Source organism: Anastrepha obliqua, chromosome 4, assembly GCF_027943255.1.
Source record: "Anastrepha obliqua isolate idAnaObli1 chromosome 4, idAnaObli1_1.0, whole genome shotgun sequence".
NCBI lineage: Eukaryota > Metazoa > Arthropoda > Insecta > Diptera > Tephritidae > Anastrepha > Anastrepha obliqua.
The window spans coordinates 111,660,343-111,732,431 of NC_072895.1; the positions used below are offsets into that span (position 1 = coordinate 111,660,343).

Genomic DNA, 72,089 nt, shown 5'->3' on the forward strand with positions numbered 1-72,089 from the left:
CCTGAATACCGCGAAGGAGGAAGCTGACGCTTGTTGCACGAAAAGGCACCATCTTCCCCATCAAGCTTTTTGATCGCGCAAAACAGTGTATCGAGGCCAGAGGGTACTTTTTGAATAAAAAGACTCGAAGTTATTAGAACAAAGCTCCTGTTGTTTCTATTTCAGCTCAGTCTTGTTTATTTTGGACTTCACCTTGTACATCTATTAGTTAACCTGTCACTTCACTAGATCGCGACACACACTTTTCTATATGGAGGACATACAAATGTATTTTATTTGCCAGCTCAATTAATATTGCAATCAATTATTACCTTTATCAGCGCCATTCTAATTCATGTTTTATCTTCACAGGCGTAATCAAACCTAGCGATTGATTGGGTTTCGACTCACTTGCGTTTTCTAAATACGTACAACGGCACACATTTCTGCAATATTTGCCTTATAACGTAAATATACTTGCACATACATTCATTCATATGCTTATGAAATCGTAGTCATGTTTTATTTATATTCATGTAAATGGTAGGGCATCTACCTGGTCCTTCTGCCAATTATTACCACCATTCATGCCTCTATGGGGGTGGTAGTATGTCTGTAATATTTGCACTTAGCTGCCTCATTCTATTGACCTACTTTGCGACCTGGCCATCAGTTGGTGTGGCGCGACGACGCGCTGTGTCAGTCGCACTGTGAATTATTTGTGTCTGTGCCGCGAAGCAACCAAGCCAAACCATCAGCCAATGAACCACGCAACCAACCAACCTGTTTACATATGTTGACCTGGTTTTTTGCTGGTTCACCAAAATATACACACCTTGCTGCTATTACGGTTTATGTTTTTTTTTTCGTATGTTTATAAGCATTTCCTCTCATGCTGAGCTGCACGTATACATGTATACACACATATATACCATATACTCGTACATATGCGCTTGCTCGAATTTTCTGTATTTTTCTGTTTTTTTTTTATCTTAAAAACAAATTTCATGTTCATGTTTTCCACCGTTTTTAGTTTGCGTTTTTTCTCATTTGTTGGAAGTTTTTAATGACTTCAGTTTTGGTTTCTATGTATTTTTGATTTGCATTATTCGTGCTAGTTGTCAAATATACTATGCATCACGAATTGCCCACAAAATTGAATATGGTTTGTTCATGACATTTGTCACGACTCGCATTTTCTTCATTTTTATGTATGCCTGTTTAACTGTGTATCATTAATTTCACTTCCACTGAAATTTCCACCACAGCTGTTATTTTTCACACACGCACACAGACACCACCGCCCTATAAAGTTTTGATTTCTCCTCTCTCTACCATACACTATTATCGCTCAAAAGTTTTCTCCGTGCACGCGAATGCATTCCATTTGACACTTCAGGAATTCCTTCGAGTGTCATATAACTTTTCGGAGTAAAGCTGGAACTACATAATAGTGTTTTTTTATAAGATATAAAAACACATCCACAAGGAAAGTTCGAAAAGGCCAGAATGCTTGAAAGTAGCAAAATTCCCTACTTTTAACAGGCATTTAGGCGTTGGTGACAAACAGCTCTTTCGTTCTGGTGCAATTAAATACACCAACGATGTAATCGATAACTCTTCCTACACTTTTTATAAGTTTTGCATAAAATTTTACCAATGAAATGAATAGAAATATTTATTATTAAGCTAATATGTATCGGTTGTTTTTTTAAGAGCTTGAGAACTCAAAAATGATAATAATAGATAAATAATTGGCGCGCGTACCTCTGTTAGTTGATTGGCTGAGCTCCACCTCCTATTTGTGGCGCGCGCCTTGATGTTGTTCCGCAAATGGCGTGACCTTCAGTTTTATGCCGATTCCGAACGGCAAATGGTTTTTTCATTGCAAAACAGAAATATTGTTGGAATTAATTTTTTTTTAATATATAATAATCTGGTATATAATTTCAGGGCATTTATTTTTTTAATATGATATCCGGCATAAGTACGCCGCGGCTACAAGTTCTATGGTTCATTCGATCAGTCCAACTTTTTACTACTTTTTCCCATAAATCTGACCGTATAACGTCTTTGGTGGCTTAAATATTGCTATAAATCGATTGTTAAGTTCGCTATATGGCAAGTGGCACCGCTTTGTTTGAACGAAATTTCGTCGATGTTTAGCTGATTAATTTTTCAGAACTAAAATTCAGTCAGCAAAGCTCTAAAGCGCTCGCCATTCACCGGAACGTCAGTTGCTTTCCTCATTTTGAAAAAATTAGGGACTGCTGTTGGCGCCAGTGCTGTATAAACTTCGCGAACAATTTGTTTGTAAATTTCCACAATTTAGAAGCGTTGTTCTGGCGTTAAACGGCGATTCATGCTTCTTGCCAAACCTTACTGAACAGAAATGTTAACCTAATTTGCCATTCTCAACTGTAAAACCATAGTTATCGATATCGGTAGCTCTTATGCAGCTAAAAAAACAACACCGATATAAGAAAAAGTTAAAAAGTTTTTATAAAGTCTCTTAGATTTTATCTTCCAAGTAATGATATTTATAGCGTAATCTAAAAATGATATCCCTATGGAGCGCATTGAAGCAAATCCACAATTTGATTTTAAGCTAAGAAGGTTAGAACCAATCATCAAAGTTGTAACTGTAAAACTGGGAATACCCAGTTCAAATTACTCTTAAAATGCTGCTTTAGAGAGAACTCTTCCTGAATTATAATAAATAATATTTATTCTTCCAAATGAACAGCGTGCCGTTTAATTTACAATTATTTTAATTAGTCTGTAGCTAATTTTGTCAGTAAGAAATTGCGGTTAACTGTAGTAATAACAAATATTATATATCCTGTACATTATATTCGCTAGTCAGTAAGATTGTAATAGTCCTGTAAGATTGTATGAAGTTCTTACTAAACACAGATCTGGCTGGCTAATCCCACTTATTAAAAAGTCACGACCCGTGTTAAAAATAAAGTATGGATTCGGCCCAAGAACCAATACACGTGTACTATAAATTTCCATTAATTTCACATTTCAGATTAATATCAACACTAAACTGAGTTATTTAACTCCGCGGGAAAAGGTTATCTGCGGTAGTCGTTGTGATTTTGACCTCCGCAATCGCAAAAAATTAGTTTACACTAAATTTAAAGGCAAAAAGAAAAAAAAATACTCTCAACCAACTAATCAAATTAAATAAAAATAAAAATCAGATATGTGTAGCAATCACTCACGGTTTGATGTGGGCTTTGCCATGCGGATACTTTAAATTCAAGAAAATTAAATTTAATTTATATTTGTGGGTACAGTGTCAAATATTTATTGTTTTAGTGAAATATATTTTTTTGTTTAGAGTTTCTTATTTTAAGAAACAATATAATAATAATTTCAAATTTAGCGGAAAAGTGATAACTGCGTGAGAGTAAAGCGCGTCTGCTCTCGCCGGCGATTCATTCGAACAGTAGCGTTTCATTATGGTGCTCACACTCACCAACGTAAACGTACGCCCGTATCAGCTGACACGATGAAACTAATTAGAGTCCCTTGTAAATCAAATCTCACCACCGTTCCGTTCCGTAGTATCGTAGATCGTTGTTTCATCGTGTTAGGTGATACGGGCGTACATTTACGTTGCTGAGTGTGAGCACCATTAGTTTTATTCTGTTACGTTTTTATGTTGTTCTCTTGTTGTCAGAGTTGCCAGTGAGTCGTCCGTTCAGACTGGTTGCCACAGTATTATTGCATTTAGGAAGTCATCTGATATATTTTTCTGGATTCAACTAGGTTTCAGCAGGTTCTAAAGTGAATACATATGTAATAATTATATCGATAGCGGAGCAAGAATAAATGTATTTTATGTGGTATATTTTTGCATAATGGCATCATTGGCCATTGGAACACAGTTAATGGTATCGAAAGTCGATGACTAAATATTATCTCTTATCAGCATGTCAGTATAGCTAGCTGATAATAATATGGCGTTAACACTTGCAGGAAACCACATATAATATATTAAAATGTAAAATATTTATGCTTAGTAACTAATTTTATTTTTAATTGCAATCAACAAGAAGTTTTGTATTATTACAATACTCCTATACCCCTTTTATTTAAACTTATACATAAAAAGTTTGGTTTTTTTTTTATTAAAATCCTCCTATACCCCTTTTATTTAAACTTGTACATAAAAATAATATTAAAATATGCAGTAAAAATGAGTCATACGGCTAAAGATATATTTTTAATGTACTCGTACCGATGATAACATTGAAAATTCCGACGTCTTGAATTCCATTTCTCCATTTCAATTGTAAGCGAGTTGAGTGCGCCGACACGAATGCTTTTCCGTAGATAATGGAAAGTGTGATAAAAAACAGAAACAGAAATGTGTTATTGCTAGAAACGTCAAAGCCAACTTTTAATTTTTAACATGCCGTCGACACAAAGTTTGAATGATTTTTCCGTATTTGTTTCGCTGGGGAATAAATTTACTCGTAATATTTATATGCATATAAAAGATAGTTTACTTGTGCGCATTCGTTTGCTACTTGGAAGCGTAACATATTTATGACTTGCCTGCAACAGACGTCATTAAAACTTGGTTATCTTTACTTTTATATGTACTTTTCAAATTCCACAGAAGTTTCTTCTTTTTAACCGGAAAATAAGTCACTTTATTTTTACTATTTTGTACTGCGCTAAATTCACATTATGCATTTTTAATTCATATAGTCTTTTGCGTATGACATGCCACTTATTACCAATTTTCCTTCCTATTTAAAATCATCTAAAATTCCTTGATGCCCTCTGAAAAAAGATTGGAGGGCGTGTTTAACTGTAATGGCTTTAAGCGGCCTCCGACCTCTCTGCGCAGTGTTGACTATTCATAAACGTATGTATAACGATGATAGATTAGAAAACAATGATTGGCGATCCGAAGTCAAACTGCAAGTCTAAGTTCGGCTGCCACATCGTCAGGTATTCGGCAGCCGAATTCTGCCCGCTCATTTCACAAATATTCTTACACTCCTCCTATCAGGCGTTGTTTAGGCATGAGTAATGGTTGCGTTGATTTTTTTCTCATATCACCAACAAAAACGCAGTTTTGTCGTAAATAAGCCACTCTCACATCCGATGTGACATCAACAAATCAGCTGATTCCTTTAAATTCGTTGAGAGCCAGTTAACGGTCTGATGTTGGCCACACCTTCTGAATATTTTTCACCTTGATATTTGCTAGCTGCGCTTATTGATACTGCCAATATAGAGGTATTGCATATAAGTTTTTGCCTAAAAAGAACACAAAACGCATTTCTTAATATTAAAATTTTGAAGTAGTCACATTACTTTCGTTGCAACCAACAACCCAGACTAAGCTTCTCAACGTTCCGCCGACAGTCGGTTCTACGCAAGGATGATAGATACCAGGTTTGCTCGTTAGGTAGAGGGGAACTTTGAGGGGAACACTAAGCTAAAGCTAAACACAAAACGAATGACGGCGGCATATCTGTCAAATGCTCTTAGAGCCGAATAACGGTCTGTTAGGTAGTACACCTCTAAAAATCTTTTCACCATGGGTTCTACGTAACCGGAACGACCCGGACTTTTATCCGGCTACGGACTGTCCTTCAGCAGCATCCCTGCTACAACAACAATAACTAAGCTTCTCAAGGTAGAAAATTTGCCTGCTTTACCTTCGTTGGGTGTGGCATTTTTAGAATCGAACGGAGAATTTTTGCGCCGCATTACTCTTATTTTAAAATTAAATGCGAAGGAGTAGAGGGCAATGAATATAGAACTTTTTTGGGAGAAACGAAATCGCCATTATTTTGTTCTTATTTTATTTTATTTATTTTTGCATTTTATTTAATTTTTTCATTTTTATTAATTTTTTTCATTTTATTTAATTTTTTCATTTTATTTATTTTTTTCATTTTATTTAATTTTTTTACTTTATTTATATTTTTACAGTACTTTGTTTTTTTACCTAATTTATTTTATTTATTTATTTATTATCAAAAGCATTTTTTTATTTTATTTTATTTTCAAATATTTTATTTTATTTTCAAATATTTTATTTTATTTTCAAATATTTTATTTTATTTTCAAATATTTTATTTTATTTCTTTAATTAAATCAAATATTATTTTATTTGATTTTTATTTCACATTAATTTATTTTATTTTTATTCCGTCTTATTTAATTTAATGTTCATTTAATTTTACTCATTTATTTCAAATCACTTATCATTAGACATTTCATTACCTAATCTCTATTGAAACTGCGCATCTTCTCCCACTCACGCTAATAGCTTCGTTCCAATTACACAAATACGATAATTCAGTCATCATCATTAACTGCCTGTGTTAGCATTAAAATGCAACGTGCTTTTCCGCAGTTTCTAGTGATAATTTTTATCAATGTAAGCGAATATTAAGTGCTGAAATGGCACGTTCCATTGTTTCATATGTACAAGCAACATATGTGAGTGAATGTGTGCATCGGTATGCACAATAGCATTATAACATCCATATAATATATTTCGACATTTGCATGCAGAGTCACTAAACACTAAAGCCAGACAAAGTACGCAGAAGTTAGCGTCTCACACTATGCATATGTATGTATCTATAGATGTGTATGTACATATGTATATACTTATACATACGAGAATATGATAAGACTATGTCGAGAGAATGTTGAAAGAATCAGGGAAACACTATCAGTCGTTATAAATAAAAAATATAAACAATAGAATACAAAACTAATTAAGGATCATTGGTTGGCTAGATTTAAGAGATTAGAAGTTTACTTTATTTATTTAATAGGACTATGAATAAGTTCGTGCGGTTTTTTTCGAAATTTGAAACTTTATTGACGTAAAATGGTTACAAATTTAATATTCAAAGTATTGTCCATCGCTTACTACTACTTTTTCCCATCTTTCTGGCAATTCACGGATTCCCTTTGTGAAAAATTCGGTCGGTTTTGCCGCAATCCACGAATCGATCCATTTTTTGACTTCATCGTAATTACGGAAGTGCTGGTCAGCCAGGCCATGTTGCATCGATCGGAAGAGATAGTAATCGGATGGCGCAAGGTCTAGACTATACGGCGGGTGGGGTAGGACATCCCATTTGAGCGTTTCTAAGTATGTTTTGACCACTTGTGCAACATGTGGCCGAGCATTGTCATGTTGCAAAATAACTTTGTCGTGTCTATCGGCGTATTGCGGCCGTTTTTCTCGCAGTGCTCGGCTCAAACGCATCAATTGCCGTCGGTAGACATCCCCCGTAATCGTTTCATTCGGTTTCAGTAGCTCATAATACACAACACCCAGCTGGTCCCACCAGATACACAGCATAACCTTCAGGCCATGAATATTCTGCGCCGACGTCGATGTTGAAGCATGGCCAGGGTATCCATACGTTGCCCGACGTTTTGGATTGTCGTAATGGACCCACTTTTCATCGCCAGTCACAATTCGATGCAAAAAACCCTTTCTTTTGTGCCGTTGAAGCAGTTGTTCGCATGCCATAAAACGGCGTTCAACGTCTCTTGGCTTCAATTCATACGGCACTCAATGGCCTACCTTTCGGATCATTCCCATGGCTTTTAAACGTTTGGAAATGGTTGATTGATCAACTCCCAAAGTTTTTGCAACCTCTTCTTGCGTTTGAGCCGGATCTTGATCGAGCAATTCCTCCAATTCGGTATCCATGAACTTTGGCGGCGCACCCTCGCGTTCTTCGTCTTCCAAGCCAAAATCACCACTTTTAAAGCGTGCAAACCACTTCTGGCACGTTCGCTCAGCTAGAGCATGCTCACCATAAACTTCAACCAAGATACGATGACTTTCGGCTGCTTTTTTCTTCATATTAAAGAATTCCCCGCAAAAACACATTATTTGGCACGAAATTCGACATTTTCAAGTGTGGTAAAAATATTGTTGTTTACGCTTCAAATAAAAAACTTATACTGACGTTTGTGCCTTACGACAGTAGCTCTCCAATGAATGTTTGGAAATGTGGATCGATGTAATAATAATCAAGTTACGCCATCTGTTGTAAAACCGCACGAACTTATTCATAGTCCTATTAGTTTATTTTATTTATTTTAATAAATATTTTTAAATCCAAAAATCACTCTACTAAATGTATCGCGCATAAGCAAGCTCACGTAACTGGAGATTCTATGAAGTTTCGTGTCAAGGCAATTTTGTAGCTTCATACACTCGAATGTCCAAGGTGGCACAAAATTAATCATCTATTTCGTTTTTTTAATCACTTTTTCATTAAATACAAAAAATAATGTTTTGAAGGAAGGAAATCTTTATTTTAACCTTTACGCGCTCGATTGCATGGCTGTTTGCATACTGTAGCATTCAGGGTAGTTCACAAGGGTCAAAAATGATTGACGTGCGACCACATTTGCAAAAATTATAAATCTTCTGAGAGGCTGATTAGTTTTGCGCCACCTTGTATATGCTTGAAACCAGCACGGCGTGCAAGTTTTAAATGAGGATCAGCGCAAATATTTACAGGTATTGGTAAGAAGTTGCCAGGGAGTTTTTTGACTGTTATACACTTGATTGTTGTTGGTGTTGTAACAGCGTAAACATTTTTCACAAATGTTGCTGTAGTGACACGATTTGGCTGGGTTGTTCCCCTTACGTGTAAAACTGACTGTCGAGGGAATTTCCTCTTCTTGTCGTTGTTGTTGTATCAGCATAAACATTCTGTATATATGTATGTGCGGGGAATGGTGCTGAAGTAACGTAGAACTGACTGTCGTGGGAATGACTGCTCTGCTGTATTCTTAGTAAGAATTTTTTTTTTCCTTTTTCATTCCTCTCGGGAGCATAGAACCTCGACAAAACTTGTCTTGCGTTGGTTTCGTTAATCTATTTGATTTCTGACAGGGCAGGTGATTAGCCTGCCGCTACTAGTCCTAAGTGGTGGAAATGCCCACCTGTCTGTCGTTGCTTAGGAAGTAAGAATATCGTTCGTAAAAATGAGTCAGTAAAGAGAATATCGTTGCCGTCGCAATAAAAGCGGCTAAATTCTTTTTGTAAAGTGTTACAATAGAGCGAAAAAGGTAAATCAGTAATAAATATAAACTACCTGCAAAACTTGAAAATACAGCTTTTTTACCACTTTGTAAAAATAACAATAATTTTAATTTAATTTTCGATTTTTTTAAGTCATAAATGAAAAACGTTGTTAGTTACATATTTTGACCGAAAAGCGGTGTTAGCAGCGACTGTTCAATCAAATTGTATGCCCACTCTCAAGTCGATGTGACTCTCCCATTTGTTTGCGCTACATACTTGTACATATTTGATTCTAAATTAATCTTTGGTATGCGATTTTTTAGTAATACAATTTTATAAATAATTTTTTTGGCATGTCTTATTATTTACGTTATTAATTTGGAGGTATCATATGCACACATACTAGTGTACGAGTATAACACAGTATTTATTTTTCTTTCGGTTACGTGCTAATGAACCCATTGAAGCGTCATTAGCATTTAGTTCGGTATGTCGAATTTACTCGAACCAGTGACAGTTGAATTATGCGCATCAGCTGATGTTAAGCAACTTTTTTTGTTTATTTATTTTTATGGTAAATACTACATATTTTTGTAAGTACAACAAATTACATACATACATACGTTGACATATTCATATTTTGAAAATAGCGACGCGGATGTCACCACACTTACATATGTATAGGTATATTTGTTTCTATCTACTCCTGTATATTTTTTGTGCGCAAAATATGTATGTATACATATGTAGATGTGTCTATATGGTGTGTGTACATTCTTGTTTATCCTACACCCAGTGACGTTATCATTGGTGCTTACTCATGCAATGAAGTCATTGAATAGCGCGCATCTTAGCTAAACCAAAAACCTCGCACATCTGTTCGAAATTAGTGCCCGACACAGATACGCACATACATATGTATGTACACACACACTCCACTCGTTAATCGCAATTACATCAAACCATACTTTTTATAGCCGCAATTTTCTTACGGTCTTACATCATTTTGTGCCAGCAACAATATGGCTCATTTTCCGATACAAAAAAAAAAGTAATTGTATTGTTATTATTTTCAGGTATTACTGTTGCTTTCGTTATGTAGTAAACAGAAAGCAAACATATACAAATGCACTTATATTTGTATGTATGTGTTATCAATTTGCTGTACATGCTTTTGGGCGCATTGAAAAGGAAAATAATTTCAGCAAATTTTAAGGGAAAATCACTTTTTTTTTGCTTTTAATTTATTTATTTGGGTCGAATTACGAAATTGCTGGGTTTGGGTTACAACTTCAAAATATGCGGAAAATTAAAAACTATGCGTCTGCTTAATTTTATATGCGATTGTATGATAGCTTGATTTTAGGCGTGAGATTTTTTTTTTTTTCTTTTTGTATAAAATTTGTCTAATAGTGAGTGCGTTGCATTAGTGCTATTGAGAAAGTGCTCTTGAACTGTCGTTTTGGATTAATTCGTCGTACGCGTGTTGCCTTTGATATTTTGAGCCTTTGCAACACTGCTTGTGATGACCTGTAATTTGATATTTTTATCGCAAAATTTGGTATTTTTAGCATAAACTTACATATTTATAACGTTTTCTCGTACGAATTTTATTTGCTCTCTTTTCAGTGAGTTGAAAAATTCACCTCGTCTAAAAGCTGGAATTCTCTCGAGCAAATTTTCGTGTCATGATTTATTACGATTTTCGATGTGGATTATCGAGAGACCGGAGTGCATTGAACAACTTACTTCACAAAGTACGTATATGACATCGTAACAGGTGAAGGAACTTGCGTATAGGCATATGAGGCGGAACTAAAGCCGCAATCGTTAGTAGGGGTGTTCCAATACGAGCTTAGTGCAACAAAAGTTGTCATGTCGCAAATATACCACTAGAGAAACTTAAAACTATCAATTCTGAGTGGTATAAAATGGTTTGTTTGCCAGAAGTCTTTAGCGAATGAAGGAAAACTAACCGCCGAACTACCAAAAACAAAACTGACCACCAAGGCAATGCGTGCTCTCTCATCTTTTTCAGCACTCAAAAGATCGAATTATTGGGTCATCCCACTTATAGTCCTAATTTAGCACCTAATGATTTCTTTTCGTTCCCGGACATCAAAGATAAAATGTAAAGACAGCTGTTTTTGAACGCCTGATGAAGCTATTGAAACCTTTAAACAGCTCGTTTTGAAGGTATCCTCTACTGGTCTGGAGGCATCCTCCGCTGCTCAAATTTTTTTGAAACGTCCTACTGCTATAGAAAAAGGCAATCAAAGAGGCTACATGGCCCTAACCTAGAACTTAAATGTAATAATCTGAAAACTCTTCCCAGTTGACTGAGAGAACAGCGCGTGTAAACTAAGATACGATTGCTGGAGAAAGGGAGTGTCAGTTTTGTGGATTGAGCTTATTTCTTATGGGACGTTGTGATAAGAAAAAGTAGCTCGAAATATAGTTTTACAGCAAGTATAGTGGCAAAGAGCGACTATTTATCATATACATAGATCTGAATAGCGATCGTCCAAATATTTGAACCGAACAACACTCTCCAAGATGTTTGTTTGTGTAATAGCCTAGACAGACGGTGGCGTTAATGGAGATTAACGACCTAATTCGGAATTATCTAATGCGGATTGACAACTAGACTTGATTCTCATAATTTATGGATTATGGGAATTTTCAATGGCAATTTTGTCGAAAAATTACAGTTAATATCTGTTGTGAATGAAAAAGAATGAAACTTTTGAAGAGAAAAACAAGAAAGGCTGGACGCAATGCTAGTTTGCACTAATACTTTCGAAATTATATTGATTGTTTTGATATTTCGAAGCAGTTTGAGAAATTGCAATTGTAGATTTATTTTAAATAAATAATTATTTCTTAGTATAAGGGCAGGTAATACCCGTATTTGTTGCCTGCGGTCCATCTTTTACCCGCAAAACTATCCAATAAACCAATCAGCTGTTCACTAATCCGCGTAACAACCGTCTGTCTGACTACAATTGTAATCAGAACCATGTGCGCCGGCAATCCCGATTAACGCCACCATCTGTCTAGGCTATAATAGCTTAAGGCTTACAAGAGATTTTCCAGACAAGTGAAGTTAGGCTGAGCATTATTTTGTATTGCTTGACAAATTTAAATTTGGCTAAAGGATTTTTGCTTTGAACTTAGTACATGCAACCTATTATTGTTAGTTGGAAAAATTAGGCAGGTAAGAGTTTTTAACCCGTTGAGGGTCAGGATATATCGTACTTTATTTTATTGAGGTGGCGTATTTGAGGGGTCAGGGATAGTCAGAATTTTCAAAAAATTGGATTGCATTTTCTTGAAGTGTAATATCTTAAAAATATTGTGTGAAAATTTGAAGTGAATCCGACAAATACTTCTCGAGTTATTCACCAATTAACAAAGGGCGCTCGGGCGCTCCGGAATCGATAGACAAACCTTAAATGTGTTTTTCTCAAAACTGGTGATCATTGTAACTTAAAAACCGCTTGGTAGATTTCAAAAAAATGTATACTACTTTTGAAAAACATAAAAAACTAGTACCTGATCGAAGGATTTTTTTTTCAAAAATTTTGATATATTTTAAACAATTAATAGTCGGTTTTTTTCTCGAAAATCTGAAAAGTATTTTCTGAGCCGCCATATTTTTAATTTTGAAAAAAAAAAGAATCAATCAGACACTGGATTATCTATTAATAAAACTGTTTTTTCTTGGCGATTGATTTTAGATGAATCTCCATGGACTTGTGATGATCACCGCAAGAGACTTCTGGAGAAACGGGCTCCACACAAGCAGCGATAACTTTTACAATTATTATTATTATTATTATTTTTTTTTAATTTTGCTGAAGTCAAGACGAAACATGATGTATTAATGATATGTTTTTATTTTTGTAAAATTGAAAGCGATTTACTAGCAAACAAAATTATTGAGAATCATTACCTGCTGTGAAACTACTTCGAGCTACTATTTCGTGTTACGATGACTGAAATATTGTTTTACATTTTTTTTTGTTTTTGTAACATCATTTTAACTTTATTCTTGTTTTTAATATTTTCACTCAATGCCCAATTAAATGGTTCAAACTTTCCCTTTCAACAAGCATTCACTTATTTAATGTAACATTAAGTTGGCTGCGTTGTTGTAGTTTCATGCGAATACATTTTATCTACCTTTAATGGGCCTTGACCCAAATTTGCACCAACCACAGACATAATATTGACTCTGGCATTCAACATCACGGCCGGATTGCAATAAATGCTACACTTATTTTCACTGTCAGTTGCAGTCAAAATGTGTTTCGTGTTTGTTGTTGTTAATTTTCTCTGAAATTGCACATTATCATAATGTAATTAAGTTTTCCAACGATGAATTTTTATCACTTTCACTTATCTCCTCAGCCACAAATGCACCATTGCCGTCGGATCCATTGCCATGTTTTACATATTTGTTGGCGCTTTACAATTATTTGGCATATGAAGTTACGCTTGTAGTCGAGGTCGACCTTCAGTTGCATCGCTTTTAGTACCATTTATTGACAGCTTGTTTTATGTGGGTGGTGGTGCTGGTGGTGCGCGGGCAGTAGGCCGATAGGAAGGACATTTCGTTAGTGCACATGCACTTAACGGAAGACCTTGGCAAGCTGGCAAGTGCGCTTGTACGTAATTGTTATTGCATACTTAAAGGCGTCGTAGCTGCAGACGTGCTCATACTCAGCATGCGATAATGCGCTCTATGCACTCGAATTCTGCCACTTGGGTGTGTTTTTAATAAGGCCGGAAACTAAGCTTGACTGGCACAAAGACGAACTCTAATGAGGTTTGAAGTTTGTTACAGAAAAGGAATTGAAATTCAATGGATGTATGTAGGTATATCCCTAGACGTGCGGGCTATATTGCCTAAGCAAGATTTACTTTGAATGTGTTATATAAAGTATAAAATATGTATGCATGAAAATCCAATTTAAACGTTAAGTACGCCTTGCCTTGACATTTAATTGCATTATTACAGGGTGGCTCTGACGCTACTCTTCGCCTATTTAGTTGAAATTAAAATGAAATCCACTTTTAATGCCATTAATAATAGTTTCTAATTTTAATTACTATTTTCAGATCTACAAAAAAATTGAAAAATAAACACAATAAGCACTAGGTCATCATTATCGTACCTAATACATTTAAATCGAGGCAAACCAGTTCAAAACGAAAGCAATTCCGTCTTTGCTACGGTGAACGCCAAAGTAGCTGAATTTACACTGTTTTACGCCGAAGGGAATGGTATATTTCTTGGGGGATTGGGGCATGGGAGATTCTGACTGTGCGTCATATCATCAACATGTTCCAACAATACAACATACCGCTTTGCATGCCCACAACAACAGCCACAGCCATCACCAGCACCAACAGCAACAGCAGCAGCAACACGCCCAACAAAATGAGCAGCAGCAGCATCGTGAATTACATCTGCAATTGCAGCAACAACAACAACAGCAACAACAAAGTCGCCAACATATTGGAGAAATTGCACCTACATTAGGTCAATTATCGCCCCTACAATTTGGCAGCGGTACTGTGGACACCACAACACTACTCGGCAACACACTCACAGCCGTACCACAACCGCAACATTTATTAAATAACTCACCGCAACATGTTGCCAACAGCACATTGGTCACAGCTAATTTGCAACAGCTGTCTGTGAGTAGCAGTAGTCACAGTGGCAGTCACTGCTCAACGCCCATTAAATCGGCCGTGATCGATGCGTTCGATAAGTCTTCTTATCAACCACTGCAACAACAACAGCAACAGCAGCAGCAGCCGCAGCCGCCTATCCAACAGTTACAACAGCAACAATCGCTGCCAGCACAAGCGCATCCGCTTGCCTCAGCGACAGCTGCTTTGCATCAGTATTTGGGTCGTCAACGTTCCGATTCGTGTGCGGGCAATGTTGGTGGCTGCACGAATGCACCTGTGGCGCCGACTGCGCCAGCGGAGCATGGTGGTAACAACAACGGCAGCAGCAGAGGATCCGCGGCCAATAACTTCCTGCATCCTCAGCTGAGTAAGGATCTCTTGGAAAGTGAGGATGAAGTCGCACTGCAACCGCTCTCCAATCAGGTGAGTTTGTTATGTAGTTAAATTCACTTTGATTTGAGCAGGAGCACAAGCTGAATGTGGTTTTTAGTAAAAGTGTGAGGGACTGCAGGAATACTGTAATCTACCAGGTGACGTAAGAGCAAAGGAGATCGCATGAAAGTAGTACTTCCGTAAGGGTTCTTCCTCGAATAGGTTCTTCCTCAAAGTAGTTTAAGCGAGTTGGAAATATTTGAGTACTCAAATTTGTAGCCATGTCATTCATAGAGTAACTTAAGATAACCGCACGTGCTCCTCCCCCTAAGTATGAGTGAAGTATCCATAATTGCATTCTTTTTAGCAGACACACATGGAACGACTAGGCTCAACACAATAAATTTTGTCCATGTTCCAAATGCATTCTAAGAGGAGTGGCCACTGTTATAAAAAAAAAAATTAAATAAAATTAATAAATAAAAAAATTTTCAGATGCCATTCAGTGCTTGGCCCTTGGGGTTAACAACCCATAAGCAAACTTTATTTAGTACCCAAATTTTACGTAATTTTTTTGCTATCTCTGATCTTTGCATTTTTGAGTACACTGATTTCCGGCAGAAAAAACGTCGTATTTTTCAGGCAACAATGCACCTCAAACAAGAAGTTAAATAAGCTAAGTTATCCACGAATCTGTGCGGCTAAGAATTTTGAGGTAATTGGCCTATATCTATTTAGCTGGTATATCAAATAATTGCATAGATAAATTTCGTTGGCGCAAGCCAGAGCCGCCGCGTTCAATGACTTATTAAAAATAAAACAAAACAAACGTTTGGACTTAATCCACATGGATAATGTGCAAAGAGTAAATATTTATCCGACAGCAAGAAAAAATAAAACAGGAATAAAGTCAACAAATTGTCAGCAAAATTGAGTGAGGTCCCATTTTGCTGCTCAAACACTAGTGTTTAAAAATCCCACACATATACTATAACAAATTTATGTATTTAATAATGCATACAATAGTACATATGCCATATCGATGACTGGCAGATAGGGGCACAACGCAATTAAATGTCTACAATTTGTAGCTAAATGATGTACGAGTGCTAATGAAAATATGTTTTTAAAAATGGAAATTTTCCTTTGACTATTCTGCCGTCACTGAATGTGACACTTGCGGGGTATGACGCAAATTTATCTTTAAAATGAATCAAAAGCCGTGATTGTGCTCAATATACATATGCAGTTGCATTTTTTTTTTTATAAATTTCTTTACTGAAACACCTATTGACTCTGTTCTTTATTTGAGTGTAAACAAAATATTTTTCACAAAAAATAATCCATCTCTTTATCAGTATAAGCCAAAGTTTCTAGCAGATTATTGAATTAAAATATAACACGCCATTTCCTCTGTGTCTTAAAAAGGAATTAACACTGAAATAAACTTAATCAACATAACGTCGCCTTTAAATGCACCAATTGTTTTGAAATCGTTTTTGTATCAAAGCGCGGCAAATCACTCTCAGTACAGAATTAACTATATTCTATCGGTCTAACAGAAAATGTTATGTTAACAGTGGTAGTAGTACTCATGAATGTAAAAATGTTTACAGGATATTTTTAAACGCAGGCAGCATCGTAACTTTGTGAACAAAAGAGAAGAGCGAACATTGAAAATGTTATTTGTTAGCATTTTAATGCAGAGAATTATTTTTTGCCCCCCTTTAATTTTTAACATAAATATGCCAACGAGTATACTGTAATAAACGCATTTCACCCACTATTTGGCAATAAAGCGGACTTGCAAATGACCCTCTTTATATAGAAATACATACAGCTCCGGTATCCATCTGTTGTCAAAAAATCTCAAATATCAATTTTTGTCGGCCTAATATAAAATTTAATGTTATGTTAGCAATGGTAGTAATGGTAATCAATGTTATTTAACATTTGCGCCTTCTTATTTCACTAACATTTTCGGATAATGTTTATGCATCTAAAAATTGTACAGAGTACAAATTTTACAGACGTAACTAAAGTCATAACTTTATGAACGAAAGAGAGAGAGATCATTAATTAAGTGTTATGTAGTTGAATTTTGACACAGAAAATTATGTTTTGCCGTCTATTATTTTTAGCATAAATACAAATATATTATTATGGTAATATATCATTTAACAGTGGTTAATAAAAGAGCAATTTTTGTTTTTAATTAAAAACTGATTAGATGCTCAAACATCATAACTCCCAGACCAATATTACACACTAAAGATTAGGGTGAGTCCGAGAATTTCTGGTGTCAACGGGTTATGCTAAAAGGAGGAACAGCGCATAGTATTGAGCAGACTATTTTTCTATATGATTTTTTTTCATTTGAATGCGAAACGTCTATTCATTTTTTCGTTTATTTCGTTTATTATAAGTCGAAAACATCATTATTGTTTTTACAGATCATTTAGATCTAATATGAGCTTAAATTACTACTATTGTATATTACTATAATTATTAAATAAATTAGAAAAAAGAATTTAGAAATTTATAAAATTCATTCTTTGAAACCGAAAAATTAAGCGGAATAGAACTCAAGATCTCATTAAATTCTCATAAAGCGCGGGCAATAGGAGCACTACGCGCAAAATTCGTGTTAAGAAATTTAAGATGAAATGGATAAGTATTGCGTAACGATCTAGTAGGAATATGAAAGTAAATGCAACGTAATAGGGATAAGCAGTCCATTTCTCCTTTAATTAACACTAAAAACAAAAGGCAGTGAGAGTATAGAACTTTAAGTTAATTAAAATCAAACGGGAATGATAGGAAGGGGTATTTAAGAATTTTAACGACCTGAGAGCATATTTAAGGAACGCCTTCTGTACACGTTCAATTCTCTCAATAGCAAATTGGTGGCAAGGCCTCCAAATAAAAGTTGCATATTCTAATCTAGAGCAAACAAAGGAAGTAAAAAGTAATTTGTGAGTGTAAGGGTCCGAGAACATCGAGCTATTACGCCGTATAAAACCTAAGATTGAGTAAGAAGTGGACACAATAAAAATAATGTGACTGTGGAAAGAAAAATGTGAGTAGATCTTTGAATTCATGAACAGATTGAAGTAAAGTATTATCAAGGCAGTAAGATGACTGGAGAACATTTTGAGTTTTGGCGAAGGTGACATGAAAATATTTCTTAATATTTAGAGAGATGCCAGTTACTGCTCCAGCGAAGCGCATTAATTTCCGTTTGCAACATAGGAATATCCTGATTTTTTCTAATGGCCGAAAATATTTTCAAATCATCAGTATACAAAAGAAAGTTGGCAAATGAAAAATAGGTACAAATATCATTAATAAATAGAACGAAGAGAAGAGGTCCTAAAATACTGCCTTGTGGCACCCCTGAAGATGCAATGAAAAGTTCCGAAATTCACCCTCAATCGTTACCACACATCGTCTATCGGATAAATAATATTTCAACCATTTAAAGAAAATAGAATGGAAACCAAGCGAGGCTAATTTACGTAATAGAATTGTATGAGAAACTCTATCAAATGCTCAAATCAAAGAAAAGTTCCAAAGCAGTATTCACCAAAAGCAGCCAGGTTGGAAACTGTAGACCTACCCGAGACAAATCCATGCTGATTGGGCGAGATTAATCTCTTAGTTGCAAAGTACATTTTTTTATTTTACAATCCCTTCGAAAAGTTTAGAAATAAAAGAAAGCTTCGAGATCGGCCTATAGTTGCACACATCATTCTTTTTGCGACTATTGAAAATATTGGTGATAGTTGTGATTTTCAAATCGTTGATAAAAACTCCGGAAGATAAAGATTTATTAAAAACTAATTTGAGAGGAATGACAATAGCCGGGCAGTTTTTAAGAAAAATTACGGACAGCCCATCCTTATCAGTCTGCGAAGAAGGTTTTAAACCCAAAATCCCATTCTGAATGTCCAGAGAAACAAGGTTTAAGTAGCCAAAGTTCAAAGATGAAAGTGGATTATCATGACAAGGAGAAAACGAATACGTATTATCACTAGAGAAATTAGATTTGAAAAAATCGGCAAACATATTGGCTAGATTTCCAAGAGTAGATGCTGATTTGTAATTAAAACGAACCTCTGAAGGGACTCCAGCGCTTGACTTTTTAGATTTAACAAATCGCCAAAAGGCCTTAGGATTCGACTTAATATTCTCTTCAATCCGAAGAATATAGTTCCTGTATAAAAGTAGAATAGCACTCAACAATATCTAATCCAGAAAGCAAATCTTCCCAATTGATGTCATGTAAAACGCTGTTTAACCTAGAAAAGTCACAAGAGGAGAAATTGAAAGCTATTGTCTCGTCTTGTTTGCTACTCGCAAACTCGTTAAACTCAAGGTTAAGCATTAAAGGATGGAGGAGTTGCCAGCTTTTTGTAGCAAAAATATTAAATTATTTCAGGCTGATACACATAGAAAAGCCAAGCCCCTACGCCCACGTAAGAGGAGTAAAGCGGTGTGAAATAGGTTACTTAAAATTCGTTCACCATTCAAAGAAATAAATGTTATCGGAAAAATATTTATTACCAAAAACCAATATTTGTATTTGCATACATATGTACATACATAACACATCGGTCAATAAGTCCCCGGTCTGACATATAGAGGGCGCCACTAACATAAAATTAGCTTTATGGTTCGAAAAAACATACCCTTTTAGGTATACTGTCAAATTTGTATGTCATTCGGATCATTATTGTGTGAGTTATTGAAGCTTTAGTGACGCTACTTTTGTTATTTTCAGAACAATGGAAAAAAAAGAATTTCGTGTGCTCATTAAACACTGCTTTTTGATGGGAAAAAATACCGTCGAAGCAAAACAGTGGTTGGACGATCATTATGGCACCTCTGCACCAGGCAAATCAACAGTGATCGACTGGTATGCTGATTTTAAACGCGGTCGTACGGACACCAACGATGCACACCGCTCTGGTCGCCCAAATGAGGCAGTTGTTCCCGAAAAAATCAAGCAGGTCCATAAATTGGTTTTGGCCGACCGTAAATTGAAGCTGAATGATATTGCTGACATCGTAAAGATATCAAAGGGAAGTGTTTTCACCATTTTACACGACCATTTGTCGATGCGGAAGCTATGTTCGAAGTGGGTGCCGCGTTTGCTGACTGTGGACCAAAAACAGCAACGTCTCGATGATTCCGTCGTTCTACAAAACTGGCATAGAACGTTTGGAAAGGCGTTGGACTGACTGTATAGCCTTAGAATTGATGAATAAACTCGAATTTTGATGTAACTCTTGTGTTTTCTTTGTTAGACCGGGGACTTATTGACCGATGTGTTATGTATCTGTATGTGCTATAAATATCCACTTATTTTTACTTGGAAATACAATTTATTTTTAACCAATTTCCTCTGCTTTTCGTGCAGGTATGCACATACTATATACACGCAGCCTAACACGTCGGTGAAAAAAATTGCGCTGAACTTGACCGATTTGGCCCATTTAGCAGCAGAGCACAGCTGTTTGTTTTTTCAAAATACTTCTAATTTTAGTTTTGCAATATACTACAAAGTGTACTCACTCACATGATTTATATTCGATAATAAATTTAATGAAAGTGAATTATTTTCATTGCACCGAGTTAATTTTACGCCATAGAAATGCGTATTTGTTATGTCCGGAAGTGGTTTGCGTTAGTTGAAAAATAAGAGGTATACGATTTTACAAGAAAAGCAAGCAGATGTTTTTAGATTTTGTCGATGCATTTGGAAATACTCGTATAATATAATAAACCACTTGATGATGAATAATGAGTGGCAGCGCTCGCTTGAAGAGGGTGCAGAAAGTTGTGCACAAATGTTTGTAATTAAATGAATGAAAGAAAATTAGATAATTAGATAAGGGGTCACGGTAGTCTAGAGCTCGAAAAATTAGAGTATTTTCAGGAATTTTTTTTTACAATAAAAAAAATAGAAAACGATATTAAAAATTTTTAGGCTTTTTATTTAACTTCTTTTTTATACAAAAATGAAATTAATGTAATTTAATTATTTTAATTTGAATAATTTTAAAAATGACAAATGACGCTGAAGTTAACCCCCCTCGGTTTTTTTGTCAGTTTTTTAATAAAAAAAATCGAAATAATTGAAATAATAATATGATTCTAGTACGGGCGATAGCCATTGATGTTGTGAACAACATATTAAAATTTCAGACTATTCGGTTCGAAAGTTTTTTTGACAACACCACGCCGAAAAAAGTCGTTTCGAGATAAATGAGTTTAAAGTTTGAGGTGCAGGAGCACACGGACCGCTGCCTACCTAGTTAATGGGCTGTAGAAGCTATAATATTGGGAATTTCCGCATGAAAATTTCACTCTATATTCTTAAGATACTGTACTTTCGAAATATGAAAAAAACAAAAACTCGATTTTTTGAGTTTCTAAACCACCGGTAATTAAATAATAATAAAATCCATTACAATGATTAATTCTTGATTTTTAGTATGAAGTAAATTATTAAAGGTAAAATTAAGCAAACATTTATTTTGAATAATACGCATTTGCGCCATTTACTTATAATAATTATTACCAATGTTTATTGATCGTTTTTTCGAAATGTCGCTAACGCAATAAATTAATTAAAAATTATTAATGGCTTTTCCGGTATATCGATATAGATTACATAGAAATCAATAAATTTATAATTTCGCTTGTAAAGAGCCACCGTTTTTTGTATCATTGAAACGTATATACGTACATAAATGAATAATGGTCGGATACATCAATTTGTTTTTGTCGAAACACAAACCGCAAAGATTAAAGCACTTAGGCCTCATACCATTTAGTGTACAAGGTGGCACAAAATTGTTCGCTCTTTCGGAAGATGTTATACTTTTTGCAAATCGCAGCGTACGTCAATCATACATAGGCATTAGTGAACTAGAGAACAATCAACAAGCAATAAAGCGCGTAAAAGTTATAATAAATATTTTCATTAGTCAAAATAACTTCTTTTTTTTATTTAGTACAAAAGTTATTCAAAATTGGATACTAAGTTTCTATATTTCCAATTGGAGTTTTCATATCTGCCAATCACATTCAGGCACTTGAACGATGAAAAGAAGTACTTCATGTTGTCTTCACTTCAATATATTAAATTTGAGCGGATTGAGTGCATCATCTGCCTAACCCACCTTCATAAACTCGTTGCTTACCAATTTTAACACTTCCTAACGCCAACTTCGATGGCATAGAGCCCGAGAGAAATGCTGCAAATGAAGCATGAATGTAACAATTTAAGAACTCTCACTTCTTCACATACATATGTACATATTTCAATTAAGAATTATAGATTACTAGGTTTAGCCAATAAATATGTTGAAAAAACAAAATTGTGAGGGGAACTTCGGTTGCCACGTAACGAGGATGGTTCGCCAGCCGAATTCTGCACGATCATTTCACACATATTCACACACTCATCAATTCTGTTGTTGTTGTTCAGACGCCAACGAAGTGACATTGTGTTAATTTTTTTCGTATATCACTAACACATTCTTAGTATCTTCGTAAACAAACCGATTTGTTACGTCCGCCCATTCGCTGATTCTGTGAAGTTCGCTGAGAGCCGGCTAACGGTCTGATATTTGCCACACCATTACACATCTTTTCATCTTGCATATATCAATCTCAAATTCACTTCTTCGACTAATATGGAAAATACAAGCGTCCTTCTTCTCACCACATATCACTCAAACTCTTATTGACTTTGCTAATTACATTGCTTTTAAAACTATCCCCCCAGAAAGGTTGACAATTAACGTCTCTATCAACATCGTTTACATTGCACTGCACAATGTAAAAAAATGATAACAACATTCCGACAATGAATTCTGGTAGTGAGGGTAAATTTAATAGCCTGTAAAATACAAGGTGACAATTATGGTAACTTACTCGTACATAGTAAATTATTCAAAATCCACAAAAAAATGTTTTTTTTTTCATTCGCTAAGAATTTAAAATTAATGAAAAGGAAATGTAATACAAATTCAAAAAAATTACCAATACAAATAATTTACTATTAATTATGCCAAACCCAAAAAAAAAAATATTTTTTATTTACTATCGCCTAACTTTTGTAAGCATGGCCCAAATAATCACACTTATTCCTCTTATAGAAAAAAAATAATTTTTTGTTTTTGATTTTTTTTTTCAGGTCGGCGGACACACTCGCCTTTTGTTGCTGAATCAATCCACTGTCATAAAGCCATTGAATTTGCGTGAATTGGACTTTTATCAAAACATTCCGCACGATGTACAGAAGTTTGTGCCCAAATACAAAGGTAAGCAGACGGCCATTTATTAGTTGAATATACAAAAGATGCATATGAAATAGGAAAAATAGAAAACTAAGAATTTGAAAAATAAAATAGTACTTAAATTTAATTTGGCATAACTAAACATTGCATTCATTTCAATCATTTAATATTCTGCATACAATAAAGCAAAAGCGAAGAAATAACACTAAAAACTAATTTAATAGATTATCCGTTATGTAATGGACTTTGACCAAAATAGCCTAAACAACTGATAGTATAGTATTCAAAAAATATTAGTAATACAAGCTATTGTTATGAATGCTATGAATAAAAGTAAAAAACAAAAAAAAAATACAAAATGAAAAAAAAATAATAATAATAAAAATGGCATATTCATTCGTGCATTTTCTATGTGAGATTCCTATAGCGCGATAAGTGAAACTTGCGCAATTTAATCGTATAGAATAACTATCAACCGTGCATATATAGAAAATATCATTATGTAGTAGTTTTGCATATGGCACACGTATATTTGTCTCCTTGCTCGTGTAAACTTCTTTCAGTATCTCACATCAAGTACCAAGTACTGTCCACGGCATCAAGTACAATTGAAAAATTGAAAAAAGAATAATAAATAAAGAAATTAAAATCATTAACAAAACTCTTACTCATTCATCTCTTCATCTGTGTGTGTGTTTATTTTTTCTATTCCTTTTTCGTTTACTTTTAGCATTTAAAAGAACTGAAAATTTATATAAAATTGTATATACAAACTTATCTATATTTTTATATTGAATATTTATAAATTAAACTTTATATCAATTTACCTATAATTGAACTTGTAAGCGCTGTGATATCAGTTACTACAAATAATAAAAGTAAAACTATTTTTTATGCTGTTAAAAAATTATTTTAATGCAAAAATGTAAACGATCTATTTTTTTTTCGTATGGAAAAAAATATCTAAATAAAGCAAATGGAAAAGTGAAAGGAGATGTGCATTCAACTTTTTTTTTCGAAAAAAAAAATTAAAAAAAAATGAAGTGTTACAAAAAAGTTAATTCATATATAATGTAACATTTAAGAAATGCAATCTGATAAAGAATAATGTTTTAAATAAAAATTTTATTGAAACTGGCTAATACTTGAATATACTGTTACGCTAACGCGTTGTTTCAGAGACATTTTATTTAGCATTGAACAAATACACAGAGCTTTTGCTAGTATATATATAGATATATAATTTTTAAAAAATTTTAGTTCCAGTTTAATAAAAATAAATAAATAAAAATTAAATAGTACATAAAAAAATTTTTGTTTTTCGAAACTGGAACTAAAATTTATATATATGTATATGTATATATCAATATATATACATTACTTGTCTATTTCCATACAGCTGTTTAGTTCACAAGTGACGTACGACTCCATTTGAAAAAGTATAAAAATAGTGCATAAAAAATGTTTTTTTTTTTTAAATTAGAACTAAAATTTTGTAAAAACTTCAGCCTTCCCACCCAACTACTGTAAAGCAGTGTCTTGCATCGAATATTAATGAAAAAGAAAAAGTGATTTCACCGGAATAATTTTTATTATGGCTTATTACAGTCACACATACAAAGCAATACCAAGAGGCGCAAAATTATTCACCCTATTGGAAAATTTATACTTGTTGCAAATAGCGTCGTACGTCGATTCGTATTTCAAACTTGTGTACTAAACCGCTGAAGTATACAAACTCAGAAGCAATGGAGCGCGTAAAAGTCAAAATATTCCATCACTCAAAATCATTTTTTCTATTTAGTAAAAAAGTTGTGGAAAAACAAAATTGGATAGTTCATTTGGCGCCACCTTGTATAATTTTATATAAACAATATAACAAATATTTCTCCTGTAAAACTTGAACAGCGCCAATATCCTGTGCGATTGTTTATAAAATTTCTTTCACAAAAATTATGCAACCCCCTGTGTATTCATTCAATATTCTCCAACGTCATTGTCACTCTGTAAATCGTGCAATTATGATTTTATTTAAACTTTATTGCAATTAGCAATGCATTCGTAAAAATGTCTGTAAACTAAATTTCGTAATGAAGTGACTACAACTTTCAGTAGTAAAGAGCGTATTTAGTAACAGAAAAAGTGTTTCAACGGTAAGTGCAAATTTATAAGACAGGAATACAAAGAAAAGTAAAATATTTAATAGCATAAAGTATACAATAGATAAAATGTATTAACAAAATTAGTGGCATTCATTTGGGAAATACAATAAAGTTTAGGCAAAGCAGAGCAGTTGCTGTATTACAAAAAAAAAAAAAACAAATTAGAATAATTACGGCTTCAGAAATTAAATTTATGCAATAGGTATTAAAATTACATAGCCTACTGCTCTGCTCGCCTTAGCTTTATTTATTTATTACTTTGAATAAGTTATATTATTCTTCCTACTTTTATCATAGTTTACCATACTTATTTATGCCTATCCACACATTACTTTATTTACTATTCACAAGCATCTATCCACTGTATTATATTATAAAATCCTTGTGTGCTTACAACACTCGCCGCCACCCACAAAATAGTGTGTGTGTGTGTGTGTGCATTGTGCGAGTACGTCACGGCACACGAGGATGCACCATGATGAATGATTTTTTTGGTCTGCTTTTACTTCCCGTACCTGTGTAGCCTCGTTGCATGGCTCGAAGATACGAAGGCAGCAAGAACAATGAACATTAAACAGTGATTTGTGCAGGCAATGATGTGCGTGCGAGAGAACTACATACGATATAAATGTGATCGAAAACGAGCGCGCGAATACATTTGGGCGCCACTGGAACCGCTCCGCTGGGGGCTCGGGAAACTCGCAGTAGCGTAATATTCTCAAACTTGTTTTCTTTTTTTATCAAAGAGCAAACCAAAGTTGTTGTGTTTTTTCTTTATTTGTATATTATAATTCAGTGAGAGCAAGTCGTCGGCCGCGTTGCGTTGTTGTGCAAGGCAAACTACAAAAAAATTGAGGATCGATTCCGCTACCCCTACACAAAAAATCGAAACGAAACTGAAACCAACAAAAAAAAAACATAAAAGCGCATCGCTACTTTTATGTATGTGTATATACATATGTATGTAAATCTGCCTAGCAAAACTCAGTCTGACTCTAATCGTTCTGTTGCTTTTGCAATAAATCGACGATGACGACGACGACGACGTCGACGACGGCAACGGGTATCACGATTACATTACGGAAGGGTTTGTATAAAGATTTTATCCCGATCTTTAAATCGTTTATTAATACGTGTATCGATATTAATTACAGTGAAGATAATTAAAGAATATAAACATAAACATATGTATATATTTTTTTTCGTATACGAGAATTTGGTTTAAAATTCATATGACTACATAGTACATAGGTGGTTTTAGGAAGCAATATGCAAAATCTCTAAAATTACTTACATGCATATATTTTAGTATAACTGTTAATAGTAGAAATCTTTAATATTGATTTTCAATTTCAAGTTTGCTTTATACAGTATAAAAAACGTGTGGCCTAACTCACTTTTACCTACGGTATTTTTTTTTTATTTGTAATAAATTGAATTTACACATTAAATAAACTAAACAAATGTGGAGGAAGAGTTATTTCACAGCTGATGTGACTGCAAATTATAATATTAAAAAAATCAAAGTTCTAAGTGATATTCAAACATTTTTCTGAGCAATTTCCGTACTTTAAAAGTAGACTAATGTCAAAAATACAAGATATTTTCTTATATTTTTTTTATTACAAAATAAATATTCCACATTTCAAAACAATATTCCACAAAGTTAGGTTAGGTTAGATTACGGTAGTTGCCGCTCTCCATGAGTGTGCGGTGATACCTGCTTAGGCCTGGAGGCCGATTATGATACCACAATGAACAAATCATTTTTTTTTTATCTTTTACTCAAATTGATAGCAAAATCTATTAAGACTTTTAGGTCAATGCTAAGGATAATCTCAGAATTATTGTAAGAAAGTTCGCGTTTGTACTTTACAAGAAAAGAGTGCTGTATATATATGTGCATATGTATGTATATAAAGGGGTTTTCAAAAGACGCGCCTAAATGTTGTTTTGTAATAAAACATGTAAAAATTTAGACCTTATAATTTTTCACTATGTTTTTTATTCCAAATACGGCAACAATTATATGTGAAAAATGGCATCATTTAAATGTCCACCATTACCACGTCTACATACTGTCTTAAGAGAATTAAAATTTTCAAGTACTCGCTCCTACATTATCGCATTGAGCTCAGCAATATTGATCCGAAAGTTGTGTTTCATCTCTGCAATTGTTGTTGACTTATTGACTTTATTTTTCAAAAAACCCCAATCTGGTCTACCAGTCCGTTTTCTATCCTCGACAAAACTAGTTTCTTGAAATTTGTTGACCAACTTTTCAATTGTCGGCTCATACGAGCGATTATTTCCACCAAAAAAATCACGAATTTTGCGTTATGTTGCTCTTTAAAACCAACCATTTTTATAGTGGATTTTAATAATTTTAGCACGTTATTCTAACGTGCAAATTTGTGCATATTTTTACTTGATAAATCTCAAGGATAACATAAAAAACAAGTACCCCCTAGGAATTATTCACAACGAACATCTAGGCGTCACCTTTGAAATACCCTTTACTATGAGATATTTAGTTTAAAAAGCAGGAACGACAGGTATATTATTGTTTCAATTGTAAATCGCAATTTAAGTGTTAGTCTCAAAACTCTCGCTGCTATAGCAACTTGAACTTTTAGAAATAGTATCTACCGTTAAAGCGAAAATTTTATTGTATTTGATCACATTTGTGGATCACTTTTGGATAATATCTCAGAAAATCTCTTCAATCGAATTTAGTAGATATCTTTTTAACATTTGCTAAAATTGGCGACTTGGAAAAGTTCTGGCTGTCGGTATTTTGCCTTTTTTGTTTTTTAATTAGTAACTTTGAAAGCATTGCTCAACGTAATTACGGCTGACTTTCTGACTTCTAGGATGCGCAATTTACGCTTGTCAATATTGATGGGTATCGATAATTTGATGCATTCACTTAGAAACTTCAAACGATTACGCATCATGCACTATTTTTGTTTAGAAAAACTAGCCTACGTTATCCCACATTTCTGGTGACATAACAAAATTATCGATTTCATCCGTCCGTTCTTTGCTGAATTTTGTTTAAAAACTTATATTGAAAATATTAAATCGGGTATGAAAACAGCGAGAACTTCTTCAATGTATTTTATTTACGAACTCATTTTGAAGTAAACTTAAGTAGTGCATTTTTCAGCTTTTTTCTCAAAGGTGAGAGTTTAGAATTACGCTTTAAAAGTTTGGGCAGTTAAAAGACACATCGATTGTTTTGAAAAATTATTTCTAGAATTTTAAGCTCTTGAGGCACACAGGCACCCAAGGCCCACAGCTGTAAAATATTGATTACTAGGTAAACAGGGCCCGGCACTCGAAGTGTAATCAATTAAAAAGGCCATACATTTAGTTTGGAAAATTACTCTGATTCAATCCAAAGTAAAAAATGTATGAAAATAATACAAATATGACCACCTTTTGCTTTGACTATGGCCGTGAGACGGTCCAGAAACGAATCGTAAGGTGTTCGAATGTGACTTGCAGTTATTTTGGCCCACTCGCGGACAATGGCTTTTTTTCAGCGCCTCGACACTGGTTCGGACCTCGCTCTCCAAAATGGCCCAAAGAGATTAATTCATCGGATTCGCGTCTGGTGAATTCGAGAGCCATTGTGTGGACGTTATGAAGTTCGGAACGTTGTTTTTTAGCCAATCTTGGTTCACTCGAGCTGTGGGAGGTGGTGCCGAGTCCTGTTGAAACGCCCATGGTCTGTCATCGAAATGTTAGTTTGCCCACGGCTTCAAAGCAACCTCCAGAGTACTTTCCCGCTAATTTTTCGCGTTTATCTCTACGCCAGGTTCGATGGAAACGATTGGAGAGTGCACATCAGCGGTTACAGCGGCCCAAACCATTACCTGTGGCGGAAATTCTCGTACGAATGGTCGGTTAAATAAACCCTATCGTTTAGGAGTTTACGAATTGCTCAATTCCAATTGAACTTTCTCGTCAGAAAATACAATTTTCGAAAATTGAGCGCTTTCGGCCAAGCAAAGCTACTCCTTCGCTCTCTCAAGTCTGACTTGTTGCCGCTTTGGTGTGAGAACATGCACCTTTTGGATCTTGTAAGGTTTGACCTTGAGATAATTTTCCAGTGTGCGGCGGATGCTACGGTCAGATATTTTCAGTTTTTTCGCCATTTGATTGGCACTTCGTCGGGGATTTCGCTCAAGTTGCTTCGTCACATTTTAAACCATTTACGTGACGTTGCAGTCTTTTGATGACCACCTCTATGACGTTTCGCGATGCTACCAATATCATTGTAACGAGTAATGGTGTGTAAAAACCAAACCTTTATTTACTTTAAGGTGCTCGAGCTCACGAACAATCGCTGGTTGAGATTTTGTAGTCAAATATAGGGTTTTCAAAACAGAGGTTTTATTTTGATATTCAAAGAAAAATGCTATTTTTTAATATAAATGATCGGATGTTTATTTCAATAACATCAGACAAATGACCACCTTACCGGACAATTTCCTTTTCATGAAATTTTCCACAACCGAATTGCAAAGTGGCTGTCCTATGTCCTCGATAGTCTTACGAATTCCATCTTTGAGGTCTTGAATCGTCCCTGAGCTGTTGGCGTAGACCTTCTCTTTCACATGGCCCAAAGAAAAAAGTCACAGGCTGTTAAATCACAAGATCTCGGTGGCCAATTGTGAGCACCTCTTCGAGAGATAACACGCTCCGGAAACTTTTCCCGTAAAATATCAATGGTTTCGTTGCTTGTGTGGCACGTAGCGCCGTCTTGTTGAAAATAAACGTTGTGCAGATCAATACCATCCGGCCATAAAAAATAGTTAATCATCTCTCGATAGCGCAATCAAATTCAAAATAACACCTGCTGTTGGAAAATCCTTTATAATGCATTCACACTATTACGTTTGAAATCCATGAATGATTTGCATTTTTCGCGTTTACTCTGGGCAAAATGCTTCCGCGCGCTTGTAAACAATACTCTGGATTGCCATTTAACCAACTAGTAGACAGTCCATGGCTGTTCATCAGTTGTGCGAGCGGTCTGAAGTTGGTTGCACTTCGAGTGCCGGACCCTGTATTTTATTGCCTTTTTTTTTGCAGCTCCCTTTTTTCGCGGCTAATAAAATAGAAAGATTTACATTAAAGCACATCAATTTTTTTACGAAACTCTTTATATAAAAATCCTTCATCCCACATTTTAAATATTCTTATATTTAATACATTATTTCTATTAACACAAGCCATATATTTGGATTTATTTGTTTAATTTCTTTTGTTTTTTGTTTAGTCCCTCAAAAACCGCGTCTCTTATGTATTCCAGTATTTGTGTGTGTTAAAAACATAATACTTCAACTCGACTTCATGCCATCACATTTGTGATCTTTGCTACGCAAACACATTTCTGCATTTTTTTCTATTAAGTACTAATAGCAAGCAGCATTAAAAACTTAAACATAATCATTTGTATAAAAAAAACAGATTTGCCCATTTTTTTTTTTTTTTTTTGATAGATTAAGAAAAATAAATAGAGAACTGTTTGGTTTATCATTTAATTAAGCCCAAATTCGAAAATAGCAATATTTCCGCAACTAACCGCCAAATTCTCTGTATGAATGTATTTTGTAGGCGTGATGCAAGCGACCACAATGGGCGGCGCCAAATTGGAAAAACGTTACTCGCCCAGTTTTCGCGAGGAGCCCGTGCGCAAGATGAGCGCCACAAAGCGAAAGCGGGATGATGTGTTAAGGTGGGTACAAAAACATTGCGATAAATACAAGACAATAAAAACAGTCTCAACACAAATACTTGGCGTTCGTTTCAATTTGATTCGACTAAAATTACTTGAAGCAATGCAAAGAAGTTGCTCTCTTTAATTACATACATACCATATACATATATATATATATTGATTAATTTATAATATACAAAAAACATACACTTGACGACCCAACGACCAAATGTGGCAATGAATTTTTGCTTTTATTTTAGATCTAAAAAATTGCTTTGAATTAATGTTTGCGTGTGTGCGCTTTGCAAAAGTAGTCACAAAACAAAAAACAAAACCAAAGCCAAAACCGATTCGTGTACAAGCGTGATACAAACAAGCTCCCCACAAAAAACGTTTACTTGCGGGTATGAAAAGTAATTAAAAATATTATTTATGTAAATAAATACATACATATTTTTTAAGCTACCAAAATTAAAGTTTAACTCATTGATGTGATAAATTCATAACGAATAATGAATTAATGAATGAAATTCGTATGAACGTATCCAAAGCACAAACATTTTTCCATGCCCCCTGTATTTCTTTTAGGCCGCCATTAACGACGACCACCATCACCAATATACATACACATGTAACTCTCACCCGCCAGAGTGTATGTTCTGGTAGCCGCCCGTGTTGGCACTCAAGAACACGGCCCTAACAAGAAAACAACCAAGCAAGCAAACAAGCAAACAAGCACACAAGTAAACCAAGTGGTGGTGAGCTGTCAGTGAGCGTGCGAGCGAACGATCGTGCGCCACCTTAGACGCTGTGTCACAACTCGCCGCCCCTGCCGCAACACACTGGAGCCGCATTGCACTCCTGCACTCGACTCCTCGCCAGCCAGTAGCGAAACGCCGACCGAATAGCCGATAAAGCATGGCCGAGCGCTGCTGTCGCCGATGAGCTGGGAGCCAAGCGCAACCAAAATCATACCAAAAGTAGCCTGAGGCGAACTGTAACACGTCCATTATCGACTCAAAAACTCGATGCCGTTGCTAAATTAAATAAATATATGTTATGTGTATTATGATTTCCTATTTTTATAATACTTGTGATCCTACATACAAATATCATAGAGTTGTAATTGTTGCTAGATAAAAGCTACTCGAAAAAAGCCAAAAAACTAAAAACCGAAACTCGTAAAGCTGTCGTATTTTGTAGTACTAAATAAAATATTTAGGTACATAAGTAAAAACTATACTAAATATATTTACATATATGTATGCGAATTGATATTAAGCATTGTGCATTTAAAAATAAACTACTTTGAAACAAAAGCAACGTATTTGTTTATGAAATCTTTTAATGCCTACAAGGTTCCTTTTTCTTCTTCTTCTCTCTTACAGGATGAAAGTTCATAAGAATGGAAATGCTGCCGATGTTATAAAAAGTATTTCGCAATTAGACAACACAAATAAGCAATGTTAGTATCCATAGAAGAAGTTGTTGTGGTGTGTGCCACAACAAACCAACCAACCAATCAATCGAATCAATCAATCAGTCAGCCAGTCAAATAATCAACTAAACTTTTTGCCAAATGACAACTGTCATATTCACATAAATTTTAAAATGCCTTCAGAAACCAAAAATCCCTTCACGTGCAAAGTGAAAAAATTCAAGCGCCAGTTAGTCTATACTTCATTTTTGTAACATATTTTTTTATTTTTGCGTCAATCTGTTATATGGAAAGCTGTGTAGGCGTTTAGCCAAAACATAACTTAGCGTAACGCACTTAATAACCTGGCTTATTTTAGATGCCTCAGTTGCAGATTCACGTAAATTTAGCGCAGTGATTGAAACCAAATTTGCAAGCCATTGGTTTTATAATTCTCAAAAAATAAGTGCCCCGGGACTTATTGACACGTTTTGACAATTCATTTGTTTTCATTTAATTTTGCATGAACATCAAATAGAAACAGTTTTTTCTAATAGCGGTCGCAGCTCGGCAGATGGCAATCCTCTCAGTGTATGGTATTTCTGCCATGAAAAAGCTCCTCATAAAAAATCAATTGCCGTTCGGAGTCCGCTGAAAACTGTTTTTTTGTTTTTTTGTGTTGAGGTGGCAAAGCATTGAAAAGTGTGGGACTTGTCTCCCACACGTGACTTCGCGGGAGTTGGAGCGGCCTATTGCGTCTTCATGAAGATCTGCGCTGTTGTTCAGCGGCTGAAAACTGTAGGTCCCGCTTTTTGTGGGGAAATATAAAGACGCACATCACCTATAGGAGGAGGAGCTCGGCCAAACACCTAACAGAAGTGCAAGCGCTAATCATTATTTTTTTTTAATTAAATTTTTTTTTTATCAAAATTTCATATTGTTTTTATCAGAGTGTTTAGACTCGCGTTGAGTTTTAAAATTTTTGTTTTTGCAGGGATTCTTATGCATTTTCTCCATAATAAGAATGCCCGAAACTTTTGTTTTTTATATGGAAGAAAAGAGCCAACAAAACACAAATTATTAAAAAATCAACGCAATTTGCGGGCTGCTTGAAACTCGCGTTTTGTGATACTAAAAAAAAATTTATTTTATTTCTACTAAATTTCACATTTTTTTAATCAGAGTATTTAGAATCGCGTTGAGTTTTTAAATTGTGTTTTTGTTTTTGCTGGCATTCTTATGCATTTTCTCCATAATAAGAACACCTAAACTTTTATTTTGTATATAGAAGAAACGACCCAACAAAAAAAAAAAAATTAAAAAATTTGCGAAATTTTTGGGCTGCTTGAAACTCGCATTTTGTGATACCAAAAAAAATTTTTTTATTTTCATCAAAATTTCACATGTTTTAATTTAAGTGTTTAGAATCGCGTTGAGTTTTAAAAATTTTTAAACGCATTTTGCGATACCAAAATTCAATGGGTTACAAAACTGCATACCCGAAATTTTTCTAAAAATTGTGAAGAGTGCGAAAGTTTGAAGGAAATTGTTTTTTTTTTTTTAATTTGTACAAAGTTTGAAACCATATAAATACGGTTTTTGTCACAGAATGAACTATACTTCTATAAAAAAATTGATTAAAACTAAATAAGAAAAAAATAATTTGTCAAATAAATTGACTTGCCAATTAGTCGCAGTGATATAATTATTTAAAGCAGTGTATGCCAGATAAAAAAAATATTTGAGAAATACTGGAATTTTAAATTTCACAAACGAATTCATGCAAACTGTCTGTCAACGAGTTGGAAAAAAGTTATAAAATAAAAAACGCTTAATGCCAATCAATTAAGTGGTTGTTGCGAATATTTTTACGGCAGAAGATTACGTTAAGTCTTGGACTAACTGGGCCTTCAGTGAGTCAGTCAGCATTGCTTGTTTTACGAATGCTCATCAAAACTGTGTTGTACAAATAGTCACGTTCTCATAAATCAGCAAAAAAGATCGTTGCATACTCCAGCGTTCTATGGGCCGACCATCTTATGCATTGCCGTTCTCCGCATAAGCCGTTTTAGTGGTGTGATTTCAAAACCCAAAAGACCTCTATTTGGTCGCCAGCGTTTGCCTATCCTCCGTTTGCGCTGCCATTATATAAAAGTAGAATTTATTTTGCATTATGCAAGTCTCGCAAAAATTTTTTTCAAAGACAGATCTGCCTTCGAAGTGTGGACTTTGTGGAAATTTATCGGATTTTTTCGAATGAAGTTAACCTAGTAAAAGGTTGTGATTATGATTTTCTTAATTTGCTCGAATGCTTAATTTTACTAGAGATTGACGTCTTCTATTAAAAATATTTTGCAAATGTTGTATAAGTGACTATGAAAATTATTTTTTCTAAGAGTAAACGCGCCCCCTTATAAATGGGAAATAAGTGTAAATATAGCAAATGTGTTTTCCTATTGATATATATATCTTTCAAGTCCTTTTTAAATCAGATGACGTAAATGATCAGATTAATAGTAACTGGAACTCAGTCTATTAGAAAATGAGTGCAACGACTGTAATGATGACCCGACCTGAGTAGAGAATCATATCAAATTTCTTTATGTTGATGCAAAGAAATTTAGAGAATTTGTACATATCCGTGAGCTCTCAACTAGTTAAGCCGGCAATATTTTTCAGTTTCGGTTATCTTTCTTTCATTTATTTATTGCTCATAATTTTTTTTAAGTCTCGCTCATTACATAAGAAATGCAATATAAATCCAAGTTTAAAAATTTGCAAAATTTTTAAATATTTTTTTCATTTATTTTCAGAATTTTTCGAACATTTTTAGGTATGCAGTTTTAGAGTGTATTCAATTCTAGCATAATAAAGTACACGTTTGAAGTGCTCCAAAACTCTCGTTGATTTTTGATCATTTTTTTCTTGACGGTGTTGCTCATTTTCTTCATATAACGAATACTCGAAATTTTTTTGTGGAGAAAAACTTTATAAAAAATCAATGCGAATTTGGGTCACTTTAAAATTGCATTCTATTCTATTAAAATTTAATGGGCTTTAAAACTGCGTACTCAAATGTTTTTTTTGTTTTATTTTGTATAAAAAGGTTGAAATATTGCTTTACTTTTTTTGAGCTTTTATAATTTTCGTACAAAGACTGAAAAATGTGGATTTATATGGTATTTCTTATATACTCGTATTTAATGTGCTGAATTTTTATTAAAAAAATTAGTCAACAATAAATAAGCAAAAGAAAAATAGCCAAAAACTGGTAAAATCCTCATTCCCTTAGTTAGTTGTGTCGAGCACAACTGTAATTTATATATACTTCCTAAATTATCGTATTTTGGCGAAAAACAAAATTCGGCAACTTAAATTCGTACAATTTCACACATAAACAAGAGCCCGGAAAAAATATCACGGTTGAATATGACACAACTTGGCCGGCGCCGGGCCAAATGAGCATCGGCTTGATTTTTGACTACTCCAAACGCGATTTTTTGGATGGTGGCGTCTGGGGCCTTCCATTCAGCACTTTGACGCTTAGTCTGAGGTTCATGTTGGAAACGCGACGTTTCATCACCAGTTACAATGTTGTAAAGGAAGTCCTCGTCTTTTCTCGCCTCTTTAATGAGGTCTTTCGAATGAGAAATTCTGAGCAATTTTTGGTCCTCGGTTAACTTGTGCGGATTGAAACGTGCATAAACCTTTCGTAAACTCTTCGGTGGAGTTTTCGGTCATTACTGATTTTCGGCGGCCCGTATGTTTATTGCCATTTATGTCCTCACAACCATCTCTGAAACGTGTAAACCACTCATGAACTCTGACACGAGATAGACACTCATCGCCATAAACTTTTTTCATCAACTCAAATGCTTCGGTAAACGTTTTACCGATTTTAAAACAAAATTTGTGCGAAACTTATTTTTATACCGATGACTCAAAGATACTGACACTTTAGACGCAATAACTTCACTTCCACTGAACCGAATGTCACCAAGCTTTAACTGGAGGCCAGCTAGGAATGTAACTTCCAAAGCACTAAAACATTCTTATGACGCCAGTCTTCTTATTTGGACTTCACCATGTAGACATATCCGAATTTCTATTGCCGATCCATTTCTCGCAATGACATCGAGCTCAGCACCCAGATGGAAATAGATGCATTCTGATTCAACTGCTTTCGACATGGGACGCACGTACTTATCTTGGATTTGCATAAAATGAGGAATATTTATTTATAAATTTATTTATTGACTTTAAATAGAATTATGCATAATTATATTGCAAAATTAATGCAACTAGCAGCAGAAGCTATCGGCCTTGTATTTAAAGAGAGATTTTTTATTTAAGAGATTTCCTCTCAAACTTCGCTTTTTCGTCGATATTCGGTTTTTTATCAATAGTTGTAATAACTAAATTGAAGAGTGACATTTTTTTCTATTTTTATTTATTTTATGGTTTAAAATTTCCCAACTTTCCGAGCTACAATCATCACACGATAATACATTTCATCTTACTGTTATACTTTTTTGTTTTTGTTTTTGGGTTTTTTTTAGTTTTTTTTTTAATTTTTATTTAATTTTTGTTTTTACTTTTTATTTTATTTTTGTTGTAATTATTATTTAATTTTTATTTTATTTTTAATTTTTTTTTTTTTTTGTACTTTTATTTTTTTTTTAATGCTTATTAAATTTACCTACCCTGAATTCTCATATTCTTGCGTATGAACAGTGGTACTTGCAATTAACAACCTCAATGCGGCAATCCTCATATTCGTAGTTGCTGCGTGAATGTGAACTAAATTGCACTGCGGCGGGCATGTGATTTTTACAAGTAATCGATTGATGACGAGTGAGCGGTTACACGTGAAAATGCTAAAAAAAGCACATATAATGAAAAAATATATGTACACACGCAAAGTTCAGCGTCATTTTACGTCACGCCATTTATTTGCTGTGCAAATTCTGCATATCAGGTTTTTTTTTTAATTTAGCTTCTTCGTTGCATAAAGGGACATCGGAAAGAAATAGTCAAAACTGTTAATATTCGGCTCTAGCGACATGCATACGTAAATGTCATTAGTATTGGAATAAACTGTTCTGCTTTGCAATAAACTACATTTGTGCATATGTCTGTATGTAAATGGCCTATTCAGTAATCCATTCGTAGGCGTTCGCGAATCACAGCTGTATTTCAGCTAAATAATCGTCGGGCAATATTCATTTTCTGAACGTTTTCTGTGTCTAACGATAATATTGTGTAACATTTGCACCCATTAAACATTAAAAGCAAATTCTAAAATCTCAATTCATAATTCATTTCTCACTTGTTTTTTTTTTTTGCATTTCTCTTTCCTTAGATTTCCTCATGCTAGAGAACATCACATCGCAATTCCGTAATCCATGCATACTGGATTTGAAAATGGGCACACGGCAGCATGGTGATGATGCTTCGGCAGAGAAACGCTCCAAGCAGATGGCCAAGTGTGCGGCGAGCACATCGGCATCGCTGGGCGTACGCCTTTGCGGCATGCAAAACTATCAGGCCCATATCGATCAATATGCCAAGCGCGACAAGTACTGGGGACGTGAATTGGACGAGACTGGCTTCAAGCAGGCTTTGCATGACTTTTTCTACAATGGCTATCGCTTGCGCACGCGCGTTATCAAGAAGATTGTCCAGAGGTTGCTGCAGCTGCGGCGCGTTATCGAAAAGCAGTCCAGCTATCGGTTCTACTCGTGGTAAGTGTGAAAAGCAATGCTTTAATTATTTAATTTTATTACACTTGATTTTGTTTTTTTTTTAATTTGCAAAATTTGCATTTTCTTAATTGAATTCTTCTTCCCTATTTGCAGTTCATTACTTATCGTCTACGAGGGTTATGAGGAGAATCCGTCGACCCATCCCATGGATATCGAGGAGTGGCTTACACCCACCACCCCCAAGTCGGCCACGAAATCCGCTACTTTCGACTACCATCCCGATAACAGCATCGACGATGATGACATCGACGACGACGACGATGTAGTGGATGCAGATGATGATACTGCTGGTCATGATGGCGGTGATGAGCTGGAACTGCATGAAACCGATGATGATCTGCACATGGTGGCGGCCGATAGCGGCAATGCTTCCGCTACCAACAGCAGCACTGGCGGTGATCCCTGTTGTTACGATGCCGATGCCTCAAACGACTCCACAAATATGTCGGGCCTGAATCGCCCCACGTTGCGTCGAAAGCGCGGCTTAACGGAAACATCTCTGGAAAGATCGTGTGGTTTCGCAGAAGCGGTCACACCTGTGCGGGGCTTCCATGAAGACTCGGCTGCATCAGCAGTTGTGGCACACACGGAAATCGATGCTATATCCATGCCGCCACCATCCTCTGCGCTGAGTGCATATAGCAGTAATGTGTCTGCCGTCAGTAGCAGCAACACCAATCCGCCATTCATTCCAATTTCCGAAGAGACAATATTCCTCGATCCCGAGCCGCCACTGCCAAGCGTCTCGACATCATCGCCGCACTCCGGCGACTCCTGGATGAATTATAGTAGCAACAGCAGCGACGATTTCTCCGGTTTGTCCGAGCAAATCAAAGCGGTCACAAGTGGACGGCAGACGGGCGATAATAGCTCAGACGAGGCCAGTTCCGACTATGACAGCAGCATAATTGGTCAAACGGAAGTCATGCTGAAGCGTTACAAATCGCAGCAAGACTCCTTCGATATATCGCCATTGGCGCAAGCGACCGATACGCCGCTATTAGCAGCAGCACCACGGCTCCCGCAAACACTCGCAACATCTGCCTGTTCAACACCACCGTTGCCACCGAGCAGTGTCGGCAAGCTGCCCGCCTCCGTTGCCAACTCTTCGCCCACCTCGTCCACAGCGTCATCGCTGAAGTCGGTGCGTGGTGCAGTTAAGCGTCTGCGTTGTAAAGATGCCGACGATGAGGATGAGATCGATGTCAGTGACAATAAAAAGGACGCGATTTCGACCTTTTCGCAAGCAAAAAAATCAACAACTGCACTAAGCTTAAGCAGCGTGGTGACCAGCGCGGGCGGCAGCAGCAGTGCAGTTCCGGTGTCCTCAACACCGACCTCAGTTAACGCGTCGCCAGTGAAGACACCGCTCATGACACCCACCTCAACAACATGCGGCACTGAGAGTACAGCGGATAAGATCAAGAATACGCTGCTCGCGGGCATGCAAGACATACACAACACGTACAACAATAATAATGGCAATAAGAATAATCACTGCAATAGCATCAGCAAAAAGAAGGCTAACGCGGCGCGCTTGACACTGCAACATGCCTCAAAATCCTTAGATATCGTCGGCTGTCAAGCGGCCGCCACAAGCGAAGATGCGCGCTGTCTAGTAGACGTGCGTCTAATTGACTTTGCACACACGGCATTTGTGCCGCGCAATGGCAGCGGGCTGCTGCAACAGGCGGCGTCCAGCACCCCAGTGCACCACGGCCCAGATGGCGGCTTTCTAACAGGACTGGATAGCCTCAACCGCTTACTCAATGACATTCTAACCGAAGAGGTCAGCGTTTAAGCGTGCATTTGCAGAAGCACTGCGTTGTGCGTGCAAAGGAGCGCCCAAAAGGGGCACGCTCAATGAGCTCAAAGTGCAAGGAAAGCGCTGGAAGCTTAAATGCATTGCGCTCACGAAGACCTTGAGCGGACTGGGAGATGTCGAAAATCAAAACTACCACCAACAACTACAAATATGTGCATACGGATGTAAGCTAATGAGCGCCGCCACCAGTCTAGATTACAACTACAACTACCCCCAAACCCAATGCAAATGACTGAGTATGCGGAGTGAATGAGAAATGTGGGAAAACTTTGAAGCGAATGTGACTGCCTGAACGTTTAAGCAACTAAATTTAAGTCTAAAATAAAAATTAGTAATTGCAATTAATTTAAAAAATGAGAAAAGTGGCATCGTGCAACCGAGAGAGAGAGAGAGAGAGAGAGAGAGAGTAAGGGAGAAGGGGAGAGAAAACTAAAGCTAAAGCTAACGAGACGCATAGCGTTTGGAGCAAAATAGTAAGCAAAAAAGCAGTGTGTCTTTCCTATTATGAATTTTAAGCTAAAATATATTTTAAAATACAAATGACGCAGGGGTAGAAGTGTGAAGGCGCAAATTGTGCGTAAGCAGAAAATTGAAGAAAGCTTAAGTAAAAGGATGAATGAAAAAATACAATCGAGCAGAATCTGGGTATATTAGCTGCTTTCGGGGAGCGCGTAAAAATTTTACGAAATTATAAATAAAAAAAAATCGTTAACTTGAAAAATTCTAAATGCATAATTTGGAACTGTTTTAAGCAAATATTAAAGAGAACTACATATATTACAAAAATAAAAGAGAAACTTTAACAGCAAAATGTTTACCATATGCACAAAACGGCATCCAAATTAAAAATATAACACAACTCATAAAATATAAATATTTATAATGGATGACCGAAAAATCTTATTTATGAATCAATGACTATAACAGCAAAATCCATTTTTTGTTTTTTAATTAACATCCGTTCATAATAACATAACCTACAGCGCGCCTGTTAATAAACATTACAGAGCGCAAATCGCGAGTAAATGTTAAAAGCAAAAATGCTTCTTGTGTTTGGTGCTAAATTGCAGGAGCTGATGCAAAACGAACTGGGTTTGTCGCATGCAAATACGATTGACAAAAACAAAGATCGAACTTTTAGTTACAAAAACAAAGCATAAAAGTTAAGTAGCTTTTAGTTACAAAAACAAAGCATAAAAATTAAGTAACTTTTAGTTACAAAAACAAAGCATTAAAAGTTCATTGAACATAATTTTTACTTAGCGATTATTTCGCTAAAAGAAACTTGCAGTGAACTGTTAAAATGTACTATCTTTCATAAGGAAACTATGCTTTGACCATGTAAAAACAACAACAATTGCTAAGCTTAGTTTAAAGCCAAGCAAACATATTCGTTATGTTCATTGCACAACTGCAGAAATGTCTTCCTCATACAAACGGAAAATGACGTTAAACAGTGGCGAAAAGAGAAGAGAGTCAACTATTCTCGTTTTTTTTTTCGCTTTAACAGATTTCGCCAAATTCTTTTTCGAAAGATTGTGCTAAATCAGAAGTTAAGTAGCATAACAAAAAACAAAAACAAAGAAAGAGGTTCAGCTAAGAGATTGTAGGCTTGTTCGAGATGCAATCACAGCCGCTGTGTTGAAGTATCACGTTCGCAAGAATTTCACTTGCAACTTCGTTCAAACTAAATAAAAAAAAAATAAATAAAAATAAATTTTTTTCACTATTGCGCGGAAAGTCTTTCCAATCGGCATCATAGAAAATGCGTTTGCACAATTGATTTATTCTCTTTTTGTCATTTTCAATAGTAAATTACCGTCAGTATCCGAATTATCAAGGAAAATATTTATAGAAAGCTCCATTATTTTTGTTTATTTATCCACTCTCGCGCATCTATGCAAAACATGTGCCGAACATCAGAAAAGTATCAGCTTAGCATTTGCAACAAGGCTGCAAACGCCTATAAGTACTGCAATACTGCCGCTTTTATTCCGTGCCTCGAACAAGCTCTGTAACTGGCAATCGCGTTGATATTTAAAGCATGTTGGGAAGCAAGTGTAAAAGAGAGAGAACTAAAAACAATCGGTTTTTACTATTATACTATGCGTCGCCCAGCAGCTCTGACAGCTGCGAATATTTAGCTTCAGCAAAGAAACTCTCATTTCAAAAAGTTAAATTTATCATCAAACAACAATGCAACGCATATGTTATGCAACAACAATTGGCTAAGCTTTTAATAACAACAATAACAAGTTGTAAGAGCGTAAAATACTACCCAAAAGAGCTGGCCATAAAAAAGCACCGTTTTTTCAGATGAGCTTGCAGAGAGCATTGTCTGAAGAACGTAAATTTCATTCGCTGAGAATAAAAACAAAACAAATGCAATGATTGGGGAAGCCTCAAAATATTACATAGCGGTGTACTGTGAAGTAGCGAATGAGATATTTCTCCTGTATGTCCGGAAAATAATCAAAAGCAAAATTAACATCCAAATACATATACATACATATAATACAATGTGAATATAAACTACCCTTGACACTAGTGATCCCAAAAGTTGTAAACTATTATTTTAAATTACTATTAATTTAGCTGTGCGTTTTATTCTTTTTTACGATTTGAAATCCCCAGAAGCAACTTCTATAAATTCATTCAAAACTTATTTTTAATTAACGACATCTTTTAACTGATCTACGTTGCAAAACAAAAACATAAAACTATAATATTAAAATAAATATATAAATGCAAAAATAAAAAATAACGTGAAATAAATAAACAATTTAAAATAAATCTAAATTAAATTAAATATGATGTGTAATAAATACTGCAATATAATAATAAAACTAAGTAAAATATTGTAAAACAATAAAAAAAGAAAGTCATGTAATAAATAATATACATATTAAATAAAACAAACACGATTGGTAACGGAAAGTAGTAAAATAAAGTAAAATGTAAAATAAATTAAAGAAAAATTTAATTAAACTAAACTAAAAAAAAACGAATATGGAAACTAAGTAAAACTAATGTATTAAATAACATAAAAAGCTTGCGCCTGACTGTTTTATAGTCGGACGAAAATATATTTGAAAATAAGGAATAAAAATTTAATATAATGAATGTAAATTTAAGACATATTAATTACATAAAACATAATATTATAAATTATAATAATAAAATATAAGATAATAATAAAATATAAAAAATAATTATAAAATAAAAAATAATAAAAAATAATAAAAATATAAAGTAATAAAAATATAAAAACAAAAAATAAAAACATAATAAAAATAAAATATTAAAAATAATAAAAAAATTAAAAATATTAATAAAAATAAAAACAAAGAATAAAAAACCAAAATTGAAAATAATAATAAAAATATGAAAACTAATAATAAAAAGAATAAAACAAAAAATTAAAAATAATAATAAAAATATAAAATAAAAAATATAAACGAAATTAACTAAAATTAAAAAGTTACATTTATACCAAGGCATATCAAACAGGTAGCAGCCAAGGCGAAAAGGGTTACTGCATTTTTCGTGATTTTGACAAGGCACCATAATAATACAAAACATACAAACAAGAGTAAGAAGCAATATTTAAATTTAACAAACTAGTGAAATCGAAGCGCTGTGTGCCCCTTTTTTGTTCGTATATTCTCGTGCATGACGCCCCTAGCCGAATGGGCTACCAAACTACCATTCGGAGTACGTAGGTCCGAATCTCGGTTAAACACCAAAATGAAGAAAACATTTTTTCTAATGGCGGTCGCCCCTAGGCAGGCAATGGCAAACCTCCGAGTGTATATCTGCCATGAAAAAGCTCCTCATAAAAAAATATCTGCCGTTCGGAGTCGGCTTAAAATTGTAGGTCCCTCTATTTTGGGAACAACATCAAGACGCACGCCACGAATAAGGGTGCAAGCGGCTTAGAAAATTTGGTGAATGGCTTGGTAATATTGTAATTTGTGACATTTAAATTAAACAAACTAATGAAAACGAATTGCCGCGAACCCCTTCTTTTTTTCGTATATTCTCGGGCATGACTTCGCAGCAAATTCGGAAGGCGCAATCTTGTATTATATGATTCTTGGGTAGCAGCAGTACAACAAAACAACAAAAGCAATGTATTTGGTTTTTGCTTTTGCTTTTGGTCCCAAAATATCAAAATCTATGAACTGAGATTGATAGTTCAGAGTTACTTACATAAAACTTGAGGATTTAGTGACCAAATAAATAGAAGAAATCAAAAATGCAATCCTACTGCTGCTTTCTAACTGTTTATGTGCTTTGATTTCACTTTGATTCCTCTTGTTGATATCATTAAGAAGACTTTGCGTGTGTTTGAGCTGGGCAATAATTACCGCAATGCTGCAATCTCGTGTATTCTTTGGTTCTCTGTTGCTGAGGCCCACCTGATAATCTGCTGTATGTAACATGGCAGTGGTTATTTTGCATAGAAGATGATATTTGTAAAAGTTGGAAAAGTAATGGAAATTTTGATCTATTCACTTTTTTTAATTTTTCTTTTTAATTTTATGTTTACATTGCGACTAATATTATTAATTAACGCACTTTTTGATGAGTTTGCAACCATAGTGGCATAACAATGGACCTTCTGGCCTCTCGCTATACACTCGTGGGTAATTGCAATCACCGTAACCTAACCTATTCAAATGGAAATAAAAAGAGAAATTTTAATTTAATTTCTCTTTTATTTTAATTTTCTAGTTCTAATTTTCTTTGGAATTGTAGACGTAAGATAAGGTGCTTCAATTTTCATTTTTTTAGTGCTTTGCCCCAAAAAAATCGATTTCTTATTCATACCAAACTAATTTAAAATCCAATCCAATCCAGCTTAGTTTTTTGCTGTATTCAACTGTAAAGTAGTATTTATTACAAACTTTACTTACTTTTCGTGCTCCATCTCAATTGTGCAGTGAAATTTTTTGTGTTGCGTCTGTTGTCCTAGTGATGAGCAACAGATTTTTAATATGTAAGTAATTTATATAGGTACATATTTGATGGCCGATGTCTGACTCACAACTTAATGCGGTTCTCTGTTAAGGGGTTACATGGGTTTCGTCGGGTAAAAAAAGGCCTATTTTCAATATTTTTTAATTTTTCTATATAAAAAATTATTTATTTAATTCAAACTTTTTTCTGTCTTATAGATACATATTTAAAGAATAATTTCTGAAATTTTCAAAAAAAAAAATTAAAACTCCTACATTGTGACGTCATTTTCGGTGACCCCTCGAAAAAAAGGTGCGTCCGCGTTGTCAGCATAACTCCTGCACGGCTCATCAGAAATGAGAAAACAAAACTAAGTGCTTTAGTTAAGACCATAAACTCGAGCTTAAACGAAGGAAAGAAAAGAAAAGTAAAAATTGGAATTTTGGCAGACATTTTTGCAAAAAAATGAAAATTTCGGTAAAATTTGCTTGACATTTTGTTTTTTTTTAAATAGTTGTAATTGAAAAAAAAAAAAAATTCTTCGTTCAAGCACGAGTAAATTGTATTTCGAACACCTGTGTAAAATTTCATGAAAATCGGTTGAGTAGTTTTCGAGAACATTTGACAACCGACTTTGAAAACACGGTTCCGAGAAAAACGCGTTTAAAGTTTTGAGTAACAATGAAAGTGGCTTGGTGCGCACACATTCCAAAGACGTAATCTCCGAATTTATTATTCGGATCGACTTGAAAATTTAGGATAATATTCCTGAGAAGTTGTAGAAATTAATAAGCAAAAAAAAAAAATCGATTTTTTCAACCAACGAAACCCATGTAACCCCTTAGGAAACCTAGCATGATGGATTACTAAGTTTTTCGTAAACAAACCCAGCTTGCGTCAGCCAATCAGCTAATCAATGTAAAATTCGCTGAGAGCCGATTGACGGTCTGATTTTGGCCACACCTTCTGAATTTTTACACGATGGGAACTAAAAATGTTAAAAACTATAAACAAACGAATTAAAATAGGCACAAATTAGTATGTTTCCTATGAGAACACTGCCAAATTCAATCACACTTTGTTAAATATTTTTTCTCATATATTTTTCGTGGTCACCGTAGCCGAATGCGTTTGTACGTGATTACCATTCGGTAGGGCCCGTAATCGAAAAAGCCCTGTGCTCATGAAACACCAAAATGATAGAAAAGGGTTTCTCTAAAAGCGCTTGCCCCTCGATAGACAATAACAAACCTCCGAGTGTATTTCTGCCATCAAAAAGCTGCTCTTAGACAACCATCTGTCATTCGAAGGCAGCATAAAACTGTAGGTCGGACAAATATGCACACCACAATTCAGAGGAGGAGCTCGGCCAAACACGGATGTGCGCGCCAATTATATACATATAAATATATTGTTTTTTTTTATACAGCGTCTGGCATTGTTGGAATGTTGTCGGAATTTTCGCTCAGAGCGTGATGCTCTCTCTACTATAAAAAATAACACTGACGCAATTATTGCAGCTCGAACGCACTCTTCGGTATCAAAGTTGCTAAACTATAAAATTAAATAAACAACAAAAACAACCTAAAACATCAAACTTATAATCAAAAGTGACTGCAGCTCTCAGTACATTTCAGAGAGAAATGAGAAGAGAAACGAGAAAATAACTTACGCTTATAAAACAACAAAAGCAAATAGGCTTATAAAAAAAAAACAACACAATGCCGAATTGTACAACAAACTTAAAAAAATGTAAAATATTTTGGCGGATTGCTTGCTTTATGGCGGAAACCCACTAAAAAAATATTTGAAATACGCTACATTTCTTTTTATCATGATTCGTATCAGCGAAATACTTGCTTTAAAATTGGATGAAATATTTTGTAAAATATTATTATAATTTTTTTTGGGGAAATTTTATTTTATGCATCGCTTTGAAACTCTTTTATTTTTATCAATTTCGCTGTTATCTTTGGATGAGTATTGTTGCATTGCGTTGACCTTCCAACACAGTATTTTTGCTTAGAAGTACGAAAACACACTAAAATCATTTTTAATATAAAACTACTTTTAGAGTTGACAAAGCAACTTAATGGTGATTAATAATTTTGAAAAATAAGTGTGAGCAATATACAGTAGGGAGCAAAAGTGTTTCCATAGTTAACATTCTCAACTTTGTGGGCCAATAAAATGCAAACGAATGAAGCAAATCAAAAAAACCTTTTGTTCTAATAATATGTCTTTAATTCTTAACAAATTGCCGTATATGATAAAAACAAAACAGAATCAGAAAAATATTCAAACAAAAAAAACCAAACCAACTCGCATGTGTACAATTTTGCACCTTTAGTGAACAAAATGAAATGTGATATGAAATTAATATTTTGTCCACAGACCCTTATTAGCTATTACACCTTTTATTCGGTTTGGCATACTCTCGACCAACTTCTCTATGGTTTCTCTTGGAATTCGGTTCCACTCCAGTTCTACACGCTTCCAAAGATCGTCTAGGTTGGATGGCGCTAATTGATATTGCCCGAGCCGTCGCCTCACGATTGACCACAGGTTCTCAATCGGATTGAGGTCGGGACTTTGAGCTGGCCACTCCATCAACTTAAAATTTTGGCTTTTTAACCATTCGCGGACAATTTTGGCAGTATGCTTCGGGTCCCCATCTTGTTGAAAAGTAATTTCCTCTTCGGGATATGCACACTTGTCCAGAAAATTTGTTAGTTGGGTTTGCAAAATATTGAGGTAGTCTTCTTTTAACATTATACCATCAATTTTTTGTATTGGTCCAATGTGCCACCAAGTAAAGCATCCCCAAACTTTGACATTGCCTCCTCCATGCTTGACGGTTTGCTTCACATGGTGTTTTTGAAGCTTGTCGCCGGGTCTATGCCAATAGTATTGCTTGCCATCCGACTGAAAACGGTTGAACTTGGATTCGTCTGACCAGATAACACGTTTCCAGTCATCTAGAGTCCAGTTTCTGTGTTCCCGGGCAAATTTCAATCGAGCTTTGACATTCTTCTCGGATAGGGCTGGTTTATTTTTTTCACACTTGCCACATATCCAATCTTAGCCAGTGCTCTTCTAGCTGTCCACCGACTCACGTCTTTTCCTATGTCCATAGATGCCTTCTTTGGTGTTAGGAACTTATCAGATCTCATTTTCGACATCATTAGTCTGGCGTCAGAGTCTTTTAAGAGGCGTTTACGGCCTTTAATAATGTTTTTGGGAGCAACATTTCGTCTTTTTTGGACCTTGGACACCGCTGAATGGGAAATCTTAAGCTGATCTGCAATAACACGAGTCGAACAGCCACTTTCAGTTAGGCTAATAATACTATTTTCGACATCAGACGAAAGCTTCTTCATTTTTTCGCAGTACTTTATAGACTAATTGCTAAAATCAACAAATCTGCTTCGAATAATAAGAAACGCGTGATTTTCTGGATCTTATAAGCGAAGAATGAACAAACGAAACATATAACGGTAAAACCGCATGTCTATTGCTGAAAAGAGAATTAAGAAATCAAACAAAAGTAAGAATAACGGAAGGTGCAAAATTGTACACATGCGAGTTGGTTTGGTTTTTTTTGTTTGAATATTTTTCTGATTCTGTTTTGTTTTTATCATATACGGCAATTTGTTAAGAATTAAAGACATATTATTAGAACAAAAGGTTTTTTTGATTTGCTTCATTCGTTTGCATTTTATTGGCCCACAAAGTTGAGAATGTTAACTATGGAAACACTTTTGCTCCCTACTGTATATATGCATATATACATATGTATAATATATATAAAATATAATATAAGTAGTTAATCCTGTTGCACTTACAATTTTTTGTTGTAAACTAAATATTTAAAAGTATAAAAATTTAAGTAACATTAAATAAGGAAAAGAGTAATAACACAATTCAAATAAAAAGTTAATCCAATGAATTAAATAAGAAAATAATCAAAATTTAATCTGGCATTGCATTACAAGATCTGCAATTCTTAACAGAAGTTTGTTAGTGCAACAGCACTGACTCACCAAAAACAAAAGCAAAGAAGAAATATTAATAAATAAAGAAAATTTAATAAATAAAAAAATATTAATAAATAAAAAAAAAAAAAACAAATAAATAGATATAAAAAAATTACATTACAAAACAAGTAATAAGTTGAGAGTTTCCTTATAAAATAGATCTTTTTAAAATTAATATATAAAATTTGTATACTACATTGAGATATAGTAGCCGCGTAAGTTCATTCATAAAAGTCGCTATTAACATAAAAAATACAAAACAAAAAAATTCAAAAAAAATCTGCAAAACTTTTTATGAAAAATACAAAAAGTATGCCACACTCTTATAATAATAATTTGTAATAATTAAATATTTCATAAAATACAACAACACACTACTATTGTTAAAATAAACACAAAAAATACTTGACTTAAAAATTACATAAGAATCATATATAAATTACTGTAATATTTAGCGGTAGTTTCTAACTAACCGACGTGTACCGACGTTATGTGGGTGTGAAAAATGCAGAATCATTGTTGTCTATTAAAAATTAAAGAAATCATCAACAAAATTTCAATCACATTTCGCAACAAATTACAATATGTATTCTGAGTTTTTCTACACTTCGCCATAATGTAGTATTTTGTCTAACTGCGCCAAGCCAAGCAAAACTTCATTTCAATGCTAATTCCAGTTTAGCATTTTTAATTGCGAAAAAGCCCATTCATTGACTATTTCATTTCATATTTGGATTATGTTTGTTATGGTTCTTCATAATAAAAATGCATAAATTAATGTTTAAATAAACCACAAAGGCAAAATTAGACAGCTATACCTAATGTTAAAATATTGATTAAAATACTGATAATATTACTGAATTTCTATTATATAGATATTTTTTCAACTTAAGATAAAATCGTAGTGCACTAAATGGTATGAGATCAGTAAAATAAATATACATGTATAAAATATGTGTATATATGTATGAAAACTTGAAGTTTTTGTAAAAAATATTGTCATTGAAAAAAAAAATAACAAAAACATACACAAATACATATGTGCAGTATGCACATAAATCTCTCATGCTCATTACCCCATAAAAAGGTGTTCTTAACTTTCATTTCATCTCTATTCAATAATTTAAGTTTCAGTACTAAAATACTTTAAAAATTTCATCTGCATCTATTCTACATACTATACATATATCTATATTAAAAGCATATATATAAAAAATAAAATTAATAATCAAAAATGCAATAAACAAGAGATAAATAATAAATATAATAATACTTGAATAAACAAAATATATATATTACAAGAAGTGTTGTTTTATTTACAAGGGAGATTTTTGGTTTGGTAAGGTCACATATGCACATGGATTTATTTTGGATATTTCTTTGTCTCACGCAAGCCGAAATCAATAAACAATTATTCTTACTAACTACAACTACAAAAAGCTCGTTATTGAGAAGGTAAATTACAATATACAGTTTAGTTGAGCAGAAAAACATAGTTTAGAGAAAGCTAAAATCCAATACAATCGAATTCGAGATCTCATTGATGAAGAGAGAGCAATAGGAAGAAGCGAGCGAGCAATATCAGCATTGCAGGCATAATTTGTTCTGATTTCTTATTCTGTAACTGCAACAGCATTCCCAGTATATGTATGAGAAATGTTTATACTGCTACAACAACAACATCTTCTAACATACTTTCTAGCTGTTTAAGATCAATTAGCAGTAAGAGGGTCCAATATGACGGAACAGGATCAGGGAAAAGAGAGCATATTTAAGAAAATTTTTTCGAGCATTTCAATTCTGTCAGAAGACAATTTGTGGTAAGGTCTCCAAATAAGCAGGGCATATTCTAATGCAGATTGAACAAATGCAATATGCACAGTTAGAATATTGAACAAATCGATTTTTTTTATTTTTTTATTTTTTTCTTAATGTACATACATATGTAGGTATATTTAAGAAAACACACAAAATATTTAATATAGTTCCGGTGAACATTTTCGAAGTTACAAGCAAATTTGAAAAGGCGTTTCAGAGTGCTTGAAAGTACAAGGCCGGAGCGGCAGCGCTTACCTTTTTTATTCTATGTAAAGTGCTTTTCACACTTTAAACGCGTATTTCTCAAAATGGTGTTTTCAAAGTCGGTGACCAACATTACTCGAAAACGGCTATACCGATTAGTCTCAAATTTTAATACGAGCTTCTTAAATATATTTTTTAGTAATTAATCGAAGTTTTTTCTCATCGATAACACAGGTCTGCAAAAAAAATGGGTTCGGAATGTTCTATAAAAGTGTAGTGTCATTTCCGAAGTAATTTTTTGCGTAGAATCCGAATCCGGGGTTTAAATTGCTCTATGACGTCAGGACTTTGAGATATCCTAACCTAGAAGTGCAAAAACGCTGTTTTTGCCCATTTTTGAGGTTATGTAGCTACGAAGATTTTGCTCTTCATAAAAAAGTAGACATGGTATTTTAAATTATAAGCCTTCCTATTTTAAATTCCGTTGAGTTTGCTTAAATATCTTTATTTTTCACTGAGATATCGCATTTTGAAGTTTTATTTATTTATTTATTTTTACAAGAGTAACAATTATAAATAACTGTCACACGTAAGTACTAAGCGCTGGCTGCCAGGGCCTTCGGCTTATGATAATATAAACTTAAGTATCTATATACAATACATACATACTAATACAATACTAATTTGTTTTTTTGGGTGAGGTTAAAGTTAAGGGAGGAGTAACTATGGTGGAGAGGAAGGATAGTTTTTGGGGTGAGTGTTAGGAATAGCTGTTATGGATTATATGGCTTGTTCAGAGCTTAATGATCTATATACTTAATCTAGTTTGTGAAATGAATTTACAAATTAAGGAAATACTATTAATATCTGTGTTTTTTAATAAATCAGTGGGCTTGCAGTTAGGAAACATCGCATTTCTACATTCCTCCCATTTTTGGCAGTAGTCAAGAGTATGTAGAGTTGAGTAATCGATGGAGTTGCAGTGAGGACAGAGTGGTTTGGGCGAACCATTTAGCAAATGAGCGTGAGTAGATATTGAATGGCCAATCCTGAGTCGTGTGAATTTTTTTAAAGTTTGACAGGCTATATTAGAGGGATATAAAGGTTTCGCTCCGGTGGGATTGTATTTCTTATAAGGGTGCTGAAAGGTATTCCAATTACTTGCGTAAAATTTATGCAAATGCTCTTGTACCAGCTTTCGAATGTCTTTGTTAGTAATATCATCACTAAAATGTAATGGTTCATGGCCGGCTTCTTTAGCCCTGTTGTCAGCATACACATTTCCTGGTATCCTAGAATGGCCAGGAACCCACATGATTCTTATAGTGTTTTTATTGAGAAGTAATATGTTTCGAATGGTTGTACCTAGTGGTGTTTCGTTTCTCTGGTTCTTAATAGCATCCAAAGTAAATTTGCTATCGCTGCAAATTATAAATTTTCTCCTTTTCTGGGAAGCGTATTTAACTGCTACAAGTAATGCAGCTGCTTCGGCTGTGAATACCGAGCAGTATATTGGCAATGAACCGACAGCAATGGTTACACCAAGATGATTTGTTACTGCAAACGTAGTATTCGTGTCCGTTTTGGATCCGTCTGTATAAATAGTCTCCCAATCACTCTCCAATTGAGCTAATGTTTGGTTGAAGTGCTGAAGATATACCTCTGAAGAAGTAGATTCCTTTGGTAAGTTCGACAGGTCTGTTAACAGGAACTCATCAGGATCAATGTTTGGAGGAAAGGCTGGAATTGGTATCAACCTCGGTTTTGAAATTATACTAAATTGCTGGTATAATTCAACGCAGCGTTGAATGGCGGAAGGCTTATTGTTTTTTTTTCCAAAATTTTTTGCAAAAAATTACTTCGAAAATGACCCTACACTTTCCTAGAACAAAACCTTGTTGACCTGTGTAATTTTAAAAAAAAAATGTATTTTGCTTATTCCTAGATTTAACATTACTTTAATGAAATCTGTTTGGTTTTTTAATTTCAGTTTTTAAATCCAGTTCAGTCACCGCAAAACGTCTTTTTTGAGAGGAGCTCCCGGAGATCAGCTGTGGCTCCTTTCCAAATAAATATTTCGATTAATACTAAGTCTTAAAATACAGTTAAAAGATAACATAATATGTGTACAAATTAGTAGATCAACAAATTTTAAAGCTTTCTCAGAAAAAATTCTGGAAAATTCGCTTTTTTTCGGCCTTCTAACTGTATATAACCTCTTAAGAGTGTAAGGGTCTGCAAAGCTCGAGCTATTGCTTCCTATAAAACCAAGAATAGAGTAAAGCGTAAAGATAAAATTAAATCTATATGATGAAGAAATGTAAAACGTGCATCAAAAACCACACCTAGAATTTTGATTTCTAAAACAGATTGAAGTATGTAAGTCATTAATTTATAAATGGTGATAGCGGTTCATTTGATTTTTTCTTTTGCCTCGAACATTAGGGTGTCAGCGGCGCATTCTTTTTTTCTGTCAGTTTTGAGACGAGACGTTCCATTTTACTACTACTCTACTTTCATTTGTCGTAACATCTTAACGCATAAAACGGTCTTGCTGATCTAGTGCCACCTCCTTTAATAGATTCGCCTTTCGTCTCACTTTAATAAATAAAGGACAAATCAAGAATCGTCCCAACAACAATTCACAAGATCGATTTTCCCCTTTAAAACGTGGATCAAAGTACGAGTAAGATAAGTTTTTTTATTTGTACTAGAAAGAAAGTTGCAGCATATAACATAGCGTAACACGGGCTCTTAAATGCTTCCAGCCCTTGTACTGTATGTGCTACGTCGCACTAAGGTATACGATAAGGTTTTTTTCACATTAGACCTTTCGTAGCCCTACGATGACTTTTACGATTTCAGTTGTATCACACAGCGCCTTAACAGTTATAAAATTTTAAATAAACAAAGCAGAAGGAAGAAGATTTTCATCAAATCAGCTTGGCACTTAATATGTAAAAAAGGGCAAGTTACTCGTACTATGTTCATGCATGCACCTTAAATGCGTAAATCGAAGCAATTAAGGCCGAAATTACGCTCAATTTACCATACAAGAACTCAATTTATAAATTGTGTCATTAGACTTTAATTGAACACAATTTTACTTGGATTCCCCATGCAACTCTGCATAGTCTGCTCAATGAGAGAACAAAAAACAGAAAAGAAATGATAAGTGAAATTGATGGTGAGTAAATTGAAACCGAATTCAATAAAATTCAAAAATATTGAATTAAATATCGGTTTCTTTTAAGTATTTCGGCACTTATAACTGTAAAACTAAACAGGAATTTATTGGTGTAGAGTGAGGGTAGTGAAGTGATTATCTTTGATTTGTGGCCAGATCAAGTGGAGGAGTTTCGTGCCCAACCGAAAAATGGGCACACCTACAGAGAAAAGGCAGATAGCCTCTCTAAGTTAGGGGCGTTGCAAACTTTCTTTTAAAACTAAATTTATTTTCACGTTTGCACTACCAAAAGTGTAAGCAATAATTGCCTCGATTACTTCTGCGCAAGGCGAATTTATTACAGGTGACAGCAAACACATATAAGTAAAACCCTACATGTATTTGTTGTTGCGTTTGGTCCAAGCATCACGTCAAAATCAGCAAACAAATGTAAACATACGAATGTAAATATACCAATACATACAAATAAAGCATATCATTTTGACGTAAGTTATACCTACGGCGAAAAATTCAGTTGGGTGAATGCTGTCACCTTAATAAATCCACCTTGCTTCTGCGCTTTCATAACTTAGATGCAAGGCGAATTTGTTAAAGGTGATATCGGTAAATCAGCTGATTTGTTTTTTCATTCGCCGTGTCCATGTGGCTGTCAGCCCAGAATAAAACAAGGCGAATTCATTCTTTGTTTTCTAAATTGCCAATAATTTTTTGTGACAGTGAAACGTACAAAATATTGTTGTTGGTCTAATGCCACCACCTTTAATGAATGCGCCTTGCTTAGATATGAGAAAAAATATTCATTAAGTTGGTTTGCGCAAACTTTTTTGCTAAACGGGTATTCAGAATATATGCAGTAAGTGGCAGCTCCCAGTTCGAGCAGAGCTACCAAAAACATCTAGCAGCAAACTTTGATCACAGTTATATTAGATATTTTTAATATTATATTAGCTATTTTTAATAATAAAACTCTATTCATTAAAATATACATGTCTACATTGTCCTACTCTTTGCAGAGAACGTTAAAAATATTTAACGTTCTCTGCTCTTTGTATGTGCGGCGACTATTTTTGCTCTCTTTTTTATTCATTATAGGCTACCGCGCACTTTTTATGCATCGAAAAAATATGGCAGCATTACTTAACAGCTGATTTTCAGGTGCCAATTTTGACAAACGCAATCCTGTTTTGCTGCCCGGAGAGATCTTCAATTGCACAAGGGATATTGTGTTCATATCTAAACTTTCGTTTGGATATAAATTTTTCTAAATTTTAAGCGTCAACAAGAAGGTAAACTGAGGTGTTGAAAATATTAGAAGTAAACGCCTAACAATAAAGTGTCCGACATAAAAATAGAAATTAAGTGAAGCAAAATTATATAACAATGGCTTGGAATACTCCATAGCCACCAATTAATTAAACCCAAATAAACAAATATGTACTATAAATATGTGTTTATATCATATATCTTCCTTCAATTTCAGCTTATAACCAATCATGGGCGGACACGGTGAACCCTATAAAGTTCCACATCCATCAATCTACAAAGTGGAAAACATTCCCAAGCTACGTGAGGTGCAAGAAGCATTAGCGCGCCAAGGATTGAAGGATCCATGGTTGAGGTAAGGCTTTCTTCAATATTTAAAAGTTAACAAACGACTACCAAAGAAAATGTTTCCCTTTCTCTACTCTTAGAAATGAAGTGTGGCGTTATGAGCCAAGCACTATGGGCACACACGCCTCCCGCGCACGCGCTTTCTTCCTGCGTGGTTTGTTGTGGGGCACAATTGCTACTGCCATAACCGTTGGCTGCGAGTATGCTTTCAGTTCGAAAGATGATCATGGTCACGGGCATGGTGAGCACGCAGAAGGAAGTCACCATTAATCACAGTCATTGAAGATGAATCCTCCCTTTACTTCTATGTTTGAATGGAGCAAATGTAATTCAATTCGCTTGCTGTTATTCATAGTTAGCCGGCAATAGATGTACAGCAATGTACCAAATAAAGCGTTTAGGATAAAATTTAATTTGAAATTTATTTTGGTACTATTTTTCTACTCACTGAAATGCATCGGTTTCAAAAGTTATGTTTTAATTCAATTGAAAAAATGTTGATCCTACATATGTTTGATTCTTAACTAACTTTCTTGGTTGAAGAAGTTTACGCAATACGCGGTTTTAATTCATCGTAACAAGAACGTAGGAAGATTTGTGGTTTTTTGGTTAGATTGAAGTACTCGTGGCCCTGTGGATTGAACAATGTGGTAAAATTAGAAAGGAGCTTTTTATGGAAAGAAAACAAAACTTACCTTCGACCAATCGTAGCCCACCGCGTAGGCGAATATCTGGCCATTATTGTTAAATGCGCACTTAGTAATCGATTGATCCATCGCCTCCGAAGATTTAAGTTTTGTGCGGGCATCTTTATCCCAGAAGCTGAAAGTGCCATCTGAGCCGACCGTTACTAAAGTGCCATGCACCGGATGAAAAGCTATATCATTTACGGCATATATGTCTTGATAGCCTGCTGTACCAGTGGTACGATGACACTTAAAGGTGAAATTATCTTTTGGATTCACTGGATTTACATATTGAATTGCAACACGTCCTTCAATGCTGCCAAGCGCATAGCCTATACAATAGTAAATATTTTTAAAATGGTAAACTTTCTGCGATTGATTTAACTTAATATACCCGTTGGTGCCTTCTTCTTATCCCTAAAAATTGAAATGGCCCGGTGTTGATACTTCAGCGGACTTTCCTGCCGCTTAAATTCAGTAGGAGTGTTTTCTAGTGAGTAAACAATGAGTCCACGATTCGCGGTACCCACCACAGCCATGGGGTAATCAACATCTGCACAATAGCAACGTTCTGGCAAATTAATTGCCATTAGAGGGTTGGGAGTGCGTGTGTCCCAAAACTGAAAGAAAATTAAAACATTAACTTTGCACAACTCTACAAGTCATATTAATATTTGGCTACCTTTAATGTTTTATCCCATGAACCAGTCATCAAACAGCTATAGGTAGATCCCTTTATCCAGTGACACGTTTTTATAGGCGCATCATGTGCCGCCACCTGCACCACTTGATCTGAGGCTAAATCCCACATTTTTACTTGCTTGTCACAAGATGCCATATACACTTTGGTTCCATCATCAGACCAGCAGACATCTAATACCGGACCTCCCATTGTTTTCATTGACTTAGGCACCGTCTTGCCAGTTTGCTCCACTTCCCAACAGCGTACACTGCTATCCCAACTTCCAGCGATTAGAAAATTCTGAGGTATGGTGCTGGGGCTGAATTCTAACGCAGAGACCGAATCATCCGGCGGCATAGTCACTTCAAAATCATTCATGCGGTTTGTAGATGGTGTGGCGGCGGTCGCGCCTATCGTCGGCTGGCCAAACATGTCGTGCTTCACTTAAAAAATATTGGCGGTAAAACAATTTTCAACACTCGATGACTGGGATTTCTCTTAAGTGTGCAGGCCTATTCCATGCAATTACAGTTACGAAAATTAGGTATATTTTATTTCAATTGCTATTATTTACTCTTCAGTTCCAAACCGCAACTATTGGAAACCTGGTAATTAAACGCAGTCTTTCGAAATTCAATAAAAGAAGCACGTAAAGTGACAGCTAGCCGGCTGTCAAGAAGAAGTATTGCCGTATCGCATTTATTAAAAGTAAAAAATGACCGCCTTCCTTTTTCTCTTGTTAGTTTTACATGGCAGCCGCGGTACATATTTGACACTTGTCGCTCGTCATGTTCCGAAAATCGGCATGAAAGCAAACTGTCAAATGTTATTTGGCAAACGGAGCATATTGTCAAGCGATTTAAAATTAAATAATAGGGCGAATAATTGGTTTAAAAGGTATAAATTACTCTTTACAACTACATTTCATCGTTTAAGCCGTTATTCTTTCATTTATAACTGCCTTTCGCTATTCATCAAAATTTACAGCGCTTCATTCTTCGCTCGTAATCAAGTCAAAGTGTATTAACGATGTTGCGTACCTTTGTTACCACCGCTGGACGATTATCACAGCAACACCATCAATCATTATTGCTTCGGAATGGACGTCAACTTTTGCAGCAGAGTCGCACGAAGGTATCCACGCCTATGAATACGATAATAATGTTTGTGCCACAGCAAGAAGCATGGATAGTTGAGCGCATGGGTCGTTTTCACAGAATTATGGAGCCTGGTCTTAATATATTGGTGCCCTTTATTGATAAAATCAAATATGTACAAAGTCTGAAGGAAATCGCTATTGATGTGCCCAAACAGAGTGCCATCACTTCGGACAATGTCACCCTAAGTATAGATGGCGTTTTGTACTTGCGCATCATTGATGCTTACCATGCTTCTTATGGTGTGGAGGACCCAGAATTCGCGATAACACAACTTGCTCAAACCACAATGCGATCCGAGTTGGGTAAGATGTCGTTGGATAAAATCTTCCGTGAACGGGAATCTCTCAATGTTAGCATAGTCGATTCGATCAATAAGGCAAGCGAGGCGTGGGGTATTGCGTGCTTGCGTTACGAAATCCGTGACATTCGTTTGCCTACACGTGTACATGAAGCTATGCAAATGCAAGTGGAAGCAGAACGACGTAAGCGAGCAGCTATTCTGGAGTCAGAAGGTAGTCGCGAAGCTGAAATCAATATTGCTGAAGGTAAAAGAAAATCACGTATACTAGCTTCCGAAGCCGAACGACAAGAGCAAATAAACAAAGCGAGTGGTGAAGCGGCTGCAATGGTGGCCGTGGCCGATGCACGTGCACAGGGTCTGCAAACTATTGCAAAGGCATTGCAGAATTTAGATGGCAAAAATGCTGCTTCACTTACTTTAGCCGAGCAATATATCGATGCATTTAGAAATTTAGCGAAAACCAATAACACCCTCATATTGCCATCCAACCCTGGCGATGTAACATCTCTAGTAACACAAGCTCTAAGCGTTTATCAAACGATTTCAAATACGAATGTTAGTAATATGAAGAATTTAAGTACCGCAGGTGAAATTGTGGACAACAGGAGCGATGAACTTAATTGTAAACAGGATAAGAATGTAAAATTACAGAAAATGGAAATTGAATAACTGAAAAACGATAAAGTCAACTATGAATTGTAATAAAATTGCAATTTACGTGTTTTATTGTTATATGTATATATTAGTTTTATTTTTATTAGAAGTCAAACTATAGTCCTTGCATACTACCAATAAGTACTATTATCCAACAGTATTTCCTAAAAGTTGCCAGGGAAAGTTTTAAGCTGTTGTGACAACAACAACTGCAAGTGTTTGCTATGCTATAATGAAAAAGAAAATACGCAGGCGCCAACGCCAATGACCGCGAATGGATGATACTGCTACAACAACAACAACCGCGTATGGATAAGCGTAAAGCCTTTTCCTTCCTATGATTTGTTTTGTAAACAAATCGCTTACTCATTCGACATTGACAGGAGATTTCTGGTCAAGTAGTGGACCCCCGCACCTTATACGCCGCATCTTTCGGCGTTCGACTTCTATCTGCTTACAACAAAGTAGAAATCTGTATTAAAAGGAAAAAGGTTAGAGTGCGTTGACGCTGTAAAAGAGAAATTTGAACTTGACCTGAAGAATCTGACCAAAGATGATGTCCAGTACTATTGCGAACAATGCGAAAGAAGCGTGGTAGAATGGAGGAGGTGATAAAGTGCATCAAGATAAAGTACACATAAGTATGTATGAAATCAAAATGTATACATATGTATGTACATGCGTACATGCGTACATATGTATGTACATAAAAAGTTTTGCACACGCCAATCTCGCTATTTAATACCCATTGAGTTGTAGAATTGTAGAAAATTATGTAAGTTATTATATTTTTTCTTAACATACTTTTCATGACGTTTGCCATGTTTATCTTTGGTCCTCTGGAATGTATGTATAATTCCCAGGCAAATTTAAAAAGTAACGGTAACAATCAATCACTACTGTACAGTAATTTATGCGCATTAAAAACACGTTTTCATGATTTTCTTTATTATTCTTGTAATATGAATAAACATAACTATGAAAATGTGTATGGCTTTTTGGTCTGAATCATAACTTCTAAAATCGGCTAACATGTTTTAATGCATTTTGTTCGGTACTTGTGCAAATATTTATACAAATTTCGCTACGTAGAATGAAATTCAATTAAATCAAAAGCAAAAAAGAAAAATTGAAAAAATAAAGACTGAAACAAGAATTTGCGTTCCCAATATAACCCAAAAATGACGAATTTCTAATATAAAATGTAAAAAATATATGCAGCTGTTGTCAGCTAATTAGAAACGCTCTCTTTTGATAAAAGCCTGATGAGCATAATATTAAACTGTTTAAATTTACCGTTATTTTTTCTCTTAAAATCATTTGCATTGCTTTTGTTACTCTATTTACTACCCAATGCGCCTAGTTTTGTAGTTGTGTAATTGAAGTACCGTTAATATTATCCAATGCAGTGCATGGGTTACTTAGTTCAAGGTAAATCAACTAATTAGAAACAGTTGTTCAATGGAAGCATATTCGGCAAGTTGTGTTATTTTAATAGTAATATAATCGATTTTTTGGTATGTATATATTTTAAATTGGTTGTTTAAAAGCAACTAAAATATTCGTCTTCAAGATGTGTAATGGGAAAAACCAGCAGCTGTACACCTGCCCTGCGCAGCTCCATTTTTGGCCTTCGTAAAGCTGGAAAGTCGTACAGTGAAATTTCTAAGCAAGTCAAATGCTAAAAAACAAATGGTTTTTAACGCCTTAAAGCATATCCAACTTTTTAAGACTGTTGACAATGTTCCACGTAAGAAAAGGCCCCGGAAAACTTCAGCAGAAATTGACCGCAAGATAGCAATCATCTCCAAAAGATACCCAAAAAAGACTTCCACTGACATCCAACGGGAAATTCAGGGCCAATATAATTTCGAAATATCCAAGAGGACAATTGCTCGGTGTCTGGTCGAATCTGGACTGCATGGCAGAGCAGCACGCAAGAAGCCCCTTCTAACCAAGATACAAAGGAGACGGCGAGTAGTCTTTGCGAGATCCCATTGGTCATGGACTCCAAATCAATAGAAATATATCGTTTGGAGCGATGAAACCAAGATAAATCGCAGAGGCCTAGATGGTAGAAGGTATGTTCGACGGCCAATCAACCAAGAATTCAATCCTCGCTACGTTTCACGGGTAGTGAAGCATTGTGGAGGATCAATCATGGTGTGGGGATGTTTCTGGTGGAATGGTGTTGGCCCAATCCATAGGATTGATGGAATTTTAAATAAGGAGAAATACGTCGATATACTAAAAAATGTAAGGTTGCCGTGGGCTGAGGAAAATTTGCCTGTTATATGGAAGTTTCAACAGGATAATGATCCAAAGCACACGGCAAAGTTGACGAAACAGTTTTTCGACGAAAATTCCATCAATGTTTTGGAATGGCCATCATCCAGTCCGGACTTAAGCCCAATAGAGCATCTTTGGGGTGACGTTAAAAAAGCCGTGAGTGCCAAAAATATCCCAAATATGGATGTCCTTTTTTCCGAAGTAAAAACGGCATGGCAAGCAATGCCTGTGGCGGGCTGTCATAATCTCATTACACCAATGCGCAATTGATGTGAGGCAGTGTTGAAGCAAAAGGGTTATGGAACCAAATACTAACATAATCTTTATGTTGATCTGATAATACATTTCTGTTTCTAATTAGTTGCCCTATCCAAATCGTGCATTTCACATGCTTTAAAAAATATATATATATTTAATAAAGAATTGCGATTAAATTGTTTTCCACTAGTTTTTAAGTTTATCATATCATATCAATTAAATAAAATTGGCAAAAAGTTATGAAAATACGTGTTTAAAAGGAAAATGGAAAATTTATTTTGAAATAAGTGTCGTTTCTAATTAGCTGTAAACAGCTGTATATATAATAAAAAATAGATATATATTTTTTTTTTGAATATTAATAAGTCGCGTTCAGTGCAAAGAAAGATTATTCTCCCTTACCTCCTGATGTTTTAAAAGCTATCAAACCTACTTACGAAGATCTCAGTAATGAAAATTTACTTTCAAGATGTATAGGTGGATTCAATCAAAATAATAATGAAAGCTTTAATTCAACTAGTGTGGAAAATATGCCCAAAAACGGTAAATACTAGTTAAACTATCGTACAAATTGCTGCATACATAGCTAGTTGCATATTCAATGAAGGTATAAATTTATTATTGGTTATAATGAATACACTGGGACTTCATTGGTATGCTGAAAAAATGGATGCTGCACGTTAGTGGCAGATAAGCGCGCTAACGATAACACTCGAGAAGGTAGAATGCTACGTAGGCAACAGCAAATCGCTATTTTGGAAGCTGCTATGACGGCTGAAGAACTATTATATGGCCGAGGAAGGGATGACATAGTGTAAGTAATAAAATAATTCGTATAACTCTACATAAATCGATAGCAAAACTTTAAATGTGTTTTTCACAAAACTATATTTTTTGAACTGGTGATCACTGTAACTTTAAAACCGTTCGGTAGATTTAAATAAAATATATATTGCTTTTGAAAAACATAAAAAACTCGTGCCAGATCGAACGATTTTTTTTGTCAAAAATTTCGATTTGTTTTTAACAATTAATTGTCGGTTTTTTCTTTGAAAAATATTTCCTGAAGCCGCCATATTGTTAATTTTGAAAAACAAAAAAAGCTTCGATCGGGCATAAGATTATCTATAAATAAATCTAATTTCTCTTGTCCGATTGATTTTAGATGAATCCCCAAGTACTTGTGATGATCACCGCAAGGGACTTCTGGAGAAATGGGCTCCACACAAACAGCGATAACTTTTACAATTATTATTACTTTTTTTTGAAGTTTTGCTAAAGTCAAGTAGAAACCTGATGTATTAATGCTTTGTTTTTATTTTTGTAAAATAAAGTAATTGACTAACAAAAAAAAAGTATTGATAATCATCATTTTTTCGGTTGTTGAGGCGGTTGAATATTTCTACTGAAATACTGCTATTTAGTGACCAGCACCGTTTTACTACCACTGTCTCGTGTGATGATGTCTGGTTTCTTGTTTTTTTTTTTTTTTTTGATTGATTTATGAAGCCTACTAATCTAACTTGGTCACCAACTATGGGACCACAGCAATAAATCGAATGTCCTTGACACCTTGCGTTCAATTATTGTGAGAAGTTGTATATGAAATGAAGTTTAAATTTAAAAAAAAATTTAAGTAAAATGCTTAGTTTTGTAAAAAAAAATAGATAGATTTCTTTCACTATTACCACGGCAATTTACCTTAGAAAGGGCGAGGCTAGTTATAAAAGAGAAGTGAGGGAGTTAATGCGAGTTCGTTGTGAGCTTCGTTTGAGCACAACATCTCTGAGTAGTTTCAAGAAAATCGTATACAATTACTCGACTGACCACAACAGTTCTCGAACCTCGTGGCATGTGAGAGTACCCGTCATAACACTAACCACCTTTTCACATATCTCCTTAAATCGACTTATCTAACACCTCGCTCCCCTTGATCCCATCCCGTCGGAACAGTCTGTTTCCTGAGCCTGCAATTAGATGACATTGACGACGACTATCTCAACAACGAAGAGGTCACCGATCATTATGAGCGTCGAGGCGTATCATACATCCAATTAAGCGGCTACCTCAATAAGTAAAATCTTCGTTTTTGGGCCGTGTGTGATGCCTGAAGAGCTATTACATCTACTCAAAGCCACTGTGTGACGCGGCGTTCACGAGGGAGGGGTGATTGGACCGTATTTTTTTTTTTTTTCTTTTTTTTTTGAGGACATCATCGGTAATGTGGTCACGTCTTCTTACGAAATTGGATGAGCAGTCACAGCACGCGCCACAAAGGATATTGTGAAGGAAACGTTTTCTGGTCATGGCCAGCAAGAGCGCCCTATTTAAGTGTCCCAGACTTCTTTTTCTTTTTGGGGGCTATTTGAAGTCGCGGTCTTTTACCCACCCACAAGCTTCAGATAATCACAACCGGCAGAGTATTTGACAGGAATGCGAACAGTTATCAACGGAAATGGCGGAAAGTTTTGGAAAATGCGATAAAAATTATCCAGTAACTTAATTTCTAAAATTAGCTATTAAAGAGAAAAACATAAAAAAAAATACATGGACGCAAAACCAGTAGCAAATTGCAAGTTTTACGAACTGCTGATTAAATTGTTGGCCGGAACAAGCACAATAATTGAAAAAATTTCAGTTGAGCTAACTCGTATTAGTTTAAAAAAAAGTAAAAAAAAAAAAAAATGCGGAACAACGAGCTAATTTTATTTCATCCATTTTATACAACTTTATCTAAAATATATTTACTGGTATTTTCCATTTTAATCATTTTTTTATTTTATTTATAATTTTTTTTTTTAAATTTTTATTGAATTTTATTGAAAGCCACGCCATCCATGGCTTTGGATATCATATTACATCTGCCACCCCCAGATCTCATCTGCAAATACTCAGCGGCCTGTTCCGCTTTAAGGCTCAGAGCGAGCTCACAATGGAAGACTGTCACACATGGACATTCAACCATCTTAGACTCCTATACGGATATACCCAGTGATGTGATTATCACCCTCCCATTCTCTGCTTCGAAATGAATTTCTTAATGAAAATCTGTTCTAGACTGAAATGGCTTGAAGAAAATCCATCAACCAACACACCCGTTAAGATCTACACGGACGGATCAAAAATGGACACCGGTGTAGGATTAGGTTATATTGGTTATATTGCGAAGAGCTTTCTAGCAGTGAATCCTTTAAACTACCGGATCACTGTAGTGTTTTTCCAGCCGAAATAAACGCTATTCATGAAGTCTTAAATGGTTAGAGATAAACAGAATATCATCAAATGATATCTGCATTCTATCAGACAGCCAAGCTGCCAAGCCAAGCTACGGGCCCTGGATGCATTCCAAACAACATCAAGGAGTGTCTTACGTTGTCGCCAATCTCTTAATGAGATGACCGAACAATACTGTATTATCTTATGCTGGGTTAAAGGCCACAGAGATATACCGGAGAACTGTAGAGCTGCCCAACTTGCAGAAGAAGGTACCTGTATGCCAAACATAAGTAATTTAATGAGGGTACCTCTCGCAAACTTGTAAGCTTCTTATTAAGGACGCACTAATCAGTTCTGTAAGTCAAAGATGGATTAGTACCAATATCTGTGAAATTGCTAGGCAAACATGGCCAATCTACGTCTGTCCAAGAATTTTATAAAATTGAGTAGACTTCAAATTAGGACCTTGGTAGGGGCTCTCACAGGACATTGGCTCATAGGAAATCATGCAAGGAGATTAGGCGTTTACATGCATGATTTCTGTCGCAGCTACAGGAATGAGGAGGAGTTGGAAACAATTCAACACTTTTTTTGCCAATGCCCGGCTCTAGTCAGAAGCAGGAACCGATATTTAAGATCCTACTTCTTAATGAATATAGATAATCTTTGCACTTTAGGTATCAGCAACCTTTTACGCTTTGTCAAAAGCTCAACATGGTTCAATATGGAAAGGGAAATGTAGCCCAGCCCCTGCGGCTTACAACGGACCCATTTCGTGGTCTGAGTGGCATCGCTGTTTCTATGTGCGATGCGGCTGCCAAACCTAACCTAACCTAATTTTTATTTAAATTTAGAATTTTTACTCAATTTGCAAATTTCAATTCGAGTTTATTTTTACTTTGCGATCAGTTGTTTTTCTCATTTGCAAATTTTTAAAGGTAAACATTTATCTAGTAAAAACTTACAACTCCCCTATCAGAGAAGGCTATCGAGAAGGCATGCTAGCCCTAAATAAAAGTGTCCTCACAACAAGAGATATAAACATATATTCAGATAGTCAATCGGCCCTGAAAGCTTAAAAATCGCCTAATATTAACTCGAAGACAGTAAAAGAATGTATCGACGTTTTGACAGAACTATCACAGTACTTTGTCATAAACCTGCTCTGGGTGCCGGGTCATAGAGACATAGAAGGCAACTGCAAAGCAGATGAACTGGCGAGATTGGGTACCACATTACCGATCCAACCAGACAAAGCGAACATACCTATACCTTTAGCAACTCGCAAGATGCTTATAGATAAACACACTATCAGTGCTGCCAACAGGCTATGGTCACAGTCACTGACCTGTGCAACTAGTAGAATGACGTGGCCGGAATGGAACATGGGCCGCACAAACCGACTGTTGAAACTAAACAGGAAAAACATGAGATATCTTCTCGGGGTCCTAACAGGGCATTGTCTGATTGGCAGGCATGCCAGTGGACTGGGAGCGCCCTATAACGACATTGAAGAAGAAGAGACTATAGAACACTTTCTATGCGGGTGCATGGCTCTGGATAGAAGAAGGTTCAATATTTTAGGAAGAAGCTCCCTGAATAAAGAAGTAGCAGAAGTAGCCAATATAAAAATAACAAGTCTTGTTAGATATATCAAAGCCACAGGTTGGTTCAATGAGGACGATGTAGAGTGAGGAGAGGGGACAGCCCCGGTGGTATCACAATGGGTTTACAGCAGGCCTAGGTGTGTCAAACAACAACCACTCTACCTACTTACCTACCTACAACTTCCCCTCAAAATTAAATGCCATTTTGCTCTCTCATTTCCCCTACTTTACAAGTTTTTTGGATACATGAACTCGGAAACTCGATAATTTGTAACAATTGTCACAAATGATTTGCTTCATGAACAGACCTAACATCTTTTCCACTTAACAGAAAAAATTTCGAACGTGCAAACAACGATTTCCATCACTCAAAATAATTTTCTTCAATTAGTGAAAAAGTTATTCAAAAATAAAATTGCATGATAAATTTTGCGACACCTTGTATAACTCCCATTGGCTATGAGTTGTTTTAATCCTTTAAAAATTAATTTATTTTTGGCTTTTAAAAATGTTAATGACTGCATTGAGAATAAAATTGTTTTAATTTGAACTTAATTATTACTTTTTATTCCGCATACATATGTATATGTATGTATGCCTGCGCACCAGCAACATTAGATCAGTATCTTGACCAACTGTATGTATACATACACACATACATATTTATACCTATAACAAATGAAGCAATCATTTAGTAATAGAACGGACGAGAATTTCGTGCAAGTTTTATTGGCTTGGTTGTACTTCGACTTCTTTTCATACGCCATATTATGTACATACATACATACATTTCTACTTCCCACGGTGGTACATACATACATAAATGAATGTACATCTACAAATAACGAATTTGCAAACAAAGCGAAATTAAAAACAATGAATTCTACAGCTACAAATTTTTGTCTAAAAAATAATTGCACAAGAGCCAATTAACACACACACACAAATGCATATTAATATGTGTTATACACACATACATATGTATGTATCTCTTACGTATCTATATTTGATATATGTTCACTAGCGCTCATCTCATGCATACATATGCAAGTATATAAAATAAATAAAGGCAGCAGAAATAAAATCCCCGAAATTTGTGAATGGCAACAAAAGTTGTGTGACCTCGTCAACGCACAGTGGATAATCACATATAAATTTCAACATAAACAGTTAGATACAATGAAATGAAGACTTGCAAAATTTGAAACTATTGGATGAAAGTATAGGTACATAACAAGAAGTTTGATGAATTTAATCGAAATCAGTCTAATACGAGTACATATTGAAAAATTATAAAAACAGATGCATATGGAAGAAAAAATGTTGATGTGAACCGCATGAGTAATCACTGCCAAAAGTTTTTTGAGAAATTGTAAAATTTATTGGAAATCATAAAATCTTTTTATAAAAATATTAAACATTTCTATGATATGTACAAATCTGACTCATGCGGTTGCTTGAGAATTAAATGCTATTTTCAGGAAGCCAGTTTTAATAAGTTTTAAAATTAATATGAAATTATTCCGAATTCCCTATTATTGTGCTGTATCGCGTGTTTCCTGGAATAACAAGGCGAATTGAGTATCCAAGGTGGCACCATTAAAAAACAGTTACTTTATTTCTCGCGATTTTGACAAGTCTGACGTCAGCTCCCTTCGCATTACAAAACAAACAAGAGTGGGGAAAATTACATGTTTGTGAAAATTCAGTGAATGGCTCGGTAGTATTGTGAGATTAAAACTATACAAACTAATGCAAACGAAAAGCCGTGTGTTGTTAAAGCACAAATGAATATAAAGCCTCCAAATGAATTTTTTGTATTTTTATGCGAAATACGCCGTGGCTAGAAAGGATGTGTGTGTACGTATAATTTCTTGTATTTGATTGCTTCCATTGGGCAGCGCCGGACTGGAATCCCCAAGGAAGCCGTAGGTGCGGGAGACCAGCCAACACATGGAGGCGACAAGTAGCAGCAGAGGCGGACCGAGCAGGCCGTTCCTGGGGTCAAATTAAACATCTAGCTCTAACCAAACGAAACTTTATAACTTGTTTATTGAGGTCCTATGTTTCATCTAGGAACTATGGGAAAATATATATATATATATGTATATATCCATTGCTTTCGCCTACTCTTCTTCTTCTTCACAAGCAAGTAATTCTCCTCACTTTTGCTTATTTATTCATGGGCTTTTACGACACGGCGAATTCGGAAGGCGCAATCTGTTTCTTTATCATTCTTGCTGGAATAACGTCACAACTGCAACGATAAGAAATGCGAAAAATGGCTTCGAATTCCCTCTGTCACTAGCCCGCTCTTGCCAGAACGCGATATCGCTGTCTAAACTCTTAATTCTTTGGAGATCTGGTAGACTTAGAAACCGCAGCCATCCACAGTATTTTATAGTTTATGAGACAGAGACAAAATAATTTCATCACATTAGGTATTAGAGAGAGAGCTTAAGCCCAAATTAGTGGTATCACAATAGGCCTCCAGGCCTAAGTGGACTCTCTCTGCACCCTTATGGGAAGTGGCAAGCACCGTAATCTAAATAAAAGTAAAAAAACATATTTTAATCTAATGACCTCGCATTTTAGTTTTCATGTTCGGGAACGAAAAGAAATCATTAGGTGCCGAATCAGAGTTGTAGGCAGATGAGCCATTCATTCGATCCTTTAAGGGGTTAGAGGTAGTCAGAGGCCCGAAAAAATTATGATTTTCAATAATTACTTTTTGCCAGTTCTTGCTTACAATTTTGCAAAAATAAAAACATAGCATTAATAAATCATGTTTCGATTTGACTTTAGCAAAATTTCAAAAATAAATAAAATAAAATAATAATAATAATTGTAAAAGTTATCGCTGTTTGTGTGGAGCCCGTTTCTCCAGAAGTCCCTTGCGCTGATCATCACAAGTACTTGAAGATTAATCTAAATTCAATCGGTCAAGAGAAATTAGTTGTATTAATAAATAATCTTGTGCCTGATCGAAGCTTTTTTTCACAATTAACAATATATCAACCTCAGGAAATACCGACAAAAAAACTGAAAAAAATCGAAAATTTTTGAAAAAAAAATCCTTCGATCAGGCACGATTTTTTTATGGTTTTCAAAAGCAATATAAATTTTATTAAAATCTACCTTAAGTTTTTAGGTTACAGTGATCACCAGTTCAAAAAACATGGTTTAAAGTTTTGCTTTCGATTACCGGAGCGCCCGAGCGGCCTTTATTTATGGTTGAATAACTCGAAGAGTATTTATCAGATTCCCTTCAAATTTTCAAACAATATTTTTAAGATATTGTACTTTAAGAAAATGCAAAAACATCCAATTTTTTGAAAATTCTGACTACCCCTAACCCCTTAAGCGCTCAAAAACTCTCTTTTGTTAGCCGATACGTTGGAACTCGCATTGTCTTGGTGAAGGACGATTCGTCTTCTAAGCATTTTTCAACTCACTGAAAAAACAGCAATAAAGCTCGTGAAAAACGTTATGTGTAAGTTTAGGCTAAAAAATACCAAATTTTTCGCCGGCCTTCTTTTTTTTAATTTACTTTACTATCATACAAAACTTTCAATTGCTTTCTATTTGAAGTGAAGATCTCCCACTGTGCTGAAAACTAATCAACGACCTGTTGACAATTAACTTTGTTATTTTTTTTATGCTAAGATGCGATAATATTATGCAGAAGTGTGTATTTTATGATTAAATAGTCACTAGTGAAATCATTTGAAGTTTAAGGTAAAAGTGTTAATCATAAATAATTTCCCCTTCTCCTGCTCAACACCGCGCTAAAAGTTCTGATGTAATAGTACGATTACCTACTCGTATTGACGAAAGATGTGAAACCGTTTAAAAAGAGCTTACAGCGCTTGGCTGACCTTACGATTATTTGGTACTTTTTTACTAACTAGTAAATGGCTTAACAGCGCTAAAGTAGGGGGACATTTTTCATGAATGTAGGACAACAGTGCAAAAATGCCTGGTAAATCACTCGCTATGATTAAGTAAAATTTAGCAAAAACCAAAAGGAACGTAATCAAAATTCACAGAATTCGAATATCACAATTTTGCAAATATGAAAAAACAAATTAAATATGTGTTCGAAATAAAATCAATATAATGGGGAAAAAGCCTAAAACTGTCGGCAGAAGTTGAAATGTAGAAAGATAACTAAGTTTTTTTTCTTTTTGTTTTGTGAAAATTTGGCCATAAATCACTCTAAAAAAGTACCAAAGGCCGGAAATTGTATAATTTTATGGTTACATACATACATACATATGTATGCTTGTGTTTCTAGTTATTGGTAGACATTTAAATAAGTTGTGCCACCTTCTACAGATAACATATCAAGGCGCAGGAATTCAATTGATTCACGATTATAGAAAGATTACCTATTGTGAGTAACAGACGGATCTTTAGCGTTACATTTGGAAAGTTCACACAACACTTTCGCTTGGCACAAAAAATGCACCCAAAGCCATTGTTAGAACAGAGCGTCAGATCTCAAACTTCCTTATAAGTTTGTGGAGCAAATCAAAAAAAGGGAATTGGTATGATGCTGAGTATAGTTTCACCTGGGGAAATGCAATTGCCCCGCTACGATCATATTGACTATATTCGTAGAGAGGAGCATTGCAAATAAAGAAAACGGAAGTATTTTTCAAAAGAGAAATGAGGGATAGTGAGTGACTTGAGCTTAACAGGCAAGCAGACATTATATTTTTGTTGGTAAGTAAAGATAAAAATAGTCAACATCCGTTTTCAGCAACAGAAAAGAAGCTGGCTTGATGGGTTATGCTGGAATCTTAATTTGCTAGTTTTACATCGCCACAAAACTTATTGTGGCACTGAAACCCTTTTTGGGTGTTTGGCCGAGCTCCTCCTTCTATTTGTGGCGTGCGTCCAAGGATGATAGATACCTGGTTTGCTCGTTAGGTATGGTGAAAAACAATTTTTTTGAGGGAAACTTTGGATTCTACGTCATTCGTTTTGTGTTTCACTAAGCTAAAGCTAAATTTTGTGATTTTTTTTCGTTTGTGTTTCGCAAAATTTAGCTTTAGCTTAGTGAAACATAAAACGAATGACGTCGACATATTTGG

General features: G+C 35.0%; 4 protein-coding genes across 7 annotated transcripts; 3 read left to right on the forward strand and 1 right to left on the reverse strand.

Moving 5' to 3' along the window:
- Positions 1-14,156: 14,156 nt before the first annotated feature.
- On the forward strand, positions 14,157-43,108 carry LOC129245757 (dentin sialophosphoprotein). Of its 4 annotated transcripts, XR_008582431.1 has the most exons (7): positions 14,157-15,157; positions 23,316-23,442; positions 31,209-31,329; positions 32,700-32,776; positions 38,091-38,472; positions 38,587-40,791; positions 40,867-43,106. XR_008582431.1 is itself a non-coding variant. In XM_054884125.1 (6 exons), the coding sequence occupies exons 1-6, from the start codon at positions 14,315-14,317 to the stop codon at positions 40,292-40,294; spliced, it is 3,258 nt and encodes a 1,085-aa protein (XP_054740100.1). In that variant the 5' UTR covers positions 14,157-14,314; the 3' UTR covers positions 40,295-43,106. The 4 variants fall into 4 exon arrangements, 3 of the variants coding, with proteins under 3 accessions (XP_054740100.1, XP_054740103.1, XP_054740104.1); XM_054884125.1 differs by having other exon boundaries at positions 38,587-43,106; XM_054884129.1 differs by lacking the exons at positions 14,157-15,157; positions 23,316-23,442 and adding exons at positions 26,155-26,289; positions 26,377-26,667 and having other exon boundaries at positions 38,587-43,108.
- A 12,581-nt stretch (positions 43,109-55,689) lies between these two features.
- Positions 55,690-56,557, forward strand: LOC129245565 (NADH dehydrogenase [ubiquinone] 1 beta subcomplex subunit 3). The gene is made up of 3 exons (XM_054883813.1): positions 55,690-55,812; positions 56,007-56,144; positions 56,218-56,557. The coding sequence occupies exons 2-3, from the start codon at positions 56,020-56,022 to the stop codon at positions 56,405-56,407; spliced, it is 315 nt and encodes a 104-aa protein (XP_054739788.1). The 5' UTR covers positions 55,690-55,812; positions 56,007-56,019; the 3' UTR covers positions 56,408-56,557.
- LOC129245564 (protein Rae1) lies at positions 56,541-58,166 on the reverse strand. Its single transcript, XM_054883812.1, has 4 exons — positions 57,506-58,166; positions 57,218-57,443; positions 56,833-57,155; positions 56,541-56,768 (listed from the first exon to the last, which is right to left on the reverse strand). The coding sequence occupies exons 1-4, from the start codon at positions 57,935-57,937 to the stop codon at positions 56,685-56,687; spliced, it is 1,065 nt and encodes a 354-aa protein (XP_054739787.1). The 5' UTR covers positions 57,938-58,166; the 3' UTR covers positions 56,541-56,684.
- Positions 58,167-58,282: 116 nt separating this feature from the next.
- On the forward strand, positions 58,283-59,679 carry LOC129246027 (stomatin-like protein 2, mitochondrial). Its single transcript, XM_054884528.1, has 2 exons — positions 58,283-58,402; positions 58,493-59,679. The coding sequence occupies exon 2, from the start codon at positions 58,535-58,537 to the stop codon at positions 59,633-59,635; it is 1,101 nt and encodes a 366-aa protein (XP_054740503.1). The 5' UTR covers positions 58,283-58,402; positions 58,493-58,534; the 3' UTR covers positions 59,636-59,679.
- The last annotated feature ends 12,410 nt before the right edge of the window (positions 59,680-72,089 follow it).

Coding starts and splice junctions, on each gene's coding strand:
- LOC129245564 (XM_054883812.1), bottom strand. CDS start 57,937: ATGTTTGGCCAGCCGACGATAGGCGCGACCGCCGCCACACCATCTACA. Junction 57,444..57,505: donor CATGGGATAAAACATTAAAG/GTAGCCAAATAT, acceptor ATTTTCTTTCAG/TTTTGGGACACACGCACTCC. Junction 56,769..56,832: donor TGGGCTACGATTGGTCGAAG/GTAAGTTTTGTT, acceptor TTCAATCCACAG/GGCCACGAGTACTTCAATCT.
- LOC129245565 (XM_054883813.1), top strand. CDS start 56,020: ATGGGCGGACACGGTGAACCCTATAAAGTTCCACATCCATCAATCTAC. Junction 56,145..56,217: donor TTGAAGGATCCATGGTTGAG/GTAAGGCTTTCT, acceptor CTCTACTCTTAG/AAATGAAGTGTGGCGTTATG.
- LOC129245757 (XM_054884125.1), top strand. CDS start 14,315: ATGGTATATTTCTTGGGGGATTGGGGCATGGGAGATTCTGACTGTGCG. Junction 15,158..23,315: donor TGCAACCGCTCTCCAATCAG/GTGAGTTTGTTA, acceptor TTTTTTTTTCAG/GTCGGCGGACACACTCGCCT. Junction 38,473..38,586: donor AGCTATCGGTTCTACTCGTG/GTAAGTGTGAAA, acceptor CCCTATTTGCAG/TTCATTACTTATCGTCTACG.
- LOC129246027 (XM_054884528.1), top strand. CDS start 58,535: ATGTTGCGTACCTTTGTTACCACCGCTGGACGATTATCACAGCAACAC.